A 52,069-nucleotide genomic window follows, 5' to 3' on the forward strand; every position below is an offset into this window, starting at 1 on the left:
AGAGTGACAGGTACATTTCGTCCAGCAGTAGTAAGACAGATGCCAGGCAAGATAATAGACTGGAAGATACAAACCACACACACATGGATAGGTCATCAGAAGGCAAAAGTAGTACACTCCAACAATGCCACAAACTGCTCTTTCAAAAGTATGAAAGATTTAAATTAACAAACACAATTTAAACAAGCAAACAAACAGTGAATGCTCATTTTCAGGAAAGCAGTACTTTTGTAAAGCTTGTAGTGATGAGGAATTCACTCCACAAGTGTTCTAGGGCAAACATTAAGCAGGTACACTCTACAGGAGAAAAAAAATCTCATTGCAAATATGTAAACACTGGATAAGCTGATAAATTAAGATGGACAACCAGACTCTTTCATATCTCTTTTACGCATGCTTGGCAATCACTGCTCTTCTGCTCCTAATGAGATGTTAAAATGTAACTCTTCCAAGCTGCAGCTAAAAAGGTCAGGGTCAGTAAGGGGGGCTGGCTGAGCTTTTGGAAATTGGAAATCCCCTTTTCAATGGAATAATTGATGTCACCCTTGTATGCCTGATGAGCGGACTGGAATCCAACTGCCACAGTTTGCACTCTAATTGTTCTTGACCGTTAATCATAAAACTGAACGAAAAGCTGCACAAGTGGCTGTTTTTTTCTCTGTGGAGGAGATCTAGGTGAGAGGTCAAACTTAGTTTACAGGAAAAAAGAGTGTAAAACAGACTTTGCACGAGAATTTGTTATGTCAGAAAGCTGTTTTGTCATGTGGTAAATCTGTCCCTGTGACAAGCAGTGGTTTTTTAATATACTGCATTAGACCAACAGATGTGTTTTTCCACCTCTGTCATTCATGGGGGAGGCGAAAAGGGAATTATTTCCAATAATTAGCTGTTACTGTCATGTAATTTATTGCTGCTGAAGCCCAGGGCACTGGAACCATTAATTGGTTTAATGTGTTATTTACTCATTAACAAACAGGTAAGCCAACTATAAAAAGAAATAAGTAAATCAGTGGTGCACTTCATGAGACGGGATCAACATTTTAGCTGGAAACCTGTAAAAGGCTGTTTTGCTTCCATCGTTATAGACATGTTCAGTTACTTTGACACATAAGAGCTTATTCATGTCTAAACAAAACATTTAGCTAAATTAAATAAAATAAAAACAGAACTAACGTAACAATATTATGTTTTAAAAATAAATCACCTTAAATAAAATTAATATATCCAGTGAAAATCTTTTGTCAGTTTGGTGAAATCTGTAATCAAAACCTGCCTGTATGCAGCATTACTTTGCCTTTGAAAAGTGTTGTGCTTTTATTGTTTATATTGCAATGCCTATTCCGACTACCTATACCTATTTTATGCTATGTGCATAAAAAAATAAACAGGTAAACCATGGAAAAAATGTATATACATAAATTTCATTAGAAATTAAAAGAGGCAGCTTTTTAAAAGTTACAACTGCCTGAAGTTGAATTTTGATTATTTTCCATTTTTTATAGTAGACACACATTTGAAATAAACCTGCATACATTAAAAACAGACCAAAACATTCAAACTTTCATAACCCTGCTGTTGGAGACCTCGCTCTGTTTTTCATCCCGCATTCCTCATTAGACCTCAGACCTATAGCTCAGCCTCCATAATCTCTTTACAGTTAGGGGCCGCCCACTCAGTCAGGTGATTGACATCCGCCGCCTCCAATGGCGCAGAAGCCCACTTTCCGGCCTCGTTCCTCCCTCCTCCTCCTGGTTGCTGTCCGACTTTGTTGCTCTCTTGCCCCGCTACTTCGTGTCTAGTGTCATCGGTGAGTCGAGGAACAACTCGTTGAGGTACCAGCCATGGAAGGCGACAATATAATAATGCCTGTTTGACTCGGGGATAGTTTCCAAGGTAAGTCCGGCCATTTAAAGTGTTTAAACCGGGCGGGAGAGGATTAGCGGCTAGTAAACTGCCTGTGTGTGTGTGAGGGGTGGTTGGTGAGGGATGTGGGGACGAAAAGTTTAATCCGCCTCACTATACGGGACAGGAGGGAATGAAAGGAAATGTACTCTACTGTTGTTCACAGTGGGGACTTGTCGTACTAGCCTCAATGTGGATCCCTGTTTAGGCTGTTAAACATCATACCACAGTCTTTTTTTCCTCTAATTGTATTTAACTTCATGCCTTGTAATTATGGGTAAAAAGCTGGTGGTACCCTGGACAAAAAGCACTGGTTACAATGTGTTGTTCTTTTATTATTGATAAACTGAGCATGGCTGCTTTTTTTGTTTCCACTGTTAATTAAATGTCTTTCTGTTTCTGTGTTTTAGTTTTAGATTTCATTTAAAAATGATGCAGTGAGAACAAGGTGCTGCATGATATTTAAATGTGTAAATATTGTTGTGATGGGTGGATTGTAGATTGGTGTGGTTTGGTGTACTTTTTGTATTATTGTTGTGGAAAGCGTGCTTGTGATTTGTGTAATTATTTTCTAAATATAGTAAAATAGTGTGATAAATGTAAAGAAAAAAACTTTCACTGGCTTTCATTGACATGCTTTGGTTCCAGTTCTGAAAACCAAGCACGGGAACTCACTTGGCAGAGTATAAATGAAGCGTTGAAATCATGGCCACTGAAAGCACTTGTTGATGTAATAAACAAGATTAGTCTTCATCCTGCCCTTTGTTGTTGTATATTTATATCTGCAATTAGTTCAAGTTCCAGGTCAATAGCAAAAGCTAACGCTCTGAGAACTCAATCAGAAACAAATACTTACTATAATGCATAAGCAGACAGAGAGACAGCCAAAAAAAGAAAAAGATGACAGAGACACTGGGATGGGGTCTCACTGCAGATGTGCATTCCTCTACCCAGTGGAGTGATCAAGCTTTTAAATAGAGCTCAACAGGAATGCAAACAGACGAAGCAGAATGATGAAGCCTGGAGGTGTCTCAGGAGTAGGAAAGGGAAGGAAGGTGGGAAAAGAAATCAGAAAAGCAGGCAGCGAGCCTTTTGCTTGAAATTAGCCGTTTCTTGAATGTTGCCCCGCTAAAAGGAAAATGTGGGTCAAAGTTCATGCTGTAACATCTGTCTTTATGAGCTTAAAGGCTTTAAGAAACTCATAGTTGCCCACAGTGTAAGCAGTACTTCTGTATCAGTGGAAACATTTGAACCTTGCCAATAACTTTGTGTATCCCAGCATCAGTGTACGTCTGTGATTCTTTAAAGAGGTGGATGCAGCGAAAAGTAGGATCAGAGTCCACTTTTATTGATCAAGGATTGCACTGGCTCAAGTACATGGCCCTCAACAAAAATAATTTTTACATGTACTGAAAACGAGGTTAAGAGGAATATTAAAGTAAGAGCTGTTGGATCGGTTATGATTTGTAGAGGTTCCGTGTTAAATTCTTGGAGATATTGTTTTCAGGAGTCTTAGTACTATCAAAGACAGTAACAAGACAAAACTGCGTCTGCTTTATTGGCTACTATTATTATTTGAATTTTTCAGATATCTTGTATTTTCAGAAAAAAAAAGACTTCTCATTAGTACTTTGTTTTCGTTATGTTGTAAATTGTCTTTTGACTCTGCATGCTGCGTCTGCCTGTCAGTTTGCTGCTGGAACACGTGAATGTCCCCAATGAGGGACAATAAAGGATATTTCTATTCTATTCTAGTTTCTTGTGAGGCGGAAGCAATTGTACTGTTAGCTATCAGTTGGCCAATAGGAGTCCATTTTTCTGCTTCACTCCCATGTGGGAGTAAAACAGAAAACTGGGGTTGCTTAAGCCAGTCTTGTGATGTTAATTTGTCCCAGGTTTTCAGTGGTTCCATGTTTGATTGCTGTTTATTTTTCTCCTTTAAAATCCATTCAGCTAATTCTATGCAGAGAGACAGATCGTGTAATTGTTGTTTTGTCGTAGCCAGACGCACAATGGGCTGTGTGGAAAGAGAAGCACCTGGCGTCTCCCCGTAGCATGCGTGTCACTTACAGCAGTGTTTACTGTTTTTCATTCGGGAGGATGCATCTCAGTTTGGACAACTTTGCGAAGAACCAGATTTCTTGACCACTTCACCACTGTGAAACTAAATATACACTGACTAAGAAAAACGAGGCACACCGGGCACCTTGTTGTTTACCTCTGGGATGTTGGCCTACCCACGAATTAAAGCTTTCTGTCTCTATAAAAGGAAAACTTGATGGTATTTTTTGCTTTCTAAACATTGTGAAAAATAGTGGGAACAAATTTGCTTTTTGGAATCACAGACCACATACATATCCAAAAAAGAAAGGGAAATCCAGGATCCTAAGCAGAGTAAAACAAGTCGACTGTGGCTGACACCTGCGTGTTTTGGCTAATGAAAATATTATAGAAAACATTAGTAATCAATTTAATCGTTCAAGAAATACACAGGATCCGAGGCAAGGTTTAACTTAACCCAATCTTCCCCATTGTTGTATGAAGTATTCATTAACTCGCAGCAGGTTTATAAAGACAGACCCCAGACTGTATAGTCTAACTTTCTTCACTTGAGCACATGTTCTGTACAGCTCAGTACAGTTGAACTCACCTTCTAACACCTCATTTTAGCCTGAGAAGGGTACTGTTATTCAGCTCGCTTTCCCTGCAGACGTCTTTAGCTGGAAGTCCAATCTCTGCTCTAGCTCTGGCCAAAAACCACACGAGCACACAGATACGCTCTGGCTCCACACAGACCTTGACACAGACTTCTGCATGCACATATATGTAAACGATCCAATGGCTTTGTGCATGCACACTCACACATTCACATGCACACGGAGCCAAACGCACATCCAAGCCTCCATACTCTTCTCCACACTCATATTTCACTAGTCACTCACAGAGGGCCATGGCAATCAACTTTAAATTAGAGAAAAAGCTGCTCCAAGAACTTGAAGGCTGTTTGCCAGGTCTGAGGCCATACTTTTGGTGTGTGTATGTGTAAGTAAAAGAAAGAGCAGAAGGAGCCAGCCAGATATTAAACCAACATTGAGGGGCCTAGATAGGGGTCTCTCTAGTCCTCAGTGCTGCTGTTTAAGCAGTTTATCCCCACTCACCAGGAGCTGTGCTTAACTGTGCGTTTGAAGAGTTATTTTGCAAGCCTCAAACTGGCAAACATTCCATTTCAACATATTTTATGAATTTCTGCCTTTGGAAGAGTTCCCACAGCTACAAGCCACAAGATCAAGCCACTTAAGAGAGATGCGTCCTCTCTGTTAGGAGCTATGACTCTCTTCTGTGGTCAGCTGACCAATAAGGGCAATGATACTGTGGCGACAGCGAGGGTGAAAGTGTAATATTTGCTAGCCAGTAAGGATTTTTCCATCTCAAATGAAATCGGGCCTATTCTACAATAATTGTTTCCTTGTTAATGTATAATGGACTGGAACTTGGTGCTTTTCTACTCATTCATGCACACACTTGCACTCCGATGGATGCATCAGGAGCAACTTGGGGTTCAGTATCTTGCCCAAACATACCAATAGACCACCCGCTGTACCATCTGAGACCCAGCTGCCCTGAAATGTTAACATACACACTCTTTGATAAATGGGGCCTCGTGGTGAAAAGCTGAACTATGCTGGATCTGTTTTAGATAGCAGAACTGAACATAAGAATGCCACATCAATATTGGAAACAAATCTGGCAGATATTTACATAAGTTTATAAAAAAAAATAAAGCAAGTCCATAAGGACGCATGATTTTTGACATGGCTGTCAACATCTTCTTTATTTTTTATATCAGTTGTATCAGAACAGGTTTTATATCTTTTTATGCAGGGTGGAGACTGGACCATTGCGACCATTGGTACCTTGTTTTCCATCCGTGTAAAGAAGTGGCAGGAAATGAGTAGTTTCCTGCCATTGAGACACACTTTAGTAGTGTCTCAATTACCCAATGCAAAATAGTTACTACTGTATCTTCCACACTATAAGGCGCACTTAAAATCCTTTAATTTTCTCAAAAATCGACAGTGCGCCTTATGTATGAATTCTGGTTGTGCTTACTGACCTCAAACCGATTTTATGTGGTATGCGGCGCTCAAATGACTTTGGTAAGCTACGAAGCTGGACCACTTGATGGATTGTCAGAGCATTACCGTAGTCAGGAGCCTCGCAGAGTAATCTGGGTACAAAACTGTCCGCTTCAGGTCCCAAAGTCAAACGAACACTGCGGCATCACTGAGAGTTTCTCGAAACTTTCTAAATTCTTTCATCTTTAATAAAATGATCAGCGTTGCTGCTTTACCAGATGTAACAATTAAGTTTAACATCCAGGCATCCATGAAAACAGAATTTATTAAATTTCACGGAGTTAGAAGTTAGCTCGCTATTTTCCACCTAAACATGTTATAGCATGTTCTGACTGAGAGATTTCTGAAAAAATGAAAACGTACAGCTCTGCTATCACTTCCAACATAAATGAAGACAAAAAACTAAACAGCAGTGTCTTTTGTAGGGTTACTGAAGTTGGGCTAGCTGGTATATAATAATGTGCTACGTGACATAATCCATCCACAATACGAGGTTAGTCATTAATATACTGCAACAACACAGGAATGGAGCAGCGGTAAGAGAATTTAACATTAATGAATTAATGGTATGGAAGTGGAGGAAGCAAGAAGAATGAGTTGAGTAAAATTTGACTTATCTGACTGTTTTGTTTCGCTTAATGCGCCTTATGTATGAAAACAGACCCGTTCATCGACAGTGCGCCTTATGGTCCGAAAAATACGGTAGTTGTCCTTAATTGTGGTCATAGGTAGCTGTTTCCTTTGTCAATTTTCACAATACATTCTATGCTGCATACTGTTTACATGATCTCTGGCATGCATCTAAGTGTAAAAACTTGTCATCATGCCATTGAGGATTTATAGTTGTTGGTTTGGCTTTAAGTATGGTTAACGGAGAAGGCAGTGACGGAAATATACTGCTTATGATTGTGATTGTTCCTGTGCTTTTTCTTCGGCCCGTGTGTCAAGGATTAAGCCGCTTATTGTAACAATATTTCACAGAAAAAGCTAATAAGATAAAATGTCGTGAACTGACATTTGAATTCAAACTTTGTTTGAATTAAGGAACCCAAGTGGAAAATGTGATCATGTGTTTCACATTAGACACTATTATAGGGTACTGTACTCAACCCAGCAGCATCGTGTCTTCAGTGCTGTTGGATTGAAGGCATGTGTGTGAGTAAGTGTATTTACAGCGTCCACATTTTAGAATTTATAGCAAAATAAACACTTTGTTTTATCAGATCACTGATTGGTGGAAGCCTAAAGATGCAAGGTTGAAATTCTCATTTAATTCATTGTGTTTTTAAAGCAATTTCATTGCAAAGTCATTGTCTTTGCAATGGTAGCCTCTTTGTAGAAACTTCTGTGTGGCAGGGTTTTTGTGGATCCAGGGAAGATAACTGCTAAAGAATGTACTTCCTTCCCTTGCAAATGTACTGGATGATCTTCTGGACCTCGGCAGGCTCTCTCAGGAAACTATGCTTTCTGTTTGTCACAAAGAACGATAAACCCTAATTTTACTGCATGCTTTTACTATGATGATGAAGAAAGGTGCTGTGAGGTGTGTATGCTTGTTTTACTGTGAGCAGCATATATCAAATATTAATGTCCATGTGACTGAAAAAATGGGTACTTTTGGCACCTTGCTGCCATTTTGCCAGTGAAAATAACATCTATTAGGTTTAGCTGTATAAACAGTAACTCTTCTTTCCAATGCAGTGTTGACTCTGAAAACAGAGCTCACTTGGGAGATTATTAGTGCTTGGCAGAACCTTAGTCTGTTCTAGAAAAACACTATATTGATTGCAATTCTACCTCCACATTATGCATGGTTATTTGCCAAGCCATCATGAAGAATACAGTGGATTGATTTACAAGCTGGTGTGGAAAAGTTACCAAAATTTTACCCTTTTTTTTAGCGCTAACTTCCACCGAGCAGGTGGTCATATTTAACATGACTGCCATGTCAAAAATATTGTTTTGAAAGTTGTGAACCTGTTGTTTTCAGCATTCGAAGAGGTCCTTGCTTTATTCTCTCTGCAGGGTTTATTTTCAGAGAGAGGGAAGAACTCTAAGGGCTAAAGGGGAAAGAGATGATTGGTGCTCTTATTTTAGCCTTTGGTCAGTGTAAGTAGTGGTGCTTTCAAGTCTGTCCCCAGTATACGTTAGGTAGCTAAAAAACCTTGTCACCTTGCAATTGACCGTAGCTGCTAGTGAAATGAGTACAGTTTTTTTCAGTGAAGTGTAATTTTTGTATTTTCTCTAATAAATGTATGGATTTTGAGTGCAGTCCAGTGTGGCGACAGCAGCTTTTTAAGGGAAACTTGCATAGACAACATTTGCCATGCACATATGTTGTTCAGGCTTTGACCCAGAGTGGCTATGGCAGAGGCTTTGGTAACCTGTAGAGTTGATAAACATAGTGTTGTTGAAGCTCACGGTCAAAAATTAAAACAAATGTTTTAAAAAGGGGAGATTTTCTGGTGTGAATAATGTATGTGTGTTTTTGATAATCCAAAACAGTCCTTAGTGCTCCCTGTGTGTTCAGTTATTTGCATCAGTGATTCAGTGATTCCACTGTGCATCAGTGATTCCACTGTGTGGCGGGGATGGGGGGTCATGTTTGTGTATTCCACATATGAATTGCCATTCATTTATTTGTATTGGTATTTGCATGGGGTGGGATTTGTTTTGACATATCATTTCTCGAGAAAAGCTCATCACTTGAATAGAGGTGTAACTCTTCATTTATCAGTTGAGTCACCGGAAAACTAAATAGCAACAACATTTAAATCATTTCATAATTTCCGTAATTTTTTTAACCAGAAATGTTAAAATTTTCATTTTTCTAATTGTGCTAATTTGATGCTTTTATATATCAAGCTATCAAACTTGCATCTATAAAAACACGTATTGCTTTCAGTTTTGATTTCCTTTCATCAGAAATGTAGTTTCAAAGTTTTGTGTGATTAAGTTTGTGCTGATTGGAAGGTAGTGTGAAGCTGGGCTGAAATACTTTAAAACGGTTTGAAAAAAAAAATCTTTCATTAGGTTATTTAGTTTTATAGCCACTCTCTTATTGCTACAAAGTATTAACACCATTAAAATGTATGTCCTTATGTTTTACTCTGTGTAATTGAAGTTGATTTGCATTAACTGTCATCAGTTAGAGCTAAACAAAGACTTTAGGATTTGTTTCATTTTATGCTTGAATATTTGGCGCACTCCAAAACAGTCCTTTACCTCTTTGTGTCACTGGGGACGAGGCTAAAATCCAAGACTGTCACTACTGATCCCTTTAGGTGACTATTTTTACCTTTCTCCTCATACATAATGAATAGACTTGTCTGTTTAAATTATATGACAGTTTTTATGTAGCCAAAATGTCTCTAGGGTCCAAAAAATGTATGTGTATGTGTCTCTGTCATGACCTAATTCAGTTGGAATGCCTATGGCAAGTAGGTATGAACTTGCCCCCAAATTATAAAATGCGTCTTCTCCCTTTGCTGTCTGTTTTTTTCCGCTTTGTTTAGTTTTGTTTCTCCCTTGTCCTTATTTTCTTGCCTTTTTCAGCTTTCTCTTTCCCTATCCAGTTTTATTGTTTTATATGCCCTCTGTCTCCCAGTATCTATTTCCTCCCCTCACCCCCTCCCACTGTGTTGTTGCTTTCATGGAGTGTTGGCAGTCTGAAAGGAGAATAAATGGGTGTATCGAGCATGGTGATCTTATCTTATTTGGCAGGCAGGTGACAGAAACAAATGAATATGACACTGAATACACTGCTAATGTTTCTTAAGCAGTTTTCAGGGCAGAAATCTTTGTTTTTGCAGGTGACGAAGCTTTGGTTATATCCTTGCTATCAGTGTAGAACTGAATGAGAACTGTTGTCAAGCAGTAAGGCTTTGGCTGCCTGAATCTGATCAGCTTTCACCATAAAGATTGCAATATGTAATTATTATGTCAGTATGATGATGTGGTTTGGCATTTGGAATTGTTGCTGTTTGTTGATTGTTGAATATATGTCACATTATGCATTTGAATTATATGGAATATGGCTGTGCCACATGATGCCGCTGGTAATAATTCCAGTTTAAATTTTTACGTGAGATAAAAATGCCAAATTACGATATCGCTGCTATAGCAACAACTTGTATATACATTCCATAGTGCATGTGTCAGTGAGGCAAGCCGGGCATGAAGCAAGAGTCGGCCTCTTGTGATGAATTAGTACTTAAAAAGAGAACTGTTTCAATAATATCCAACATTGTCTGGTCCAAAATCAGCATTAAATTTATTCTCGCTAAAGGAAGTAACATGTGTCCCATCACTTTAGGCAAAAACACACAGTTGAGTACTACCATGCTATGGTGGAGTAGATGCTAGTAGCACGTAATGCACAACCTTAATGTAAACAAATAACTTCACTGAGCATTACTGGAACACTTGATAGTTGTACTCCATATGACAGGAAGAGCAAATGGTGTTTATGGTAGAAAAGCAGGACTTTAAGGAACTGGTTAAAAGGCTTGACCCAGATGAATCCCAGGTAGAAAATATTTTTCAGTTTTATATGGTACAGTATAAAGAGTTACAAGATTAAGTTGCTTCACTTACTGTTAAACTGGTGTGAACCAGTTATTGTATAGTTTTACCTAAAAATTCCAGAGAAAACACTACCTAGGATATTTTTGTGCTTACCTTTGATGGAAAATACCCTTCATTCACACATAAATGATACTGCCTACAAGCAGTTTCTCTTGAAATGTGATACAATTTGGAGGCTATATTGCCCAGTTTGACTATGGGCTAGGATCACAGCAGATGTGGTTGTCCTATGTGGAAGTAGTGAGATCACACCTGATCCTCTGCCCTTTCAGCGTGTGTACTCTGAACTCTTTGGTAGTAGGTGTCAGTTCTTAGGAAACATTGGTAATGCATTGCAGCTTCTGTGTGTCACTACATCAGTAAGATAATGTTAATACAAGGCCTTAAAGAAGAAGCTGGAAAAAAACAGTTCAGCAGCTCGACATGTTGAAGCTTTAATGAAAACTTTATAAATACATTTTAATGATGAATTAAATCTTGCTTAACAGAAAAATCTGAGTACAAACCACTGCATTCTCAGTGGTTCAGGAACCAATAAGGTCATATTTGTTTGGCAGTTCATGTTCATCCATCCAACTGTAGTAATATTATTATATATAAATAAATAATAGTTATATTATTTATGTGTATAATTCAACAGTTGAGTTGTTTAATGGCTCTTTCACTGTGAGACAATCACAGTTTGAACACTAAATGTTTGCTTTTTCTTCATAGAGTTCCTTCATCTAAAAAAGGCTTAAATCATAAAGATCCAAGTCTCTCTTCATTATATTTATCTTAAATGCACAGTTGATCATAGCTTGCTTAATATAGAAATGTCTGCCATCTAAAGTTTGTGGATTTTGTTTTTTAATTGTAATTTTCATTTGAAGACAGTTTTATAGCCATTTATCATGGTTGGTTGCAATGAGTCAAGAAAATGCCATGACATGAATGCATTTCAACAACATTGCTCTGGGCTTAAGAAAATTGGCTGGCGAGAAACTCTGAAAATATCCAGTTTTCTAGAGTAGATGGATGTGATAAATGATCCTTAGACTTTGGTTTACTTTGGCAAATCTTCAGCGCTAAACACATCAGATTGAGGTTGTTTGTAGATGACAGTCAATTAATGTTAGAGGATGGAAATAATGCAACAGATCAAAATGTGCTTTAATATTTCTATACATGTTTTTGACCATCACTCAAGGAAGAATACATACTGACACGAAATGCTTTGCATGTTTAGGAACGTGTTAAGAACATAGCTTTTGAGATTGATCAGAAAACACGATACAGGCATTTTGTAAAAGTTAGTAATGAGCACTTACTACTTGATGACCATAGGGACTGTGTTTGCTTAAATGATTTTTTCATCAAGGCTTTTCCCTGAGTCAACATTAGGCCATTAGGTTAAATAACATTCAATGGGACACTGCAAAAGCATGGGTAGAAATCTCTGTGTTAAATTGATTTCACAAAATGGCAGCACAAAGTCCAGTGCACTGAGACAAATTATCTTATTGTCAAAAGTAGTAGGGCTGCCACGATTAGTCAACTAGTCACAATTACGTCGACTATTAAAATCGTCGACGACTAATTTAATAGTCGACGCGTCGTTTGAAGCTTTGTAAGATCCCAAAAGATGCAGGAATAAGTAGTAGGATTTAAGAGTGTAATAACGGACTGAAACAGAAGATGGCAGCACTGCATGTACAAGGATACCAGCTGCCGTTAAACCTCGAAGAAGAAGAAGCAGTAGCTGTGTCCAAATTCAGTAACCGCATCCTCCCGTGCCTACATTTGTTGTCGTTGCTGTCGTTACAGCGACACAACGAAGACTGTCCAAATTCGAAGACTCCAACAAATGCGCCCTTCATTTCCCCAGATTTGAAGGATGGGTTGGATGTATACTTCGAGGCCCAACCTATCCCAGAATTCATAGCGTGGCCCAGCTCAGTTTCCAACAATGGCGGCAGCTAGTTAGTTTTAATATTACTCTTATTATTCTTTCTAGGTCACAAAATAAACGTTTAACATATTTTCAGGCGAGAATGTAACTGTGTAAACTTCAAATATCTGCTCAGTTTATCAAGACACCACATATTTTCAAAAGCCCTCCGACGTTTTCGGAGATGTCTGTTACCCACCTGCTCGATAGCGAGCCGGGGGCAAGGCTCACTAGAGCCGATGAGAACACCGGACTCCCGGCAAATCGTTTTCAAACCCACCGCCGTCTTTCGCTACTCAGGTTAAACATGATATAAGTCACTTAGATAATTTAAAAATGTTATTGTTTGACTTTTTTCAGTATTTTATTTGTTCCTGAGTAAATCGGTTTGGCTGAGATTAAAGTTATAGTTTTTACACAGCTGAATAAACGTCAAGCAGACAACTGATTATCAGAAGTGTGAGATGCTCGAGAATATACTCCGGTGTCCTGTTATATTTTAGATAGCAAGGAGCAGACGGCTGAGTTTATTAAACTCCACTGAAACAATCTGCAAATTTAATTAAAATTTAATAAACTATCATCCTGGGTGTTCACCTCAACAATAAACTGGACTGGGCTACAAATACAGACATCCTGTATAAGAAGGGCCAGAGTCGACTCCACCTGCTGAGGAGACTGAGCAGGTGCAGGACTCTATTAAGGACATTCTATGACACTGTGGTAGCATCTGCCCTTTTCTATGCAGTGGCCTGCTGGGGGAGTGGATGCACGGACAGGGACAGGAGCAGGATTGACAAACTGGTGCAGAGGTCTAGCTCCGTGCTGGGATGTCTTCTGGAGTCTGTGGAGGTGGTTGGCAAGAGGAGGATGTTAGTAAAGCTGACATCCATCAAGAACAACCCACATCACCCACTGCATGAGTATGTGAGTGCGCTGAGCGGCTCCTTTAGTCAGAGACTGAAACACCCTCGCTGCAGGAAGGAGCGCTTTCGCAGATCATTCATCCCAGCAGCAGTTAGACTCTATAACTCCTCAATCACGATGTCATGACTCACTGGACACTTTGAACATCCACGGTCACCACTTCATGCATAATGGACCTTCTGTGTGTATGGACATGTGCAGGTATATATGTATGTATATGTATACATATGTATATTTAGTGTGTACATGTGTGTGTGTACATGTCTGTACATAGGAATAGTAGTGGTACAATAGTTATGTTAAGCTATATAGTTTATGTCTTGCATAGTTCCACAACCATATCCATAATCACATACTGTGTATGCTACCGTTGTACATAATGTATTGTCTTACTTTTTTTCATTGTTTGTACTTATTTGTATTTTTTGTATTTCCTTCTGATATCTGTACCTGAGCTGAGGTAACGCAAAAATTTCCCCGTCGTGGGATCAATAAAGTTTTATCTTATCTTATCTCGTCTTTATTTTTAGTTAGCACATACCTTAAACATTTAAAGCTGTAAGCTAATGATAGTTATATAAGAGCAGATGCATGCTGGTGCAATCGCAAAAATAATCGGTGACTAGTCGACTATCAAAATAATCGTTTGTGGCAGCCCTAGTCAAAAGATCAAAAACTATACCTCAACATACTAAACTAACATATATATAATGTATGTGGAAGAGGAGACATCGAAACTCGTACAAAAAAACACACTTTTAAAAATCTCCTTCCCTCTGCGTCTGACTTTGATCTCAGACAGGGTTCATAATCTGACTCCTGGATCACTAAAGAGGCACACACACACACACACACACATTAGACATGAACACACAAACATGGACTATCTGAAAATCAACAAACTTGGGAACCAAATCATGGTGGTGCACTGTAAATCAACCTGCTATCTGCCTTACTATCTCAAGAAAACCCGTTTGATAGTCTGCTGTTTGTGATCTAGGTCTGTGCAGCAGAGCCCTGCAGTCTGATGAGGGCTTTGTTACTCAGTTATTCTGAAAGAAACTTTGTTATAGGTTTCTCGCATAGTGCTTCCAGTAATTAAGGAAGAAAAGGTTGTTAGCCTGCTGTATCTTTTAGAGTATTTACTTCATCCTGACACATACAGGGTCTGTATACTCCAGTGTCTGGCTTGACTGAATAGGTGTACTGTAAATCTTCCAGTGTACACTGTAGCAGAACTCTGTATATGATTGTTGTTTATTTTACTGTATTTTTTTTCCTGATTTAGTCTGAGAGACCTTGATTTAAAGCTCTACTTTCAGCTGTTTCCCTATTAATATGGGGATTTTTTTTTATGCCCCGAAGGGATTTGTGTCTCATCCCAAGATCAAACCGAGGCATCTTTCACTTGTTAGGCGAATGTGTGAACCTTCATCTATGGAGCCACTCTGAGAGGACTTGATTTAACTGTTAAAACCCAGGATCAAAAATACCACAACAGTCATTCTGTTCTTAATGGCAGTGTGTAGCAGATGTTGAGTATAGCATAATACATAATAATACTTAAAAAAAAAAAAACATACATGTGAGCTCATAGGTGGCAAATTAACCCAGTTATTGACAGTTCATACTGGCTTTTTAGCCCATTTCACTTCCAAACAGACATCAATCTGCTTTTTCATGTTGTTTTTGATGCAGGTGTCCAGAGATCACAGTTCAAGGCCAGCCTTTAAGTGCTGTGAATAATTTGTTTTTCCTCTGCTCTGCTTTACTTTCATTGCATTTATTTTCCTTGTTGCCTCCTTTCTCATTCCACATCTCTAAATTGCTATTCCATCACATTCCAGCCTGCAATGAATTAAACGTAAACAGTCTTAAAAGAATATTTTTTAAAACTAGCCCCCATCACTCGGATAAATTATACCCTGCAGGCAAATGATGAAACATATGCGTGCCTGCAACTTATTTTTGCTTTTGTAGAAATGAAAAATAAAAACATCTGGCATATAGTAACTAAATGTAACAGCTTTTTTTTGTGTGTGTGTTTTATGATTTTCTTTTTCCATTCGTTTGTGATTTGTTTCTTGTGGTGCTAGGTCAAGTGCACATTTATTTAGCTTTTTTTGTTATGAATTGGTATTATTTTATTTTTTGATTTCATAGCTGGTGTTCTGTTTCTTTTTTCTTTCTATCTATCTACAGTTGCTATAATTGGTCTATTGCTTTCAGGATAGAAGACTTTCAAGTACTGGTCAAATTTTGTTTACCTCTTCTCTCATCAGATATCTTGGAGTTTAGTCAATGTTTAGCCAATTTAGGCGGTTTCCTTCCAAGTAAAGGTCTTTGTTGCACTTACACATGTTAAAGTGAAATACGAGTGTTCAGTCTCCTTTTAAAACAGTTTTGTCCATGAAAACCTTGACAGACTTTGCATTTAGTTAAAGATCTTTACCTATAGTCAGTTGCTGTATTTTTCAGTCAAGTTTTATGACTGGAAGGAGAGGCATTCATCATATAAAATGTGGATTGCATTAGGATCGTTCTTGGTCTGTGCCTTTCTTTTTGTTTGTCTCTTTGCCAGAAGCATTTTTGGAAGGGCAGTCAGACAGTAGTAATCAAGAAAGCATGAGTTTCTCATATTTAAGCACTCATAGGATTTTCTTTCCTTGGTTTCTACTGTGTTGTGATTGGAGGTAAAACTGGCTGTTTCACTGTGCCCTTGTGTATAGTAGAACAACCACTGAGGTTTAACATGGAATGATACTGTTTTTCTTCTGTTCTTTTGCACACTTATTCTTGTGTTTAGTTTAGTTTTTTCTTCTTCTTTTCCACTTTCTCTTATCACTACACTATAAAATCTACCGGTTTTTTTTCTTCAGCGTGTTGAGACAGTCAGTCAGCCGGTCTGTAGTAATCGGAAAAGCATGGAGTTCCCAGCACAGTGAGTCATCTCCAGCGAACAGGGGTCGCGCATGTGTGTAGGATGGTTGAAATGCGAGTGGGTGGCAGGGGGTGGGATTTCTGTTCGTGTGGGTGGGTGTGTGTTGGGGGTGGGTAGGTATGGTCCACATGTTTGTGTAGTTTGGGTGTATATGTTCCCTCACGTTTTTCCTTCCTGTTGAACAAGTTAGAGGTCTCTGCTTGCTGTGTAATGGTCATCAGTTAGTGAGAGTCAGGCAAACGTAAATTGGTGTCATAAAGAAGAAAACAAAAACTCAAGCTTTATAGCACCTACTTATCTCTTGTTTAACATTCTTAAGTTTATTGGGCATTTTTATTTGTTTTGGTTAATTGACAGTTACATATGCTCTGTGTTATCATTAGAAATGCTTTGACATCAGACTGATAATAAACATTGAGTTTTCATTCCGTTTTAGATGTTTGTTTGTTTTTTACAACAATAAATTAGGTGGGTGTATAGTTGGTTGGAAAGTGGGTGAGTAGGTATGTACATGCCTAGCCCTAGCTATTTTTTAATATACAGTGCTGGTTAACTGTTGGTTACACAGCCACCTTCCAACTGGGTTTTAACATTATTCCTATCTGTCTGTGATGGGAAGCTCTAAACTAGCTTGACATTGTGTTTGCGCCGTGCTATGCACGCTGCCAAGTGCCACATATTTGAGCTACATTGACAATACTTAAAAACACACAGACACAAAATGTCTTCAGATCTTTAATGCCATCCATTATAGTGCGCTCAGTTTTAGTATTTTCTGTGTTTTCTTATTTTTAGACTACTCCAACCTGCCCATATTGGTTTTTTTTTTTTAGCAAATTTGCATTTTCTTTCTAAGAAGTATAACTGACAGTGTATACAAACTGTTTGTATTTTCAGTTTTAAACAAATCCTAAAATTAAGTGCCCCACGTTACTGGACGGTGCATCTTTGTACAACTAAAATCTAACTGCTCTGTAATTATACCTCTAAAATGCTGTTTGGTAGAGCGGTTCTATACTGCCTTGAATGTCTTCATGTGCTTAAAACACTGAAATGGCATGAGGTAGTCAGAGCAAATCAAGTTGGAGTTGGTGCTTACAAATGTAGAACAAAAGGTAGCTTAAATTTCATTTAAAAACCTGTGGAATAACCAGTGGAGTCTATACATGGGTTTTAAGCCATATGGCAAAATGCTAATGTTGTTTGGCAGGCTAATGCTATCTACCATTATTAGAAAGCCAGGTAAAGTCACAGCTCATTACATATATTTCTGCAAATATATTATAGTGTTCTTGCAAAATATTTCATGTTTGGATATTTACACACATATACATGGCATATTTCTAACGAGCAGACATGTACTCATATTTATGGATTATTATGTGCATGTCAGGCTGCTGCACAGGCTAATTGAATTGTTACAGTATCAGATATATCAGAGTTTAATCTCACCAGTTCTAGTCACTGGATGATCAATTGCATCTCTAATTAGGACTAATATTAGTTTCGCTGCCACAACAGACACTGCAGTGTAACAAGCAGGCAAGAGAGTCATGTGTATCTATCATGTTCATTATAGCTGAAATCTGGGTCTTTTTAATATTTAGAAGAAGAAGAAACTTGAGTTAAGTGTTTTGATTCTATGCTAAACTTCTGCTCCATTAGACTTCACAGTTGTTTTCTTAACTAATCATTTTTCAGATTAGGATTCTCTAAAAAGCATTGGATGCTAACCTGTTATGAGGTAAGGCACTGCTATCTGAACATTTCTCACTGTAATGAAATAGTGTCAATGGGAACAAATTACAATATTCAAAAAGTGTAAACAGTCCACTTCATCATAATTTTTTTGTGTATATTCATGCACTTGTGTGTTTCTCAGTGTTGATCTTCAGCTATCTGCTTCAATGTCTTTATAATTGTTCCCAGCCGTAGAATGGCGCCAGTCAAATGTACATGAACGCGCACTCACACATACTCAGATGCAGAAACTCTCAGCAGTTTATCAGAGCAGTGTGGCAAAAAACAGAACTGGGCAGTGGTTCCTGGTCGGCAAACCTGCTGGCTTATTGACTTAGACTGAGTTAGATAAAGCTTTCATCAGCAGCATATGTGTGCAGATGCTGTGTGTAAATGTGTGTGTAGTTGGTATGATATTTTTTGGGTCTTTGACAGCAAGCCATGAAATGACACATGACTTGCTTATTTTCTATTGCTGTTAGAATTCAACTGCTTGTTCAGTTAGCATAAAATTCAAATGGTATTGATCACAATGTCACAAAAATGTCTGTCTCATGTCCTTCCTTTCCTTTGGTCTCTGGCTGTTTATACATATATTTGTGTAAGAGTTTATCTATATATTTATATCTCTTTTCTGCATATTGTTACAGTTTCTGATGATGGGTTGGGTATGCTACTAATTGATCACATTTGGCTGTGTCTGTGTGTAAGGCTTTGTTGGATAACAGAGAGCAGATGTGGGAGGGTAAGTGGGTGTATGTTTAAAGAGCTTGTCATTGGCTCATACAGAGCAGATGTTGTTGGGCCATCATCTTCTTCTGGCTACTAGCAGTAATGATTCAGATGCTGGACCGAACGGTATAAAATGGAACTCACAGTACAAAAAGCATACAAAAGCTCATTGTTGCAACCTCTCTGTTAGGATGTGTAGTTTGTTAGCAGAGTGATAGATGCATTGACGTTTGTTTAGGTCAATATACGGTTGAATGGAAGTTCTAACTAGGACACTAAAGCTATGGAATTTTCCAAACCACAGCAATAAAAGACTGCGGTTTACGGTAATATTCTGGTACTGCCAGCTGACTCCAGCTGAACGTAGTCCAGACGGTTAAGCGTAGTTAAGCACAGCCAAACATGTTGAGTGGTGAGATCACATCTATGCTTGATTTTTGTTAGTGGAAAGGTTTTCTTTGTCACCTTTTTGTATTCAGTTTATTTTAGTTCACTCCGTACATTTACAAGAAAACCACAGCTTGTAAACAAATGTCACCAGAACCTTTTTTTGAATTTGGTTAGGTTGACAGTCTTATTTTAGATTAATTGCACCTTTTTAATGTTTAAAGGCGAAATCTGAAACTGTTCAACCATGCAACTTTTTTGGTGTATACAACAGCCCTAGATACAAATATACATTACAAACACCTAATTAAACTAAAAAAAGTATGTTGCACAACTCATGTGTACATTCATAGAGAAATAGGAAAAAGAATTTTGTGTGACGCATCCAAATATGTTTTGTTTTTTTCATGTCGTTACTTGATTGAACTGTATATGAGTGGTGCAATGGGGCTTCCACAATACAGTAAAAATGATAAAATTCTTGAAACCATATTTTATGATTGAAAGGCTTATTGTGCTAGGCGACGAGTCTGACCACAGTTGAGGAGTAAATGAAATGCACACATGCATGTCTGGTTGCATTTTTCTAATCTCTTAGATAAGCAAATGTACATGACATGATGACTGGGAGTTTTCATTCCACTTTGTACTACTTCAAACTGAATAAAGTTACACCCCTATAAGAAGGTTTGTTCTGACTGGTGCTGGCAGGGAGGTTCCACAGGACAACATCTGCTTGGCTACTATGTTTGTGGTCACTTGATTCTACTGAGAGCTGCTAAGCTAGAACAAAATGTCTTGGCTTATATAAGTTGGTTACCAGCAAAAGAGAGGCTGGATATTTAGTTGGAAAAATCTTTAAGTCACAGGAATGACATCAGTCTGGGAGATCAAGCCATGTTTTGTGTCCTGTAAAAGAATAGGCTTCTGATTCTTACCATGTTCTTTGAAATCATCAAGATTATTAATGGTTGAAGCTTGGCAATCATTGGTTTGCTTTTTTAATTTAGTCCCATAAATAATATTTTAGTAGGACTGATGAGTTGGTAAAGGGTTATAAAAATATTTGTATAGATGGTTGTATTTGCATATAAACCTGGTTGTGTATGGACCAGACCATTGTGACAGATGTTACATGTAAATAAATGATCATGGATTCTTTGACAGTATGTTACAAGCTAGCAGTTTGCTGTTTGCCTAGAAGGTTTAACTAAAGATCCTCAGCGGTTAGCAGTGGGACTGGTTTTGAACCACAAGAGTTTCATCAGATCTCTCTTTTTTTTGGATCACTATGGTCTTGCATTAACCAAGAGACCGAATGCTGGCTGTGGTTAGCATCACCACATGGTGTTTACTCTGACTCTGACTGCTTGTATATTTTTTACTAATTCCTCTTAAGGATCGAACACCACGTTGTGTGCAAGAGGCTGATGATTATCTATGGATGGGGCTAAGCAGGTGCCATAGTGTACAGTTTAGATTCATGGTTTCTTACTTGCTTCTAAACTTTTCAAAAAGAAGCAGTACCAGATGTATAACGATACCAAATGTGCACCCATTTTCTCCAGAAAAAATAACTAGTAGAAAAATTTAGCTGATGCTTTACTAGACATGGCTTAAAAGGTCCATTATCAGCAAAACTGTTATTGGTCATCCATCAGTATCTAACTGGATTGCTTCCCCCCCCCTCCAGCTGATGCAGCGTTTGAGCCACATAAACACTGGTTCGATTTGATTGGAAAGATGATTTACTACAACCTCCATATAAAAGATTAGGCTTGGATACAACTTCAGATTTTGGATTAAAGTAACCCAGACACAAACAAAAACAACCATCTGAAGTAATTGTAATTTTTATTTTCACCTTTAAAAGAAAATAGGTCACTTAGAATTTTTCTAAACTGAAAATTATTATTATTATTTTACTTTGTTTCTACTCTAGGTTCATTTTTTGTGTGACTGTATACTGCTGTAAAACAAAACACAAATATCAGCATATTGCAGTGCTTGAGAAGCTGGAACCTGCCCTAGTCTAAAAACAATAATCAGTTAACAGATTTACTGTTGATTCATTTCCTGGGGATCAACTGGTTGTTTATGTAAGAAATGGCACTGTTTTTATCCTGATCTTTAACTTCAGACCCAAAACACGCTGGAGTGAGAGTGCTCACAAACAAACTGTTGCTGGGCCAATACCAGAATACCAGTCTTTTCTTTTTCTTGCATGTCGAAAACTTCTTTATGACATACTGGGAGAAGTGTTTATAAACTAGTTTGACATTATGGCATTAGCATTGCTTTTCTGTCATCATTAACCCACTTCACAACCACTTGTTTACTGTTAAATCGCAACTAAGTCACAAAGCAGTTCAAAGGAGCAGCTAAAGGTGCATGATTTACTTTACGATTTCTTTACAGTCTTTGAATTTTCACTGTGACTTTTATCACCCACATGCAGAAGTACAATGACAAACAAAAATGTACTAGTACACAAAACCGAGTGATGTGTGTGGTTATGTGTGTCTGTGTGTGTGTGTGTGTGTGTGTGTGTGTGTGTGTGTGTGTGTGTGTGTGTGTGTGTGTGTGTGTGTTTAGCTCTGACTTCACCCCATTATGCCTTTCAGTACGTGTTTGTTTGTATGTGAGGTTGACTTCAGTATTACAAACTTGTATGCAAGCAGGATTGCGGTCTTCATTCAACTGTGTGTGTGTTTGCATGTGTGTGAATAGCTGGCATATGGTAGCCATCTAGCCCTGGCGGCAGTGCTGAAGGAAATTCCAGCGTCGTAGAACTAAGCCAAGATACTGGTGCTGCCACACACACGCACGCGCATACATGTACACACACACACACACACACACACACACACACACACACACACACACACACACACAGAGAGAGAGAACAGTACAAGTTTTTGATACTTCTGCCAAAGTCATGGACACAGAATAATATCTTACATTTGAAAGTACTAACAAGTTGATGGAAAATTCTCTTTTCGGCAATAACCCAAAATGACTTAAAAAATTACTCCCACTCTTTCCTCCTAATGAACTCTTCTTGCTTTATTTTGCACACACATGCATAAAACGCACACCATCTCAGGCCTTGGTCTGTGGATTGGCTAGGTGTTATCTCTGTACACAGATGGCAGTCATTATTTCTTGTGTGTTTAGGCTTGGGCAAAAATTGGAAGTAGGCCTAAGCAGTTTGACTGCTGGGTAGTATTACCAAGGTTTAGTTTCTGTTGGGTCCCATGCTCTTTCACTGTCAGCTATAACTAGTTATGGTACTCAAAAAAGTATGTATTACACATAACGGTTTACTTTTCTTAAAAGTAATTTTCTATGTGATTTAATTACTTGATGGTACATAAAACACACACACACACAGATACATGTGGGAACACATGCATCTGTGTGTGTTTGTTAAGCACTCTTGTGATGCAACTCAGATTTCGTTGTGTTTTCAAATGAAGTGACAATAAAGGCTTTGAATTTGAATAAATGACCAGAAACACATTTTCACATAATTACCAGTTCCGTACACTGACACAGATTCTTATCCTAATGAGGCCACATACTATCTTTCTTTTAGTATGTGAAAAGCCTTCAAAACAAAGAGACTTCAAATTGCCACAATGATTCTAGACACATTTACTGGCATAAATGGAGTCTACTACAAGGCTGACGGCTAATCACTGATTTTATTACCTGTCAAAGTTCAGCTCTGGCTGCTGGGCTGGGGTCAGCAAACACTAAGCTTTAAGATCACTTTGGGTTCCTCACTATTATTACGTTAGCATGCTTTCTGTGCAGATGCTTGCTAAGAACTGAAGCGTTAGCAATAAAAATACATGTAAAATCCATATTTCTGCTCCGTAAAGGCTGTAGACCCCTCCAGACTGCAGAGCCAGTGTAATGCAAGTAATGACATTGTAACTGTTTTGTAATTAGTACAATAACGCTCTACTTTACGTCCTGACCGTAACACATTTAATAGGTCTATTTTTCATGTATGTATGAATTGAGCTATTTTAAAGTCCAACTCTATATTCAGAGCTCCTCTCTTGGTCTCAGTATGTCAGAGCACTATTATTAAAATGATGTCAAAACACAGAAGAATAGTGTTAATTAATTTCCAGCTCCACAATGATTGAAGTTTTAATAAAAATATACTTGCCCTATTATTGTCCTATTTTTTTCCTCCTTGTAAAGGAATAATTTCCCATGCTTATCACTTTTCCTATTTTCTCAGGATCATGACATCTCCTCTTTCCAGTTCACTTGTTTTCTTATCTTGTGCACTCAGGACACGTCTGCATTACATGGTTTTGGTTTTGATACGTGACTGAACGCTTTTCCCCTCTCTGGGTACCTATAACATTAGTGTTTCTCCCTCCTATGCATTTTTAAAAATATCTTTGTAGTTTTCTCCTATTTCATTTTAAACTCTCATTAGTAGTTGCTAGAATCTCTTTTGGATTAGTCATAGCTGTAAGGTGAGACATAGCATGTACCTGGCAAGCTGGGACTAAAAAAAAAAAAAGTAAAAACAGAATAGGCAAAGGGGTAAAAATCATAATGGGCCAGGTATTATCTGACCAACTTTTATGAAATGGTTTGTCTCCATAGTTTAATAGTTGAGTATGTCTAAGGGTCTGCTAAGACATCAAGAAATATGATATGAAGAATATGAAGAAATTGGTGTTGGGATAACGGCAAATCAGATAACATTTAAATTCTGATAAATTGTTGTGCCAGTATGATGTGTGTGGTATCCTACTGGTTCTTTCATATCTCATGCATTAACCAAGCAGAAACATCATAGGGGTTGCAAATGAACTCAGAACTGGAAATCTGCAGTTCCTTGAAAGCCCACTTGTGCCCGGTTCTCCCCCAATAAAGGTTGGTGAAACCCTAGCTTTTAAAGTTATACAGGAGGCAACCTGCTTCTGTCCGACTCACAGTGACTGCAGTCACTGTGAAAATAATTGGTGAAGGTTTGACCTGTCGTTCCTCATGTGTGGAGTCTTCATTGTCTGTGGCTCACAAGTCCATCCCCAGCTCCAATATAGCACTACTTATTGGCTGTAGATGCCAACAGATGTTAGATTTATCACGGTAAGCCCCAGTATTATCACAAACAGATTGGCTGTAAGTGCCAACTTGACTCAATTCAGTCAAGATCTGACTCTCTTATTGCGCTTTTATCCCTGTTGTATTGTTGTCTTGACATACCAAAGTTGGTTTGAAAATGGCAACGCGCTTCAAGTGGTTTCACACTTGGTTCCTGTCTTGGATGTGACCGTTTGAAAGGCAAGAATCTTGATTGCACATCTGTTTTCCTTATTGCAACTGTATACTTACTGTCATTTAATAGCACCCATGTTAGTTTTTACCCCGGTTTTATGTACCTTAGAAATGACCTTAAGTACAATTTAAAAATATAAATGTATAAATTAAAAAAATTAAAAGATTAGGGGGGAAAAAACCCCACACATAGAGTGCTTCACAAATTTATTAGACCACTTCTATAAAAAAGAAAACAAAAATATTATAGAAATTTGTCAAAAAGTTGTTTAAAACCATAAATATACTGAATTCAGGTTTTATTCCCAAATTTGAGCCAGCACACTGCTCAATTACTCAAGCATGGCAGTCAACCACTAACTCTAATACAATTTAAAAAAAAATGCAAGTGCTTAACTATTTTTTCTGCTTTTTTTAATAAAACAGTAAATTGAAAACTTCATAGATGAGAACAAATTGTTTATTTTAGTATTAAATAATATGTATTCAGTTAAAAAGCTTATTTGAGCTCTTATAATGCAATTATTGAGCACTGTATATTTAATAATAGTAATAATTCATGGAATGGTTGGCTCCATACAAAACAGGCTGGTAAAATTTAAAACTAACATTAAAATATATCAAATATTTAAGCCTCTGAAAGGAGCTGCCTTTCAGAAAAACCAAAATAAATGAAGAAAAAAGCAACAAAAACAGTCCTGCAACACACCTTTTCTGTTTCGGGTGCACTTGTGGACATCAGTATCTTCTGCTCACACTTGTACCACCAACTCAGTTTCCCACACTTTCACAAACGGATAAATCGACTGGGATACATTTAGACTGCATGCATCTCTATTTCACACTGACATGGGTGCGCAATCGCATCCATATCAGTGAGTATTTTCCACTTAGTTGGATAGGCATACAAATAAGCTGAAAGATATATGTCCACAAACTTACAGGAAGCCTGACACATAATGAAGCTCTTGACATGTGGAAATACAAACACACACATGCCAGTCGGCAGTGTTTTTGTCACTGGAAAGGTCAGACAGAGCGGGTGTGCAGTGATTGCCATAGTGACCTGGGTAAACACCAGTGTCATTGTAGTCCTTGCCCATCATCTTGCAATAAGCCATGTTGTTGGTTTAGCGCACACTGTGTACTTTTTTAACTCTGTCTCACACAGACACACACAATATACATGCTTAGGTTAGGTAATCCCTCAGTTGGTCATCATTGTTTTCTTGAATGAAGTGACACACACACACACACACACACACACACACACACACACACACACACACACACACACACACGCGCGTACTCATGTACAAGCTGATGACCTAACAATGCAGGCAATATTCTAAATTAAACATCATGTAGGTTAATGTTTGATTCATGATATCGACTCCAGTGACTCATCTTTATGAACAGGACATCCTGTAATATTGTTTTTGTCACTGGACAGTAAAACAGTGAGTCTGTATGAGAGTGTGTCTAATAGTTTTTGTGCATTTCTTTTTTACACTTAACATTACCATGTATTTCCATTTGTTAATTTTTGCCCAAATTTTAGCCTCCAGTCGTTTGCTCTTTGTCCTTTCTCTCTGTTTCTTCTGCTCTATTTTCTCTCTCATTCTCTGTCTCGTTTCTTCTCTTGTAAAGCTGTTTGAATGTGCCGTGGCATGCCAGAGTCTGAGTGACTCACCATGTGGGATTGTGCTACCAACGAGAGGTCTGGCTAATAGAGATTCCTTTTGGATTGGATTATTCACTGTCAGTGTGTGCACGCCTCATTTTACTATGAAGTTCTTTTTATAATCATATTTTTAAAGTAAAATGACATATCTGTGTTTGACTTTCCTTATTTTAGAGCTACTGGAGTTGCAGTTATTGTTTGCCTTTTTGTCAGGATAACTTGACTTTCACCTTTGAACTGGTTATCTCTGTTGGATGGGTTGGAAGAAATGTCTACAAGTTCCCTTGTATCAGTTATTTTTAATCACTCTGGAATGCACTAAAAGGCATAGAAGTCTACAAAAATAGGAGCAGTTTCATTTTCAAGAGTAAATGTCTCATTGATAGACTTAAGACAGCTGTTGTTTTGCATCTTTGGGCATGTGGGAATACTTTCTTCACGGGTGAATCCTAGTGACAGAATCCATGGCTACATTCCCCTGTCTATTAGGTCTTGCTGGAAGAGTTACAGTAGAAAGGTGACTGGTGGTGGTGAGTCAGAGAACAGACACAAATGCACTCACACACACACACACACACACACACACACACACACACACACACACACACACACACACACACACACACACACACAACCTATGAAAAGAAAGAATAGAAACCGGAGAATCTCTTAGTGGTCCTTCGGTTTTTTCAAGGCGTGGTGGTAATTTTGTATTTAGACCTGTGTTCCAGTAACCACTAGACTAAATAAGCATTGTAGCACATCATAGTTCACTCTAACTTATAATGTATACACTAAATAAAAGCGTAGTTCTCCACTTATGTATTTGGAAGACAACTTCAACCTGCTCAGTAAGTGCTTTGTGGTAATCCCGGGCTTGTACAGATTTCATCAGTCAGGTTCCTTCAGCTGTGGAGGTCTAGTATCACAGAGATTGGTTGAAGAACGAGGTCAGCTGTGCTTTCAGTGGCAATAATGAACTGTCATTGGTACCTTTGAGCTTCACCTTGAAAAGTTTATCATCACAGTTCATGGTTTTTCATGAAATTTCAGAAGATGGTTCAAATATTTTTTTAAGCTAATAATTTAGATTTGAAAAATAACCAAAGAGAGAATTTCACTTTGGCATAGAAGAAGGGGTGAGGGACTCAAAAGTTTCACTTATTTGTATTATTATACTGTATTTATTATAGCAGTTGTAGGTGCAAGGTAGGGTTTCTTGTGTTTTTTTGTTTGTTTGTTTGGTTTTTATCTGTTGTCACAGCAGTATACATTCAAATCACTCATTTACTATAAGATTAAACAGCTGGGAACGTTCTTAAAAAAGGGAAAAAATACCCAAAACAAAATAACAACATACAGTTGTAAATCAGTTTTCACTTTTCTTTGGCTAAGGAAAGAGCTTTGGTCCCGAATAATCCCTAGTAATACAGTAGCCTAAGATATTAGCTTATGGTACTAGGATGAAATTCTAAACTCAGTTGAGAAGCTTCATCTAACAGAGATGAACTATTATTTTCTATTATTTTACAGTGACATCCTCCCTCACTGACTCAAGACACCTCCAGATTCTCAACACTGACCTTCTGAATCAGTTTGTTGATTCTGCTGGCATATCTGGCACTGTTGCTAAGCCCACCAGCAGAAAACAGAAAAGTAAATAGCACTTGCTGCTACAGACTGGTCTCCAACATCTTGAAGATCTGCAGGAACAGTTAACCAATTTCAGATTCACACTTTAAACTAGGGATTCAAACTCTGACAGTTAACTCTTTCGAGGGTATGATGCAGCCTTCCATAATAGAGTGACTTATTAACCACAGCTAACTTGTGGAAAAAAAATGTCCACAAATGAGTGACTTGTTAACTACAGTTGCGGTGAAAATATTCTTCAATGAACAAATGTTTTAAACTCAGGAAATCATTCATAACCAGCCACAAATACTGTTTATTTACTCGTGTAGTTGAAATCCTGGTCCTGGATGTCAACACAGAGAATGAGCAGGAATGTGTTGCTTATTAATGAGAGGACAGATTAGCTTTTTGGTCTCAGGGAGAAGCATTGTCTCCAAGTATTAGGGAAGAGGAATTAGAAATGTTTGCGTAAATATATTTACTGGACCTTGTACTGTCTGGCAACAGAGATGGAAAATGCCTGATCAGGAAAACACAAGCAGGGAGGGAGAAAATGAGACCTCTAAAGTTTTGAGAGGGGTAGGCAGAGATAAGAGGTGTGAATGGAAAAAATTATGTGGAAGTGAGTTCAGCATTATCTGCTCTCTGGTGGCTATGGATAAAAGAAGGACGTGGAATATGGTAAGATATTTTAAACAATGACATATTTATGTATAGTAATCCTTGAGCATTCTAGCACCCGAGGAAGGCACTATAAAACAGGAAAAACCTGGGGAAAAAAGCAACAAAAAAGACAAGGCAAGCAGTTGTAAAGACCTTTTAAGTTTCTCATATCTGAGGCACTGTTTACATCTACTCAGTTAGTTAAATTGATAGCACTTAAGTGAATTTAAAAACGGTTGTATTATTCCAGTAGAGGATTAAGCTGGTCCAGATACATATTTAAACAATTGCTTGAAGGGCAGTGACATTACAGCTGTATGGACAATATATTGAAATACTCAACACTCATTTTACATAGCTGAGCATTACTTAATTTGTTTACTTTTGTGTCACTTTTTGCATTACTTTTCTGCTATTTTTGCAATTATTAGTGCAAAGTTGATTAAAAATGAGCCCAACTTTACTCAGTGTCTTTGTGACCGCAGTACTACTGTAGAAACAGGCAGCATTTCCTTTGGTGGATGCCCATTTCAGCAAGACTGTAGTTACAGTGGGTTGTTATTTTAATTTCTTGGATGGGTTGGTCCAGTTCTTGGAAGGACTAGCCACTTTTTGAAGAATGCCACATGATGCAAAGTACTTCCCAGCCTTAGAGCTGTATGCCCTGCTTTTAAATGATACTAATCCACTATCCCACATTTTTCCCTGTTTGATTTTTAGGAAATCACATTATGTATTCATAAACTTGGTAGTTTAGGTTAGATGAGCTTTTAAGCTCAGTCACAGATTTTCTGTTGTTTGCGCTGTTAATAAACTATTTTGGCAAGGCTCAGTTTTCTTAAACATTTGCTCACTCAACTTTAAACTAAATGTCCCAAATTTTCATTTGGCCTTTTTACAGTGTGGAAAATGTGGCCAAGGTCCCATTGCTGAGCAGAGTAAGGAAAACAAGCATGTGTCAAGGTCTCAAACAGTAAGCAACTAGCTTAGAGTGTTGTATAGATAACACTGCATTGCCACATCATATGCATCATTGGGAATAGAGTGCTTCTATGTTCCTTTATAGAGTTTTAAAGGACATTTAAATGGTAAATGGCCTGTATTTGTATAGCACTTTACTAGTCCCTAAGAACCCCAAAGCGCTTTACACATTCAGTCATTCACCCATTCACACACACATTCACACACTGCAAGCTACATTGTAGCCACAGCCACCCTGGGGTGCACTGACAGAGGCGAGGCTGCCGAACACTGGCGCCACCGGGCCCTCTGACCACCACCAGTAGGCAACGGGTGAAGTGTCTTGCCCAAGGACACAACAACCGAGACTGTTCAAGCTGGGGCTCGAACCGGCAGCCTTCCGATTACAAGGCGAACTCCCAACTCCTGAGCCACGATCGATTTATGGGTGATTTAACCTGGATTTTATACAGATATGCATGCTGTACTTCTCCTTAACCTCCACTTTTCAAATGGCTCACTGTACAAATTTTTTCTTGTTTATACGTTTTGTTAAAAAAAATTATTTAAAAACTTGAACAAAAGGATTTTAGATCAGCCTATGGTATGATGAGGAGTGGGCAATGAAATATTTACTCAAACAAACAAAGGTGTTCAGAATATGGATGTTTTACTGTGTAGAGAGTATAGCCAAGCACTCACTGAGGAGTAAAGTAGTTAAAAAAAAAAAACCAAACCCAATTTATTCAGGTCTGAAAAAGCTAGCAGGCTAGAGATGGTGGACAGTCATCAATATGAATACCTCATGTGAGATCATCAGGCTAGAATTTGTTTTATCCAAGGATCTGAATCAATATTCCCTTTACCCATTCATGCCTGTCAACAAATATTTACCTTTTTTCACATTAGACAACAGTAAATATTAAAATGTCGCCCATGAGAAATTAAAACTGTTTCCAGACATAGTGTACCTAACATTGTTTGTTGATCTTATAAAGTGATAGCTTTAGACACCAGTATCCATTCTCAAATAGCTGCCCAGAGTTTGCACTAGACCTTATTTATGTTTGATTTTTGAAATAAGGAAAAAATCCTTGGATGTCTATAGTGGACTTTGGGTTTGTGTGTTTTGTCTTTAAGTACAGTAACATTCGACTTGAGCATGCTACACATGTTGTGCTAGTCCTCCACCTGGTAGTTGGTCATGTGTTCTTCTAGTTTTGTTCTTTAGTGGTGGTAGGCAGACAGCTAATACATGCATTGCAACCACCTTCTGCTGTTAGTATCTCATTAAATAATAGTAAAGATTGGTAAAACATAGAAAATACATATTTTAAGACCATACCTGCATAAACCACTGCTGTGCAAAGGTTGAATTGTCACTACACTTTTGAATGTGGGACCTCCATCATTGGACTCTTCAGCACATACTGTAGTGCAATAGGTAAATCATAATATAGTGTAAAGTTTCATAATACTATTATTATATGAATTAGTGTTACAATACCGGAGTGTGGGGTAGCTGCACCTAAGTAATGTAGCTAAGTCTGTGTAAAAATGGAGATCGCAGTCTGAGGTTTAAAGTTGCTGAGTGTGTGATGTGTGACATTACGGCACTGAATGTAACACTGCTGTGCCAGAACACCAGTGGAAAGTGGAGTCTTTGCTCCCCTATCTGGTTTTCAAAAACATCTTTAGGGAATTCAATTTTCGAGACACTGATGGTGCCTTAGTTTTTTGGCAAACACACATGCTACACTTACTAGAAAGGAAGCAGTACCAATGGATCAGTCTGATATTTTTTTGTGACAAAGTAGTCAGCTTTATAGTTTTGCACAAGTTTCATTACTTAAAAATATTTTAAAATTCTGTCACATAACTTCAAATAGATAGCAAATGGTCTTTAAAATGGAGGCATTACAAAGTACATTGTACAATACTTGGTACAGCAGCTTGAATGTGTGAATCCAGTGAGTGAATATGATGAACATTATCTCTTCGAGATAGCTGATCTGCACTGATGCTGCTTAATGGCATAATTAAGTATCTTTAGTCCAATGGTGTGGGTTTACATGGCAAACAATAGGTGTGAGTGTTTTGACACCACTACACCCTACCATTGTGTTTTGCCCTGTGTATCACTATGCTTTTGTTTTGCTCTGAGATCATTATGCAGCCGTCATCCTATTTGGCTTACATTAAGTCCTACCATTAACTGTATTATTTTATTCACAACACTCTAAATCAGTGTCTAAAATTTACTAAACACATCGTAACCATTGCTTAGACATTGGCAGACTCACAGCACTTACATCAGCCAAACACAACACCTTCTTGTCCAGATGAAAGCTGATTATTTATTTTATGGTTTAAACAAACATATGATCTCTTTTGCTGAGATGCCAAGAACCAGAGGTGAATGGTTTAAAGTGCTTTTGAATAGACATCGACATATTTGTATTGCTAGTATAACACAAAATTATGATGGAAGTACTGTGATTCCTCAAAATCTGCTGTAGATGGTAACATAGGGAACTATGAATTCTTTTTTCCACTATTTACAAAAGTAAAATAGGATTCATTATTAAATTGATTTGTAGTCTCTCAAATGATATTTAGCAACCTATTCTTTTTTCATGTTTGCCTAATCCACACACATGCTATGTTGAGAATTACGACAACGATTGAGAAGGTAGCAGTGAAAATGTCTGTTGTCTAAATTTTGGCGCACAGTGAAATTAAAAAAAAAAAAAAAGCCATTAACTAAGAAAAAAAGACATTGATGTCAAATAAGAGTTTATGTCATGTCTTTTCTGTCATGTATTGCTAAAATCTCTCCGTAGGTGTCATTATAGGAACCAAAAAGTATGTCAGAAGCTTTTTGGAACAAACTTTTTTTTCCCCCCTGAAACGAAACAGTGATTCCTAGACTCAGATTGCTTTTTCTTAAGGTGGTCTTTGGAAAGGATATACAATATTGTGCAGAAGTCTTGAATCACAGCTCATTTTTTAGGGTGAATTGTTCTTTACTCTGTACTTTTTTTTTTTTTTTTTTTTTTTTTTTTTTAACAGAGTTTTACAAATTTTTTTTTAAAGTGCTATTGACTAATAGCTCCCCAGACCCTTTGATAGGAGTAGCCTGTCATTAAAGTACAGTTTGTTTCCATTTAGTTGAACCTGTCAAAAATGTGAGATAACACAGTTTGACAGGCAAATAGTATTTTTGTGCCAACAAGATGATTCTCAAAAAGCTATTAGCTTAAAACTTGGGACATCTTGTTATAGTGTGAACTGTATCCTTAAAAAACTGGACAAGTGCAAGGCAAAAGAAGTTGCACCAAAAAAAGAAGAGCCAAAATCCTATTTACAGCTGAGGAAATAGGGGGGGAAATCCAGCAAAACCTGACACAGGACCTGAGAGATGCACCTTTAGCTGATTCGTCTGCTGTTCACTGAAGCTTCTTAAGAAAGGGCACCAGTGAGAAAAGAGTGACGTATTCCAAATTACACAAGAACTGGATTGAAAATCAGTGGTAACAAGTGTTAAGGACTGATTAATCCAAATGTCAAATACCTGATTCTAATTGTTGTTGATATACACAGAAGAGGTAAGGGGAGAGGAACAACAGTGAGTGTCTACAGTCATGTGTAGACTCTCACAGTTGGAGGCTCTGTCATGGGTTGGGGCTGCATTTCAACCAGTGGTTTTGGGGATTGTATCAAAATTGATGTAATTATGAACTCAGAAAAGTACCACGAGATTTTGATCCACCATCTGGAAACCATCTGATTGGCAGCGGCTTCATTTTCTTCAGTATGACAATAATCCCAAACACACTGCTAATGCAATAAAAGCATACCTGGATAGAAAAACACAGTGGAGCACTATCATCCATGGATTGGCCTTTCCAAAACCTGGATCATAGCATTGTTGAAGCAGTGTGGGATGACCTTGACAAAGATTGAAGCAAAATGCAGCCAAGATCCAAAGAAGAGCCCTAAAAAAACATAGAGAAAATAGGGTGCATTTTGCACAACATTGTATATAAGCTTAAAGGTCAAAGAACTTCTAACCACTCTCTTTGAAATGTTTCTCACTGTTATGCTATTCTATAATGAACATGCCATAAAACTGTAAATATTAAAGAAACTTGACTACAAGGTGGTGATGTTAGTATATGTACTCATGGAAAAATCTTGAGTGTACATTAGACTAAAAAGAAGAAAAAAAGAAATACTCCCCTGGATTTGGAGGTGGCAGTTAATTAATGTAGCACTTGATTTCTTCGCCTACTCCCTTCTTTGTTTCTTGTTATCGTCGGATTTCATACCACGAAAAGACTGTTAGATAAGCTCACTGAAGGTCACTGTGGCCTTCTAACTCGCTCCTGATATTTTCTTTCATGAACCATGTTTCTCTCTGACATTGAAAGAAGTGCAGTTTCTGTACAAATAAAATAAGTTTGTTCTTACCTCATTGTGATGACTTCACCAGGCAGGATTAACCCACAATCAACCCTACATTTTCATTTATACAAACATGACATTGAGCAGTTCAAAAGAGTGAAGTTGAATTATGAGTAACTTTATAACATTATAAAATCATTGTGCTTCTTATTCTTTGCTGTGGGTCAAACCAATTTTTCTGGATTTATTTTTAATTTCTTTTAAACATGCCTGATTAAACATTTTTATATGTTATTTACTGATGTGCGTCTCATATGGATAAAGAAGCAGTCAGGAAGGGTTCATGTGACTGACCCTGAGCTTGTGTGGAGTTGGAACTTTCTTTTTCTTTTTTCTTTTTTTTTGAAGTCCTTGCTTGTCTTGTCTGTTTTTTAATCACACTACACAGGAAGACATCCATAGTTTTGCGTCTTGTTGTTTACAGTAAAATTGTCGCAAGTTGTGTGGTTATGTAACAAAGGATAAAAGCATTTAAAGCTCGGTGCACTTTCTCACATTCACACATCTGACCAATCATTGTGTGAAATATGATGAGAGGGTTTGCTGAAATGATCTGGTTTCTGAAAGTTCCAACAGGAAGTTTTTAGAGAGTATCATCCCCTTATCTCATTTTGTAGTTTCTACATATTTGATTTTTTTTTTTCCTCGCCTCCTCTCTGTGTGCGTCAGTCCCTCCTACCTCAGACACAAGAGGAAGAGATGCGAGGAGATAGGAGTCGAGGCAACTGGCATTTTACAAAATGAGACATTCTTGGTTGGCAGCCGTCAGTTTAAAGCAATGTCAATTAGCTATGACGGGTGGCACGGCTGCACCATGCTTTGTCTCTTGAATACACTTAATAATGTTCCAAAAATTATTATAGATTGAATTTTATACACAATGCTAAATTGCAATCAAGCTGTACATTGCATGTAGTGTGCTAATTAGGAAATGTAGCGTGCCAACAGTGCAGATGCAGACATCATCGTGCCCTGTATCTTAGTTTAAGCATGCCAGCAGATAATTAGACTTTAGCTCCAATCATCACTGTGATTGGAGCCTAAACACCGAACCTTCATTGTCTTAAATTCAGAACATCTGGGAAAAGAAATGGAGAATTTATAGAAAACTTGAAGATAGATGACTTCTCCAACACATGTGGAGCTGGCGATCTTTTTTTTTTTTTGGCAAATGGAAACCTAGAGTCTTGTCCAACATATTTTCACTTTTGTTTTATTTGGGAAATCTGTTTTTAATTTTGAGGAGAAAAAAATCTCTCAACAGTTCCACCACGGAGAGATGGAGGCAAACAGTGGTCTTGGCCAGGCTCTGTGCATTTTTGGACTTGGATAGTTTCTGATACTGAATTTTCAGTAATAAGGAAGAAGCATGTACGGCATGATTTGTCAAGTAATTGCATGGAACATGTTTCTAAGCCATTTATACATCGGTATGTAGTTTCTTCTGCGAGGAAACTGACAAAAGAAATGGAAAATTCAGGTTGTTTATGGGCACATTTTTGTTTTCATACCAATTTTCTTGTACAAAATGGACCCAGAATGGTGGTGGTGATGATGATAATGCTGCTGCTGCTCATGTTAATGCTTTAAAATAACTCCTAATCATAATGCCACCTCTATTCCTGACTCGATCTCTCTCTCTTTCTAGATGCCAGGCCTTTTGTTCAGCCCTGTGTGTCTGACAGTCATCTGGTTTTTATCGTGGTCACTGTGTCCCAGTTGTGCTCAGATCTGGACCAATGAAGGTGAGACACATGCGCACACACAAACTGCATTTGAACACTTTGCGGAAAGACCTTTTCTGTTTTAACAAGAAGATCTGTGACAGTGCACTTTCAAATTCATGTGCAAACACATGTACTTACACACATATTGTGTTAAGGATCAGGGACAGATTCCTGTGTCAGCTATTTTGGGCGCTCTTGACTTATCTTGACTGCAAGTACTTATGAGATATAAAGCTCCTGCAACAGAATGGAAGAAGGAAACATATTTTTAATTTCTTTTTTTTTTTAACCCAGTGCATTTACTATGAAATCCACATTTGTTAGAAGAGCCGTGACCAGAGAACGTCTCATTACTCACTTTTGTTCCAACAAGAATTTTATTGTTGAGCCTTTTTGGCCTTAGTGTACAGATTTCTACGGCATTGAGATTCTTTCTTTCTCACTTTCTTTTTTTCTTAATTACTCCAACAAAATGAACAGCTTGCCCATAGACCTTCAGCTGAAACTGTCAAAATGTTTCCTTTTCAGTTCTTCTTTTTTTCCCCTTCTTTTCCCTGCAGCAATTCCACACTCAGTTTTTATTGTCTGGAAAATACTAAGTTTCACACAGCTTGCAATTTCTGTGTCCACCCTGCCATCTGATTTCAATGTTAGGAGAAACCTGCAACCTTCCCGTGTACGTGTGTGTGTGTGTGTGTGTGTGTGTGTGTGTGTGTGTGTGTGTGTGTGTGTGTGTGTGTGTGTGTGTGTGTGTGTGTGTGTGTGTGCACGCGTGTCCATGTATGTGGGTATGTGTACTTAAATGCACATTTATGTGTGTGTGGTTTTATGTCTGTGTGCGCCTGTGCACATGTCTGGGTCCTCTTGCCAGAGGCAGAATCAGATATGAGTGGAACGCTGCGGGTTTGGGGAATAATGTACTTCACTGCCAATAAAACATGAATACACACATTCAGACCAGCCAAATCTTTGAGCTGCACCAAGGCCCCAGGTAGGACACATACATGCTCACACACTCACAAACGCAGAAACAGAGGGAGGATTTTGTGTGTGTGTGTGTGTGTGTGTGTCTGTGTGTGTGTGTGTGTGTTCAGTGGTTGAAGGGGAAAAGAAAATCTGGGTAAAGCTGTTGGGAGAGGCTCTACAAGAACAAAAGAAGATGAAACAATACGAAAAGATAAAGGTGGAAGGTAATATTTAACCTACTGTGGTTGTTTTGTTATATGGACACAAGTGGGGTTGAATGATTAAACCTTTTTATATAGAAGTTACAGTTAAATGGCTACTGGTTTAGCTTGCAGGTTAAGCAGGTACCCATATCCCAAAAGGCTAAATGCAGCAGCCCAATCTCAACTTGGACCCGAGGGCCTTTGGTGCATGTATGCCCTCACACGCTTTCTCCCTGTTTTCCTGTTTTCTGTTCACTGCACAATGCACACGTATCTAATCAAGGTGGAAAGTCGAAAAAAAATTAAAAACAGAAATTGCAATGCAATATATTCATTACACATAAATTGAAATCTTGCATATCTTTTCTTTTCTTTTGATAATTATGACTTGTAGCACATAGAAATTAGAAATCAATTATCTCAGATTATTAGAACATTTACTAAGATCAATCAAAAAATGATTTACAATAAAGAAATATATAACTTCTAAAAAAGTATGTCTTATTTGCTTGTCGCTCCTTTACCATGAATTACTCAATCACTGCTGGGTAGCTTTGATAACATACCTTAGCTCAGCTGTATTTTGGAGTTGGTTATTTCTCATCTTTTGGACAAATACCTCTGGCTGTCCAACAAAGCACAGTAGTGACATCAGGAAACAATTTGGTAATAGTTTGGGCACCATGGGGAAATGCCAAGTCCTACTGGAAAAGGAAATAGTTGACTTTAGACTTTGGATAAAACCAACCACCACCAACATTGGTAGATGGTATGGCACGCCAAATCATTAAAGACTCCAGAAATGTCAGTCTGGACTTCAAACACCTTGGATTCTGTGCCTTCAAGTCTCTAAGACCTTGATCTAGCAATCATAAAAGTAAAGTATTTATTTATTTTTCAGATATCTGTAGTTTTGTTTTTTGGATTTTTTTTGTTTAAGTTTTGCCTGAACCCTTACAAGCTTTTTTTCTTTTAATGTTTCCAGATCTTACTCATTAAGTTGTTGATTGAAGAGCAATTAAACTGATCAAATTAATTCAAACCGTAAATAACAAGATGCAAGCTTATTTTTATTTCCATTTTTGAAACAGGAGAGCATTTTTCTCATTTTGAAAGTTTTGGATGTATCTTTCTATCACAGCTCTGTTTCTAATGTCACTCAGCTTTGTACTCAAAAATATAAATGCAACCACAAAGTCACTGTGGATCATTGTTCCTCTTTTCCCAGCTGTCTCATTTTGCACAGCTACTAACAGCAGGAGTGCCAGTGAAAACCAAATATTGAAACTGCTGTCAGTAAAGTCTTCATCTTGAGTATGTGTCAAATTTAATTTAGGATTTACTTAGTTGGTCCCCAAAGGGCATACGCAGTTGTTATGGGAGGGGGAAAAATAATATATGTAACAACATTAAGATGCCTCTTCTTCTCCATGTGATTTCTGAACATAAAAGGAGGTTTCAGCTTAATGAAGCCACTTTATTCAGTTTGTTACAAGATAATAAGATACAAAAAAGCTGAATTAATGGAAAATACAGAATCACAAACCTGGGATAGATTGTTTGCTACCAAGGGAGGAGAGGTCGGCAGGGAGTATGCATGCCTGAGTGATTGAGGTTAACATTAATGAAGGTGTGTTCGTGGCAGACTGGCAGTCAAAGTGTTTTTGTTTTTTTTTATTTTCTCCACACTGAATCTACTATAAATGCCAGCATTCACTTTGTGTAGCCAAGCTAAACATACACACAGATACTCATATACTGGAGATAGTGTATCAAGTTTGCAAATCACTACAGCCACCTCAAATATTTGCTCAGGTATACACTAGTCTTAGTATTCCTTCAAATCTGCACCACCCTGCAATTCTGTGTGACAGCATGTTGTAGTTTTGCAGATTACAAAGAATATTACTGATATCAAAATTTCATATCCAGAGTCATTAGTATCCATTGTTGCTGGATTTAAATTGGAGAATGATCTTTAAAACTACAAGGTTACATCTGTATCTAATCTTACATTGTTTAATAAATAATATACCAAAAAGTCCTAAACTGTTAGGTTGCCATAGTTGTCTATGGATTAAAGCATAGCTGCAGCAAAGCTGGTGAAGAGGAGGATATCAGAGATAAAACCTAAAAAATCTCAGCAGATAAAACTAAAGTTATCTCCATTATTCAATACAGCAGTAATTTGAAATAGAAATAAATACAAGTCACCGTGAAATATGTTACTGTGTCTTTGTGAAGTTAAGACTGGGAAACCAAGGTGATTTTGAGTCTTCTGTAATCAATGAGTGAGCGTTATCAACAAGAAAATTGAAGGTTCCATATTGTAGAAAGTGAACACTTTTCATAATACAGCACTTCCAAGTTTAAAACTCTCACACGACCTGCCGTACTGTCTCCTTTTGTAGAAGCCAGTACGACAGGATGTTCCTGGTATTTTGGTGAAACGTTTCACTGATCCTCTGTCCATTATTAAAAGGTTCCCAGATTGGATTTGCTGATACACAGTAATATTACTTTAATGATGGAGCAGCTTTATACTGTGTGCCAAAGTCTCCTCAGCCTGGTGTCTGCAGGATCCCTTGCCTTGTATGGTCATGTTATTGTGACACGGCAGAATATACTGTAAATGGTGCCGCTTGAATCACATTAATACAGACAATGCTGACACATGGTATGTTAGATTGTGCAATGTGCAGATACTGCAAGCCAGACAACACAGTGCTTTAATATTTTATGCGATGTCTGTGTTTGCAGTGTCAGGCGAGCAGTATGGGCGCTTGGAGTCGAATGTGACACTGGCATGCAATAATTCGGAAATCAGGTAAGGAAGAAAAAAGAGCAACACACTAGCACACTTGTTGTGGTGTTTGAAAGAGTTGTTCAGTATAGCATCTCCATGCATTTGCACGCAGAGCAAATTTGTCACAAAGGTTTTGATGATATTAATTTATATACTGAAAAACTGTTAGACTCATTGTTTTTCTTAGTTATTTTCTTACTCAGAAGGTTCATTTTTAATGTTGGTGTCAAAAGAAGTTTGCCATAGTCCCCAGTGTCATCGGCCTAGAAACCAGTTTGCGACCATCTGTTAACTACCAGTCATTAGGGAAGCTGTTTCGAGAGTGGTTGCTGGAGTGTGCTGTGAAATCAATCGCTAAGCCTCAGTCATATTGGCTTAAGGCCAGTCAGTCACTGGTAACCACTGGTCGCTGGGGAATTGTGCGTGTATTCCCAGAGCGGTTGCAGGAAATTGCTTGCTTTTGCCAGGTTAAATTCATTGCAAAGAAGTACATGTTAATGCCCCCAAAACCTCCTCTGATTACTTTGGTCACTTCAGTTTGCTGCTATTTCCTGTAGTATGTAGGGTAGACATCGAATTGACACACAAAGACTTGCCACTTACTTGCTAAGATGCAGTGCAAATCAGGAAAATATAATGTTGCACCTTTTTAAATGTGCTGGTTTCAGCTGTAAAGCACAATTTTTCAAGTTTTACTAGGGTCTTGGGTGAACCATGGGTGAATGCGGCAATCCTCTAGCAACCAAAGCAATCACAAGGAGGTTTTTAGTGCTCCTTCCTCAACCAATTTTAGCCAACAACCACTTGCCAGCCAATAGGAATATATTTTTCACTAGTGACTGGAGGTTGCCAAGTGGTCTTTAGGCCTGCTTAACCGAGGCCCTAATTACAACAAAGAAACTTAACAGCAGATATCTTACTTAAAAGAAAAACCAGTAAGCTATACAGAGATGAGACAAAAATAAGATACTACACATAACTAAAGCATAATGCCAGCAAATTCCATCAGAAGAGATTCTGAAGAATTAGTTGATTATACGAACATATACTGTGTCGTCCACAGGACTATAGAAACCTTATCTTTTTATGGCATATACCTAATTGCTCAAATGGTCAGTCTCAGGTATATTCATGCCTTTACTCTACTGCTAAAAGTGTTCATTGTCCTGTAGTGTGTGTATTGTATGTGCCTTCATCCTGTTTTTGTCGTGCTTGAGTAAAGCACTGGCGTGTTTAACAGTAGTTTCTGCCCATACAGTTACTATTAGCTTCAATAGCTGCAAGTTAACAGTTATCATTAATTTGGTTAACTTTACTTGCACCTTTCTTGTCATAATGAAGCTAAATAATGTACATGACTTGACATGAATAAGGACGGCTTCTTAATGGCATCAACAAACTGTGCATTTTGTTATTGTTTGACTTACATAGCAGAAGAAAGTAGTGTGTTGCTCAAAAAAAAGTAATAAGATGTACTTCTTCATTTTAAACAAAAGGGGGGCTGGCACAATAAAAATGAATGTAATATAACCTGTACTGATGTTGTGTTAGTTGTAGTTTCTTTATAAATTAATGTTGTAACATGTATGTTTTTGATATTAGGTGCTTACTGTTATTGTTCTAATCTAGGATTGGAGTTGAGATAAAGTCCTCTAAAGCATAATAACCAAAGTCTAACATGTCCCTGACTAGGTTACCTGTGTCGTGGCATCTCAGCCACAGCGCAGTGTTACCATGGCATCAAGTGACACCAAATGGAAGCTTAGTCCTGCTGCGTGTCAACCATTCAGCGCAGGGCACCTACAGCTGCTATGACAACAGTGGGCGGCTCCTCCGTTCTATAAAACTCAGGCTGGGCCGTAAGTGTTCCTGTGACTTGTTAAGCTTGCTCTTAATTTATGGGTTAGCACCATTAAAAAGGTCTGTTCTGTATCTAGTCTTTTGGCATGGGACTGCAGCCTTCAAAAATTCAGTTTTCTAAGCAGAAACCTGCTTGCATCCCTGTGTTACAGGCCTCATGTATACAGTAAGTCTCCCAATCCCCTACAGATCTTAGAGGAAGTTTATGTTTGTGCCCCTGAGAAATTCTCATCTCTTTTACAAATTTATCTCAACATGTTTTTATTTCCCTCTGGATATGCATTTTTAATGAAGGAATTTAACAGGACAACTTACTGAAACAGTGATAATCAGAGCACCAATGCTGGTCCTCAGAGGAAACTGGTCTTATCGGTCATCAATTAGACAAAGCCCTCCACTTCCTATAACTGTCTTGCACAGGAAGCATCTCCCTAAGTAGGCTTCCTTTTGAAGTTCAGGGAATTTTTCCATGGTACTGGTCAATGTGCAGGAAACTAGGGCACAGACACCGAGCTGTTAATTTTAGACTTGAAGACAAGCCATATAAACTTTAAAAAATATAACAACTTATAACAGAGCTCTGAAAAACATTACTCCCTTTCTATCCTGAAAATGATCTATGCCTTACTACTGTTCCCCAGATCCCCCTGGGCGGCTGACCATTTCCTGTCAAGTGCCCAATCACACACATGTTCGCTGCTCCTGGGTAGAAACTGTAAAGACCTTTCTGCCAGCAGAGTATAATGCCTCCTTCAGGTAAGAGCTAGTTACTGCACAGAGTTGAATTTTGAATGCAGTGTGTATAGTTTGAGTAGTATGCTCATATATATCAAATTATCCTTCTTTGAGTCTGCCGTTCTTCCTCCAACTTGTCATATGGCTCTTAAGCTGGGCACGCACACTTTTGCAAACTGTAGTGCTCTTAAACAGGAAACAATACACACTTAAAGTGTTTTCTTGGACTGCAGTAGACACTAGCAGGAACAAGACTGACTCTTAAGGCCTGCTGAGTAAAGATTAGACATTCAGCTGGTGGACAATTCAACAAATAAATAATAAGTGTAAACAAATACAGTCACAATATGACTTTTCTACTCTGAGATGTAAGCATACTGAAGCACTGAACCACAAAAGGGCTATTAGATCTGTTACCTTTTTGCTGTTGAGGTAAATAATTTCACTTGTGCCATTGTCATTTCTGTTCTTTTTATCTTTTGTCTCACTGGTAAATGTTTGGCACACTTCGAAAAAAATCTTATTGGGAAACACTAGAAGAGACTGATTCTTAATAATTCATCTGGAATTTACAGACCACACACTACACAGCTTTATCTGGTCACTGTAAACACCATAAGCCTTGGCGGAACAGACTCTCAGAGCTGACATGTACACACTACATTTATATCAGCCTGACATTTATTTAGAGGCTTCAGTATTGAGCTGTGGTGAATTGGTTGTACTATCTTTGCTGTTTTTAGCACATATTTCAGTTGTCATTAACTCTAAATAGCATTTTTTGTGTGTTTTTAAGCAATGGTAAAGAGTGGAGCCCATGCATCGTGGACGTCACCCAGAAGCACTGCGATGTAGTTCACCCTGCTTTCTGGCAGCCCATCCATACCCTTAAAATCACAGAGACGAATGCGCTTGGGTCTAAGAATACAACCGCCAGTGTTAAATTACACGAGCTATGTAAGATCACGCTAAACACACTTGTGTAATATAGACCTCATATATACATTACATTTTAAGGATTTTTTTCCCATTTCCAAAATATTACCTGCATTATGAATAAACACACAAAACAAATTCTGGGAACACAAAGTGGAATTTCACACATGCACAGGTAAAGTTAAAGCAAACTGGTGTGTACAGAAGACAATGCATCATGATATCTAATGACACACGTCTGTCTTTGTTTTTGCTGTTATGACAATGCCCTTGTGATTCTCATATTATGACCTAATTCATCCTGTTTTGCTGCATCGCTGTCTACATACATCATAGCTGTTTGAGATCTGTGAATGGCCATTAGATGTTGTTCACCATTTTTCCCATTCTCTGCATTTTTGTTTAACACACAGGTGAGGGCAATATTTAAAACAATGACAATAGTTAATGAAAGCATTGAAGTTAAATTGGATTCATTGTACCAGTTGTACCAGGTCATGATTTTGTTTCAACATACTTTATTTCATTAACGTCATTATTTTAGAGTTTTTGATCACCAATACTAACATCAAAGTAACACAGCATGAGAGATTTTGTATGTTTTTTGCCCAGTGAAAATAACAAAATATAATACTTAATCAAATTTGATTTAATCCTGTGTTTTCCAGTAAAACCAGACCCTCCAGAGTCAGTGTTGGTGAAGGAACTTGAAGGGTATCCAAAGAAGCTACTGATCTCATGGAGATTTCCCTCTTCCTGGCCCCAGCATGATGCTTTTCCTTTGATATTTCATATCAGATATAGGCCACAGGGCTCTATGTTCTGGTCAGAGGTTCGTAAGCAAGACCGTTGATTTCACTTCAATGTCGATGGGGTTGTAGTTAGGAATAAACTTGAACATGCACATTGGAGAAAATATAACAAATGTTTCAAATATTTTACCAGCAGTTGAAAATAATTTTTTGATTTCCAACTGATAAAGCACAACTTTCTGCTTTTATAAACTGAGATAAAACATTAAAAGCCGCACAACTGTTTCACTGTTTTTGTTTTGGTAAGTCACTTTAAACACACTACAGCTAAACACAAGGGGGGAAGTGTTGGTCATGAACTTCTGCATTGCGGTTTCTTTGTTTTAACTTTCTAAGTTGACTGCTACCATCTTGTGTGTGTGTGTGTGTGTGTGTGTGTGTGTGTGTGTGTGTGTGTGTGTGTGTGTGTGTGTGTGTGTGTGCTCCTTCCCTGACATGTTTCTCTCTCTTTTTAACCAGATTTACTCTTTGGATAATTCAATTGTAATATGGGACGCTCTGGCAGGCCACCTTCACCAGGTTCAGGTGCGAACCCGTGATGAAATTAACGCGGAGAGCCAGTGGAGTGAATGGTCTCCTCTGCTACTCGGCAGGCCCTGGGAAGGTAGGAGGAAAAATTAAAGTAGTCCGTATCAGTCATTTTATTTTGAGAGCAAATTTACGATCCAAAAAGCGATCAATAAATTAAGGCATTATATAGATTTGATTAAAAGGTAACACGATCAAATAATTATCTTTAAATACACTTAAAGTTGAATCACATTCAGTTAAGAGTAGTATTAGAACTTTTATTAAAGGCTTTGTACTATCCCTGTTTACTGACTAAAGTAAAAAACGTACTCTGGGCCTGTGTTTGCCTTACAGACTATACCACCCCTGAGCCTGATGTGGAGCCAGAGGACATCTTTACTCTCCCAACCAAATCAAAGCCTGAAGCCTCCACTCCAAAGTCACGGGGTAAGACACCAAATGTGCAGCTAATGTCACTAGATTAGTACTACACCACCTAGGTTGCTACCACAATTACCACAACCCCTTTTAGCGCTACTAATATTAGACCTTCTCTGTAACAGTTGCTATTACCGTTTCATTACTAAGTAATTTTAACCATAAATGATTTTCATTTATTAGCATGTTTTTAGCAGCAGGTAGCACAACAGTGTAGCGGCTCAAATCTTGGATCAGTTCTCGCATACTGATGTTTCTTGATTGTTTTTTTCCGCTCTCCCTCTGTCTAGATTTTACTCAGTTATCTTCAACAGCTGAGAAGCTGAGGCATTATTTACAGTTATTAGAGGAATTAAACACATAGCAGTAGAATGAAAATTATGTTTATATATGCATTTTGCTTTCCTATAGCACTTAGAAAGGTCTTTCTGGTTCTTTGACCCAATAGCCCCTTGAATTAGTGTGGATGGCCTGACCTTATGTTTTGTAAAAGTTTTACAAAACATAAGACATTTTTAACTCGAGAGTCCCACACTCCGGGTTAGGTTCGGAGAGTAGTCTGGCACTTAGTTGTGGTCGTCAAACTTAAGGGTAAGAGGCTTGGGGATGCGTTAATGTCTGCGATGTCATCACAAAGACAGCCAATTATACATTTCCCTTGTGTGTATGTGTGGTCCTCCTCCTCCCCCTCACACATAGCATGGGGTAGACAGCAGTCATGTGGAGGAAATACTACTATCAGAGAACAATTTTTAGCCAAAATATGAGCACCTCTTGTCCAAGTGATTTTAAGTGCACTTGACACTGCACTTACTCCAGTTTCCAGTAACACGCCCAACAAGTTTGAAGTGGATCAGATGAACAGTTACTGAGATAGAGGGGAAAAAAGAGAAATATGTTTTTTTAATGATGTAGGTGTCCTTCAGTGTATCTATTGGCCCTTTTTTGAGCATAGATTGGATGAAAATGATTGAAAACCACTGAACCATGCGAATCATAGCCTAATAAGCGCAAGACGAGATGTTTTTACCTTGTGTTTTGGTGGCGTTGAGAAGGCTCATCGGGCATTGATGCAGCAGCAATCTCTAGGAAGGCATTTATTATGGTTATTACTTGTTACTTGATAGAACAGTGCAAGTAGCTTGTACCTGGCTTCATCACCAAATTACATATAATTGCAGTAATTGGCACCTGTGGGTTGTCATGTTTTCTACGATGCTGTGTGCACACTGGATGAAAGCAAAGTACATGGCAAGCTCAGGTATACATGGGAAAAAAACAGAGTTAAAAGCAGCCTGCAGCTGCAAGCATGCCGTCTAAAATATACACATGCAGGATACGCACAACAAGTATACACCCACCCACACGCAGTATATACAAGGAGACAACTACAGGTTTGGCAGTGGAGGACAGACTAAAAGCCTGTGACTGGTGCTGTTGGATTATTTAAACTGGTGTCCTGTGAAGCAGATGTCTTCTTCTATTTGTGTCAGCGTGTGAGAGAAAGCACTGTCGTTTGCAGATGTGCTCATAAATCACCTTTTAATGCTGTCAGTGATATGCACTTTTGCTTTTTCGTTGTTGGATGTGTTGGTACTTTTACAGTTCGGGGTGATGTTTTCTCTCATTTGTGTATGTGAAAGCGAGTTGTTTACTCCTCTCAGTATAATAAATGCATGTTTGGGTGAAAAGCCATAATGGCAGATTTCAAATTAGCTTCTCACCAGGGAGTAATTAAATCCAGGAACACACACAGCTTTTTTTCTTTCCATTTTTGTCTCACATAGATGTGTAAACTTCTTTTTTTTCTCCCCATGTTATGCCAATTTGGACTTTTATTGTATTTATTTCACTGCACTTTTGCATCTGCTTATTCCATCATGTGTGCGTTCGTCTCTCTGCAATGTTCTGTGTGAATTCTGTCATCTGTCCTTCTCTGTACCTCCCACCCTGCTTGTTTTGCTGAACCTCCCTTCTCCTCTGCTCCTCTTCTCTTCCCACCCAGGTTCTAAACACGGGGATGAAGGTAATTTAGGTCTGGTGATTCTCCTGGTTTTGTTCTCTGTGGTCATCCTCACCACCATCTTTTCCCTCATCTTTGTTGTGTGGTAAGAAAAATACACACACAGGCATATCCCACATCCACAGTCCATGACTGTGTGGTCTGTGTCTCTGTTTTAGTTTGAGTAACATTTTTTTTCTTTGTTTTTTTTTTTTTTTTGGATAGCCTGGCATTCTTAAAGTTTTTGTCAGTCAGTGCTGATGGTTTCATTTTGTATATCCAGGATGAGACAGAGGCGACGTGATCATGCCACCAAACAAGAGCTCACCTCTATGGTCAAGATGAAGTCCATCCCAATCTAATGTAAGAAACTGTTACTATTTTTTAGAGGCTTTTTGCCATTTTTATTCCCCCCTTACATAAACTATGCTGCATATGTGAACATACCTGGCTGTTTTTGTGTTTAGATGAGCACATTTGGGAGTTTTGACAGTTTCAGACATTTCAATGGTGAACAGATTCTGTGGCAAGGAGATAATTAAACTCCTAATTAAATGTCACTTCTTTCAAATTTGTATAAGTACAGCAAAATGCCGTCAAAAGAGCACTAAGCTAGTGAGCCACTGCCTAAAGAACCAAAATGGTTCAAAAGAATGCTATAAACAACATTCAGACAACCCTTCAGATAGCTAGCCAACTTGTGATTATAAGGCTAACACACACACACACACACACACACATACACGCACACACACACACGCACACACGCACACACACACACACACACACACACAGATTATAACCCTCTAAGTATGGCTGCATATCTGTCATCTAACTCTGCTATTTAAATCTGTGCTTTTGTAAAACCTTTTTCCCTCCTGCTTCCCTCTACTCTGCTCTCCTTCATGTGCTCCCTTCCCATCTTCATTTTTCATCAGCTTTTTCTCCTCTCATCTCAGGTTAATTTGAAACATCTTCAACCCATCAGCCCCTTCTGGGGTTTCACCAGTGAGTCAGCCTGTACCATTCCCCGCTGTTAACATGCTGACCGTCCATATTTGGCTACATTAACCACAGAGCGTCATTCAAGAGTCCATCCAGAATCCAAGGCAGCAGGAACTAACTCATGTAAAGAACTTGACAAAGTAAGGTCATTACCAGTTTATATTGGCTGACTGATGGGCAGTTTTTTGAAAGATTTCCTTGGACATATTCAGTGACTACAAGTGCACTACCCATAATGCAACATGAGACTCCTACCTGCCGTCCATGGGTATAGGGACAGTCCTCTTCACTTCAGCAATGCTCACTACTACACACGACTGTAGGAGCGACACTGCACAGGGACATATGAGTTCACTCATAACCAGTGCTCTGTCAAGTCTCCCCAAACATTTTTTTTAACTTTTAAGCAACAAATAAGGAAAAACAAGTGCAGCTGCCAAACAGGAGCAAAGGGGAACATTGTTTCTGGAACAACTCGTCACCCAGAACTCCTCACACTCTCAATCACTGTGAGAGGTAACACATATAGCGTGTGTTCATTCTCACCTCGACTGATTGACCGACTCAATGCTGTGAAGGAAGCAACACTTCTGCTAATTTCTGTGCGTGTCTGATGCCAAAGAAGCAATGACGGGCATTATGGGCTCAGGTGGGAGGCAGGGAGCAACCTGTCACCTGCTACTGGCATGAGGGAGAATATGGACATAGAGAATGAGGTCCGGGGTTTAATAGACTTTGTTTCATTTATGGCAAGTGATTTTATGTTGCATGATATCCCTGTTATGTTGTCTGGCATATTAAGTAAAGGTTTTGTTTCTTTTGTTGTAGTTCTTTCTGTCCATCCATTCACTGTTTCTAAATGTGTGCGAATGAAAGACTCGCATAAAAGAAAGAGGGAAAGATACTGGCCTTTCACAGATCACCAGCATTATGAAAATACATGGATTCTTAGTCATCTAGAGAATATTAGAGCATACATATTCAGCTGTTTTGTCTAGATTCCAATAATAATAACCCCAGGGTCATTGTGTTTAAAAAAAAAATGGGAGTGTGTTTTGTTCAGATTCATTATTAAGTCAAACCATCAAATCATAAGAAAAAGAGGAAAGTAGTAAATCTGAAAAGCTGGAACTTAAAATTTAATTGGAATAGATGAAAATTGTTGTCATAAACTGACTGGTGTAGTCAGCCAAAGACAAAATATGACATAATGAGGCCATTAAAAAAAGTTTCCTTATCATGTTTTTTATTGTTTTTTTTTTAAATAAATTACAAGATTAGAGTGATGTTACTAATGAAATGAGGGCAAAGGTTTAGATCAAAAGAGGCCCTCAAAGGGCCTTTGAGGGGACAAAAGCAAAAAGTGCTACAAAGTAGCTTGCTTTATTTTAACACGAAACATGGAAAGTGATGCAGAAAGTGCTGCATTTGATATCATTAGGAACAATGTGCGTACTCGCACGCCTCATATCTGTCCATACACGAGAGAGGTGCATTCTGGGTGGTTACTGCGGTCTTGTTCACCATAGTAACTAACATCGAAAGGGGTACGCACTAGGCTTTCACTGCAGTTAGTAAAATGAATGTAAATGATGGTTTTAGGATGCTGATTTTTCTTGGGGTTTTTTGTTTGTTTTTTTAGGGGACATTTGGGGAGAGGAAATAAACAGCGGGGCATTGGCACAGATCGAATAGTTGCCATCAACTGCAGAGATTGTACAAATCTAAGAACCACCTGCATCAGCTGCTCAGTTAACCTTTGAGTTTATGAGGTAGATCAGTGCATGCTGGGCGGTGGTGGAGATGAGCACGCATGCAATAAACTGACAAGAGTAACCCTCGCTCACTGTACATCTGTCTCAAAACCCATCGGCTCACGGAAAACACTCGATTTCTGGGTGGCCAACTTAAAAATACCTCCGATACAGCTTGTCTGCTTTAGTCCTGCTTTTCACACCTGTGCCTATAAACCTTGTGTCCTGCTAGCTTTGCACCACAGATGGAACCGAGAGGCTCTTCTGCTTGAGAAGCAATTTTTTCTTTCTTTCTTTCTGCTGGTTTGGTTGTTACATTCTGCTCATCTAAGGCTGTGTAGTTTCTTTTGCTGTCTGTCATTTCAGAAACACAAGGTGCATCTAAGTCCAACTTTTTTTTGTTTTTCCCAGTTTGGCAACTGTATTGTCTCTCAAGCTAGCTCCACATATTATGCATGGATCCAGTTGAAGCTTTTTTGTATATTATTGTATATCAAACTTAAAAAAATGCATACCTATGTTATATGTGATGTTTATATGTAAGGAAAAAACATAATCTTTGGGGTAGATTGACAGACATGGTTTAGCTCAGTCTTGTGTTAAGGACATTTCTTTTTAATAAATCTGTCCTTCTACACAAATATTACATAGGTAAATACATTACATGCTCCCTGTCAGTCACTCTAGGTCAATACTAAAACTGATTGGACGAATTGGAAGTGAATACAGTGTCAATGAAGGGAGACTTCAATAGTATTAATAGCCTGAGCTAAGCCATTTCTTGTGAGTCTTCCCAGCATTGTGTATGTGTGTTTTCCCCCCAGTTATATGAAGCTGTGTTACTGTACGATTACTGTATGGACAACGTGTTTACTGAGTTAGTCCTTATCCAATGTTTAATTCCTTTTTTTTTTTTTTTTTAAATAGAACCACAAATGGATGTTTTCTTTTCACTGACACTCTCCTTCCTCCATTCTGGTGGCAACATTCACAAAGACAGTGAAATATTTTAAAAATTATTCACAGGGTCAATTTGAGAACCCGCCCTTTACTTCCTTTTTAAATTGTGTTCCAGTAAACTCGGGGCTCTGATGGATGTGAGATATAAAAGGATGCATTCGGAGCTTTTGTACTAGAATGTGCACACAAATTTGATTTTAATTTCTTCTGTTTTTTTGTTTTTGTTTTAAATATTACTATTGGTGCAATGAATGTCATCTTTTTGTCATTTAAAAAAAATCTTTGTAGCTGAATCTTTGTATAGTAAATTCTTTTTCTTATGCTTGTCTTGTCCTTCCAAGGTCCAGTCAAAAAAAAAAACTTTAATCAAGAGTGAACCCACTACCTGCTCTCTGTGTGACTTTTATACTAAATATTCAGTTTTATAAGGCCAAATTAGGAATTTAAAAAAGATGGTAAATATAACATAGAAGCCACTTTGCCATAATTGCTGGATTTACAGGTAATAAAGTTAATATATTTCCAATCTACACAGTAATGTAAAAGTGAAATACCTGTTTTAAAGATATTTTTATGATAAATATTCAAAGTAAACTTTGATAAATTGTATAAACCATCCATCAGATTCAATTTTCCGGGCACAGTGCCATATGTTTTAAAAGGCGCCTATAAATAAGATGTGTTTTTACTATTACTATTATTATTATTATCATTATTATTGTTATATCAGTGACTGTTGTTCACCCTGTCTATTTTGTTTTTAAGGGTTCAATGTGACATGTTTTCTGTAAGTGTATGCCTATGGAGTTCTTTCTGTGTCTTTCTTGGTGTTTTTGTTATTTGTTTTGTTTTTTTCTGTGTGGACAAACTTCATTTACAGTCTATGTTCCTCTGCGATATGTGATAGTTAGAGGAGCCTGTTGACTTTTAGTTCTTGCAACTCAGATGAAACTCAGGCATCCATTCTCAGATGTACATAGTCATTTTTGTTTCCTCGTGTTCAACAAATATCACCATAAGCTGTTTTTTTTTTTTTTCTTCCTTCCTGTCCTGGTGTCTGTGAAATAAAAAAAAAACTATTTTATCACACTTCTGTTCCTTTTTTTTCTGTTTTGTTTCCCATGAAAATTCAATGTTATGGTTCACTAACCTTTTGTCCGTAGTTTCCATTATCTTTTCAGTACAGCTGTGCATTTGTTTTATCAAGTTTATCTACTTCCTTGTGTATCACAGTTTATTCTTTGGTTGTTTGATGGAAAAAAAAATCCAATTGTCTAGAGTTACTCAAAAAAAAAAAAGATGTCTGTTATTGTTTGGTCCTTTGCATTGTGTAAAAGCTGAAAGAATTTCC

The 52,069-nt window shown here is 38.0% G+C and overlaps 1 protein-coding gene across 4 annotated transcripts; it reads left to right on the forward strand.

The window, feature by feature from the left end:
- The first annotated feature begins 1,709 nt into the window (after positions 1–1,709).
- On the forward strand, positions 1,710–51,807 carry il11ra (interleukin 11 receptor subunit alpha). 4 transcript variants are annotated; one of them, XM_084934837.1, is made up of 12 exons: positions 1,710–1,893; positions 35,653–35,749; positions 39,661–39,727; positions 41,399–41,565; positions 42,208–42,322; positions 43,098–43,258; positions 43,906–44,069; positions 44,509–44,653; positions 44,914–45,006; positions 47,003–47,105; positions 47,283–47,362; positions 47,938–51,807. In XM_084934837.1, the coding sequence occupies exons 2-11, from the start codon at positions 35,653–35,655 to the stop codon at positions 47,359–47,361; spliced, it is 1,191 nt and encodes a 396-aa protein (XP_084790963.1). In that variant the 5' UTR covers positions 1,710–1,893; the 3' UTR covers position 47,362; positions 47,938–51,807. The 4 variants fall into 4 exon arrangements, with proteins under 4 accessions (XP_084790963.1, XP_084790965.1, XP_084790964.1 ...); XM_084934839.1 differs by having other exon boundaries at positions 50,686–51,807; XM_084934838.1 differs by having other exon boundaries at positions 1,711–1,893; positions 49,647–51,807.
- The last annotated feature ends 262 nt before the right edge of the window (positions 51,808–52,069 follow it).

Source organism: Perissodus microlepis, chromosome 7, assembly GCF_051167445.1.
Source record: "Perissodus microlepis isolate ML-2025 ecotype Zambia chromosome 7, ASM5116744v1, whole genome shotgun sequence".
Classification (NCBI taxonomy): Eukaryota; Metazoa; Chordata; class Actinopteri; order Cichliformes; family Cichlidae; genus Perissodus; species Perissodus microlepis.

What these genes read in the sequence shown, in the direction of transcription:
- il11ra (XM_084934837.1), top strand. Translation starts at nt 35,653, where the DNA reads ATGCCAGGCCTTTTGTTCAGCCCTGTGTGTCTGACAGTCATCTGGTTT. An exon ending in TCAGATCTGGACCAATGAAG is followed by an intron (nt 35,750 to 39,660) that starts GTGAGACACATG and finishes CTGTGTTTGCAG; the next exon opens with TGTCAGGCGAGCAGTATGGG. An exon ending in ACTCGGCAGGCCCTGGGAAG is followed by an intron (nt 44,654 to 44,913) that starts GTAGGAGGAAAA and finishes TTTGCCTTACAG; the next exon opens with ACTATACCACCCCTGAGCCT.